Source organism: Crassostrea angulata, chromosome 6 (assembly GCF_025612915.1).
Source record: "Crassostrea angulata isolate pt1a10 chromosome 6, ASM2561291v2, whole genome shotgun sequence".
In the NCBI taxonomy this organism is placed as follows: Eukaryota; Metazoa; Mollusca; class Bivalvia; order Ostreida; family Ostreidae; genus Magallana; species Magallana angulata.
Window position 1 is genome coordinate 1,274,996 of NC_069116.1, and position 60,948 is coordinate 1,335,943.

At 35.5% G+C, this 60,948-nt stretch overlaps 6 protein-coding genes across 11 annotated transcripts; 3 read left to right on the top strand and 3 right to left on the bottom strand.

Annotated features, from left to right (window-relative positions):
- Positions 1 to 3,840: 3,840 nt before the first annotated feature.
- Positions 3,841 to 9,390, bottom strand: LOC128187285 (uncharacterized). Of its 4 annotated transcripts, XM_052857612.1 has the most exons (3): positions 9,335 to 9,381; positions 7,452 to 7,535; positions 3,841 to 6,015 (listed from the first exon to the last, which is right to left on the bottom strand). In XM_052857612.1, the coding sequence occupies exon 3, from the start codon at positions 5,979 to 5,981 to the stop codon at positions 4,317 to 4,319; it is 1,665 nt and encodes a 554-aa protein (XP_052713572.1). In that variant the 5' UTR covers positions 5,982 to 6,015; positions 7,452 to 7,535; positions 9,335 to 9,381; the 3' UTR covers positions 3,841 to 4,316. The 4 variants fall into 4 exon arrangements, with proteins under 4 accessions (XP_052713572.1, XP_052713570.1, XP_052713569.1 ...); XM_052857610.1 differs by lacking the exon at positions 7,452 to 7,535 and having other exon boundaries at positions 9,335 to 9,390; XM_052857609.1 differs by lacking the exon at positions 9,335 to 9,381 and having other exon boundaries at positions 7,442 to 8,027.
- Positions 9,391 to 9,479: 89 nt separating this feature from the next.
- On the top strand, positions 9,480 to 12,451 carry LOC128187288 (aspartate dehydrogenase domain-containing protein-like). Its single transcript, XM_052857614.1, has 8 exons — positions 9,480 to 9,621; positions 10,320 to 10,452; positions 10,607 to 10,691; positions 10,871 to 11,014; positions 11,466 to 11,571; positions 11,756 to 11,876; positions 12,019 to 12,158; positions 12,278 to 12,451. The coding sequence occupies exons 1-8, from the start codon at positions 9,585 to 9,587 to the stop codon at positions 12,313 to 12,315; spliced, it is 804 nt and encodes a 267-aa protein (XP_052713574.1). The 5' UTR covers positions 9,480 to 9,584; the 3' UTR covers positions 12,316 to 12,451.
- A 223-nt stretch (positions 12,452 to 12,674) lies between these two features.
- LOC128187287 (trichoplein keratin filament-binding protein-like) lies at positions 12,675 to 18,483 on the bottom strand. Its single transcript, XM_052857613.1, has 15 exons — positions 18,341 to 18,483; positions 17,676 to 17,898; positions 17,210 to 17,318; positions 17,021 to 17,122; positions 16,738 to 16,794; positions 16,545 to 16,613; positions 16,087 to 16,260; positions 15,519 to 15,631; positions 15,229 to 15,295; positions 14,903 to 15,013; positions 14,569 to 14,630; positions 14,381 to 14,462; positions 13,959 to 14,144; positions 13,427 to 13,570; positions 12,675 to 12,978 (listed from the first exon to the last, which is right to left on the bottom strand). Exons 2-15 carry the CDS (start codon positions 17,864 to 17,866, stop codon positions 12,949 to 12,951), a joined length of 1,497 nt encoding a protein of 498 aa, XP_052713573.1. The 5' UTR covers positions 17,867 to 17,898; positions 18,341 to 18,483; the 3' UTR covers positions 12,675 to 12,948.
- A 5,015-nt stretch (positions 18,484 to 23,498) lies between these two features.
- On the bottom strand, positions 23,499 to 39,808 carry LOC128187289 (trafficking protein particle complex subunit 11-like). Its single transcript, XM_052857616.1, has 29 exons — positions 39,720 to 39,808; positions 38,571 to 38,801; positions 38,232 to 38,401; positions 37,631 to 37,816; positions 36,265 to 36,438; positions 36,003 to 36,099; positions 35,470 to 35,603; positions 34,342 to 34,483; positions 33,990 to 34,080; positions 33,388 to 33,467; positions 33,219 to 33,297; positions 31,304 to 31,358; positions 30,949 to 31,094; positions 30,712 to 30,773; positions 30,464 to 30,590; positions 30,261 to 30,333; positions 29,667 to 29,883; positions 29,242 to 29,420; positions 28,841 to 28,966; positions 28,487 to 28,539; positions 27,032 to 27,123; positions 26,791 to 26,850; positions 26,367 to 26,492; positions 26,006 to 26,113; positions 25,559 to 25,610; positions 25,174 to 25,279; positions 24,777 to 24,999; positions 23,958 to 24,125; positions 23,499 to 23,808 (listed from the first exon to the last, which is right to left on the bottom strand). Exons 2-29 carry the CDS (start codon positions 38,772 to 38,774, stop codon positions 23,776 to 23,778), a joined length of 3,363 nt encoding a protein of 1,120 aa, XP_052713576.1. The 5' UTR covers positions 38,775 to 38,801; positions 39,720 to 39,808; the 3' UTR covers positions 23,499 to 23,775.
- Positions 39,809 to 39,913: 105 nt separating this feature from the next.
- LOC128187290 (RWD domain-containing protein 4-like) lies at positions 39,914 to 43,327 on the top strand. 3 transcript variants are annotated; one of them, XM_052857617.1, is made up of 7 exons: positions 39,914 to 40,057; positions 40,304 to 40,365; positions 41,188 to 41,268; positions 41,804 to 41,913; positions 42,322 to 42,367; positions 42,630 to 42,737; positions 42,944 to 43,327. In XM_052857617.1, exons 2-7 carry the CDS (start codon positions 40,342 to 40,344, stop codon positions 43,121 to 43,123), a joined length of 549 nt encoding a protein of 182 aa, XP_052713577.1. In that variant the 5' UTR covers positions 39,914 to 40,057; positions 40,304 to 40,341; the 3' UTR covers positions 43,124 to 43,327. The 3 variants fall into 3 exon arrangements, with proteins under 3 accessions (XP_052713577.1, XP_052713578.1, XP_052713579.1); XM_052857618.1 differs by having other exon boundaries at positions 40,008 to 40,099; XM_052857619.1 differs by having other exon boundaries at positions 40,020 to 40,043.
- Positions 43,328 to 51,059: 7,732 nt separating this feature from the next.
- On the top strand, positions 51,060 to 60,460 carry LOC128188645 (carbonic anhydrase 14-like). The gene is made up of 8 exons (XM_052859819.1): positions 51,060 to 51,200; positions 56,523 to 56,552; positions 56,938 to 57,108; positions 57,459 to 57,607; positions 58,540 to 58,632; positions 58,756 to 58,819; positions 59,059 to 59,216; positions 59,610 to 60,460. Exons 1-8 carry the CDS (start codon positions 51,134 to 51,136, stop codon positions 59,844 to 59,846), a joined length of 969 nt encoding a protein of 322 aa, XP_052715779.1. The 5' UTR covers positions 51,060 to 51,133; the 3' UTR covers positions 59,847 to 60,460.
- The last annotated feature ends 488 nt before the right edge of the window (positions 60,461 to 60,948 follow it).

Genomic DNA, 60,948 nt, shown 5'->3' on the forward strand with positions numbered 1-60,948 from the left:
ATGCTCAAATTGGCGTGGAAGCATCCTCAGATAGTGTAGATTCAAGTTTGTTACAATCATGGTCCCCGGTGGTATGGTGGGGCCACAATGGGGGGATGAAGTTTTACATAGTAATATATAGAGAAAATCTTTAAAAATCTTCTCAAAAAAACTATAAGGCCAGGAAAGCTCAAATTTGAGTGAAAGCATCCTCAGATAGTGTAGATTCAAGTTTGTTACAATCATGGTCCCCGGGGGTAGGGTGGGGCTACAATTGGGGGATAAATTTTTATACAGGAATATATAGAGAAATTCTTTAAAAAAGTTTTTTAAAAAATTTATTAGGCCAAGAAAGCTCAAATTGGCGTGTAACCATCCTTAGATAATGTAGATTCAAGTTTGTTACAATCATGGTCCCCGGGGGTAGGGTGGGGCCACAATTGGGGGATAAATTTTTATACAGGAATATATAGAGAAAATCTTTTAAAAAATTTCATTAAAAAACTATTAGGCCAAGAAAGCTCAAATTGGCGTGTAACCATCCTCAGATAATGTAGTTTCAAGTTTGTTACAATCATGGTGCCCGGGGGTAAGGCAGGGCCACAATGGGGGATAAATTTATATATAGAGAAAATCTTTAAAAATCTTGTTTTCAAAAATCATTAGGCCAGGAAAGCCCAAATTTGAGTGGAAGCATCCCCAGATCGTATGATTTAAGTTTGTTTAAATAATAGTCCAGGGGTAGGGTGAGGCCACAATGGGGGTGAATTTTTACAGAGAAATATATAAAGAAAATCTTTAAAAATCTTCTTTTTAAAGACTATTTGGCCAGAAAAGCTTAAACTTGTGTAGAGGCATCCGGCTCGGGTAGTGTAAATTCAAGTTTGCAAAATCACAGTCCCTGGCGGTAGGGCGGGGCCGCGATGGCAGTTTGAATTTTTACATAGGAATATAGAGAGAAAATCTTTAAAAATATTCTAGAAAAGTTTTCGGTCCAAAACTCAGTACTTAGTTTGAAAGCACTGGTTATGCAGATTTAAGTTTGATGAAACCATGATTCCCTAGAGAAAAGTGGGGCTACGAAATGAGTGGGGGGGGGGGGGTATATAGGAATAGAGAAAAATCTTCTTACAGGTACAACAACAAAAGGGGCTTGGTATTTACCCAAAAAAAAGATATGGATAAAAATTGGCAGATTTTGATTTTTTTTTAGCAAGATCTGCTGTACTTAGTTGTCAAGATATTTTGATACTGTACAACTAATTTGATCAGAGTTAAGGCAGAGTTAAGGCAATTGTTGCTCAGGTGAGCAATGTGGCCCCTGGGCCTCTTGTTTTATGTGTAAATTTAATAGAAAAATCTTTGCTGCGCCAAAGAATGTGTGTGTGGGCTGCCCATTAAATCATAAGAGGAGTTCTGGGATCTATGGGTGTTGTTTTAGTAATAAACGTCAATTTTCTGCTACTATTTGACTCCCTGGATAAAATTCTAATTTTTAAAACCTTATTGCACATCTATAGGACAACCCCAATTATATCCAAAGAGATGACGTAGCTACTCCAAAAGTTGTAAGGAGTTCTGGGAACCATACTTTTTTTGCAAAAAAAACGTCATTTTTTGTTGCCCACTGACCACCTTAATAAAAAAAAATGCTTCCTTTTGGTGATTCATGCGGGGTATGAAGGTAGCGACATTGCAGAAAAAATACATAACCTGCGTTAGCGGGTTATGTAAAGAAGGTGTTGCAAAACAGTGGGACTATTCCCTAACGTAGAAAGGACCTTTAAATATCCGTATCTAAATATAGACACATTACGTAGACGACTATATTTACATAGCGGGTACGGAGTCAAAATAAACAAACATTTTACGCGCATTTCTATCGAACACGGCAGCAACCAAATACAGTTAGAAAGATAACCATATATATGTTTTCTGTATTCGAGTGTTAACATATCTCAATTTGATATCTACTGTCCAGCGTGTTTAAAATATCATTCTTGAGATACATGAATAAATCTTATTCTGGCTCTTCAAACCCGTCAGAGTTGTAATTAGATCATCCTATGTTTCTATAGTATCTAAATAAACGCTAAGTCTAGTAAAAAGGTACAAATTTTTACGTACATATTTTCGGTAATCTACTGCTTTATCGCCGATTCAAACTTTCTAAAATGATTTTGTTTGCTTTTAACAACCAGTACATGTATCTTTGAAATCAGCATACCCGTTTATTTCATAAAAAGGGTGGAAAATCTACTTTCTACATTGATGCATACTAAGTACATTGTTTTAAAATCTCTTGTTCAGAAGAAAAAAATTTCAAGTTTATAACGGGGACTTCTCACAGTAATGTTGAAAAAATATAAGCAGGCATGCAAAATATTACATTAACAAGAGTTTAAATAACTTTATTCTGACATTCTTAAATTATCTCTATATATTTACTTTTTCCTATGTCTTTGCCTGCATGTGATGACACTACGTATCGATTTTGTACTGTATAACTCAATAAGCCAAATTGAGGCGCCAGTGGGTTTGCTTATTTATATTTAGATATTTAATCGTAAGATGGTTTAAAATTATATAAATATAAGTAATAAGGAATCATTCTTTGAATATTATGAGGTGATAATTTGGGTCAGGGCGTGATCAAATCTATCATAAAGCCCTTCTGGCTTTATTGGATTTGATCACGGCCCGACCGAAATTATCACCTCATGATACTTAAAGAATGATTCCTTATTCCTTATACATTACCTTTCCATGCGATTAAAAGAAATTAATTAATTATAAAAAAAAATCCAACTTTTTCGTGATTTGAACCCAGTCAATAATATAAGACACGATTGTAGTCTATTCTAACTGCGTTACCCCTCGACTTATCTAGACATAAAATAAGGAGGGAAAATTTTATACCTCGTTTTTAGACTTCAAAGGTATTAATGATTTTTTTCCAATAGTCCGATTTATCAAAAAAAAAATATGCCTCTTTGAAACAAAAATCGGAAATGGCAGTTTTCAAGAAATTGTCTTACTCTTAACCTTAAGATTAAACTAATTTTGTTTCAAGGAGGCATTTTGTCACAATGATGAGGATTCCCCTTTTATATACCGTGAATTCTGCCATATTTGTCTGTGTAACCATTTTCTTTATTTCATGGTCTTAAATAAGTTAGTACAAACTTTCAAAATAAAATTATACACTGCTTTATGTACAACGTTGCATGAAAAAAAGATTTACATCGAATTCTGTCACTTTGATTTTTCTATTTTATCTGCAACTCCTTTAGGGAAAATAAGCATATGAACTGCAACACCTTCTTTTTCCTGCAATGATCGCTTCCTTCATAATCCGCATGAATCATTAAAGAAAGCATTTTATCGCTTACATTATATTATCTTTCTTTAGGTTAATTAATAAAATTAATAGATTAAGAAAAGTAACTAAAAATGTAATGTAAAATGTAATACTGTTAATGTATATAAGTACGTTAACTAAAAGAAACAGCCAAATCGTCTTCTGCGAGACTTTGAGTCTGACATCATCGTGATAATTTCGTGCAGTCCGTTATTTTTCTTAGATCACTGAAGGTTTCGACCAATCGATTAACAGGGCGTGTCGATTTCAGTCCTGTCAGTTTCATCCGCTGTATATTTCGACCAATGATAGACGGGGCTTGAAGATTTCAGGCTGGCTGTTTCTATAGAGCTATGGATGAACTATAAGTTTCCGTAAGAAATAGAGGGAATCAGACTCGGTAGATGTAAATACACTTGGACACTTTGTCAAAAGTTTCAAGGATCAATGATTTCTTTCAATTCTTGACTCCTGATGTTGTCAACAAACCACTTCAAGCTTACAATATATATTTATTGAACACTCTGTCATTCAGATGAAATACACAATGTTTCATTAGGAAGATTCTTTATTAAATAAATGAATTTAAAATGTGACAAGAAAAGGTTAATTTATACAACTGAATCCAGTATATGTAAATAATTTACACATTTTGCAAATTAGATTCATGTAAAACCCTCCATTTGTGGATATTTGTCTGTGTATTATCTGTGAATACATGTGATATATATTCACAATTACTGTAACTGTTGTACTTTCATGTATTTACATACATTTACACAGTTGTTAATACAGTTTTTATACATGCATATTTAATTCAAACAAACTGTTCTATCAAAATATTTACAAACATGATGTGTTCAAAGATAATATAAAGACTGTTTAGACTTATTCATACAAGTATACAGTTTTCATATCAATAATATGAATTTTTACTTACACTCCACTGTATACACAGTTCACCTTCATATGTTGTTTACATACAATATTGGATTTTCTTCACTTTACCTGTGTTGTACTCGGTCACAAAGAGGTTGTCTCTGGTGTCCACACATAAACCCAATGGTTCCTGTAAATGACAGTTGTCAATGTAGTGGAGGAACTGTCCGTCCTGATCCAGGATGTGGATACGGTCGTTGTCACGGTCTGCTGTCAGGATCCGACCCTGGCTGTCTGTTGTGATGCCGTATGGACTAAATGATCCCTTGGAAGTAGAGGGAGGACCAGTGTAGGTAAACCGGAGTTTTCCAGCCTGATTGACTACCACTACTGAACAGGCTTCATTGTCTGACACGCAGATATCTTGGTTCCTGTTCTCACTGATGTATTTAAAGACACCAGATGAATAGAGAGGTTGTCCTTTGTCGCCGTACTGAATACTTTGTTTCTCTGTGGAGCCAGAGTAACACACAACTTTTGTTGGTTTATAATCATCACTCTCCATGACAACCAGCAGGTCACCAGAGGAGGTACTACAGACACCGAGAGGTCTCCACCCCTGTAGTCTGATCACTGTCTGTATCTGTGTATTCTTCACTATGTTCACAGTTCTATCAATAGAATCAGTATAAACTAGATCCCCACTCCTTGTCACTGCTATGCCCCATAGATTGTTGCCCGACTTGGTTTGGACAAAGTTCACTAGTTCTCCCTGCAGGTTGTAGAGATTCGTGATATTTTTAATACAACTATACGTCCAGATTTCTTCATCACTGTGACAAGTAACACTGTTTAAGTACGCATCCTGTGTTTGTATGGTGGAGATGATCTGTGGCTCATCAAGCAGTGATTTAAGAGATGATCCAGCTTCTGAGGTTTCCATGGTGTAGCCATGTTCCTCTGTTGTAATGGAGAATGCTGACAGGGAACCAAACTGTTGGTAAAGCTGTTCTGGGTTAATTTTCTGAGGGGTGAAGTTTGGTAAAGAAACTGTGAGTTTAGGAGTCAATCTTCTGAATTCAGCAATCCTGGATTTGTACTCAGAGACAAGGCTGACATCATTGGAGTCCAGTAACTTCTTCAGATGAGCAATGGTCTGTGTGATTTCAGATATGATGCGTGTGATTTCATCTTCCTGTTTGTTTAGGGCAGCCAGGTGTTTGGAGTCCATTTCCTCCACGTTAGATTTCAGGTTTGTGATAATAGTGTCTATTTCTCTGTGCCAGACTTCTCCTTGTTTGTCAATTGCTGATGTCAATTTCTTGGAGTTTTTACTCAGATCAGCTTTCTGAGCTGTGATGTTCTTTGCAATCTCTTGATATTTAGGAGAAAGGAATTTTTTCAGTTCATGCAAATCTTTTTGTAAATCTTCTCTTTTCTTTTGATAATTGGTATAAATGTCTACTAACTTATGATTTTTGTGACTTTCAGAAGAAACACAGTGGACACAAATAGGAATGTCACATTGTTCACAATGAAGCTCGCATTGCTTGGGGGAATGTTTTGGGCAAATGGGATAATTTGGAGTAGATCCTCGGTCTTGAAACGGTACCACCTGGTGTTTTTTGGATAAATCCAACATATGGTCCCCAACACAAGCTTTGCAGAGATTGGTCTGACAGAAGTCACAGTGTAGTGGGGGAACAGGAGTATCACACACATCACAACGCACCACATCCTGGGCAGTGCTTCGAGGGTCCATGGTCAAGTCCTCTACGAATGGTGCAGGGAAGATTCTGAAATACATGTATACATATCATTAATTTCAATCTTAATGGGACATGTTAAACAAGTTTTATCTATTTCTATTTTTAAAAACAAAAACCAATTCTTTTAATAAGTAAGGGTTGTCTTTCTTTCTTCAATCAAAAACAAAAATTAAGAAGTTGCCAATGAGATTTGACCCTAGCCTGAATACAATACAGCCCTATTCATGAACGATCAAGCCATCAGATATAGCCATCAAAATTACAATTCTTAGGTATTATCCTACACATTTTTTGTTTTTTTTTAGTTATGATGCATGGATAGAAATATATTTCATTGCATTGATGTTTTTGCATATGTTTGAGAAAACATGTACCAGTAATGTGGATCTCAAATTCTTTCCAGTGATTAATTAATTCATTGTTAAACTTTGTTAAATAATGTATTGATTATATTTTTGTTTCTGATGTATATGCTTCATACAGTCCTTAATTGGTGAATAAACACATACAGTAAGGATAGCTTATCTGAACAGTTAATTAGATATGTACTGTATATAATATGCATCATAAAGAGGGCTAGGGTGTTGCTGTAGGTTTATAACTCTAAGTCTGAAAAAATTTGGATGGACGATCAGGGAGCAAGAGTGCCTCCCATGGTAAAAAACTGCAATTTACAGGGCAGTAGTTTAGAACAGATTAATCTCTTTCGGAAAACATTCTGTTCAAATATTTGATTCCAAAACATTCCTCAGACATTTTACTACTGATATCGTCATTTCACTTGCCTCTGATATTTTTTTAAACACCATCATCAGCCCCATAAAGTGAAATTACTTACAGGTGATAATTGCGACTCTCCATCTTGACTCTATATATTCCTGTCGAGAGTTAGATTTACAAACCTCAATAATAGGCGGTTTCTGTCTGTATTATAGCGAAAAAGTATTTTGAGACTGTGCTTGGAAGTATTATGAAATCAAAACTCTCTCAAGAGGTACACCTATATAGTGTAAAATTCAACATCAGTGAGCAAAGATTGCTCTGAAACACAATTGACAAACATAATTACTCAGCTTGCTAGGACCTTGTCATTTGCCTCATTTTATAATTAGAAATATTTGTGATATAATGAGATAAAGAGCATTTTCTATATATATCTTAATAGTCAAAATAGTACATACTAATGTTGCACTGTGCATGTACTACGCCTATATAGTAGTCAGCGTTTGATACATAATGCATAAGCAAGAGGCGAGTGCACTATGTATCACCCCTGACACTACCTGCTACTATTTAGGCATGTACAACACTATTGTCATTATAATGCTGACTATTGTAATATGCTGACTGTTGTATACTGAAGCATGGGCGCTGAAAGTTATTGTAAGAAAGAAGGAAAGAGAGAGATGGATGGATGGATGGATAGATAATTTTGTGCATGAATAATTTATACCTGCACATACTTGTAATACTTTACAATAACATCCAGTACCCGTGTACTGATGTGCAACTCTAAGTCATTGTGGCATTTGACTGTTGTCTAGTCCCTAAAAAAAACTTCTGGCTATATTATATTAATATCATTTTATCTGCAACATGTTGCTCACTAATAAGTTTGCAATAAACAGAAATGCAAATTCTCCTCATCGATCATTGATTCTGAAGGAATAACGGGAACTGGAAGTTATAATGAATATATTGTTGTGCATGTATACATGCACATATTTATATATACAATAACTTCCAATGCCCATGGAAGGAATTAATAACAACATTTAACAAGTTGAGGCTATCCATCAAATTGGATGTATAATAACCTGTTTGGGATATAATGTCCTAAATGGGATATGAATTTGAAATGCAAATAATCTGATTGAAATCAGAACATCGATCCGCTACTTGTTTCTCTATTGTTGCTACATGACCTGGTGTAGTAATCAACAGAAAAATAAGTAGCAGATCAAGGATCTGATTTTTAATCAGATTGAAGTGCAAAAAAAATTGAATTTTAATTTGATTGGTATGGTGGCATATCTCTGCCCCTTGTGTGCAAGTTATTTTTCTATCAAATATGTCGACATGCAAGATAAATATGTTGACATGCAAGATTATAATGTTAACATGCAACATAATTATGTTGACATGCAAGAAAATTGGAATCAGATAAGAATTATACAAAATCTCAAAAAATCTCAAATATCGCCCACCTGTGACATCCAAGATACTAGATGGTATCTTTTTATGTCGACATGCAACTTATTAATGTTAACATGCAAGATAAATATACTGACATACAACTTATTTATGTCAACATGCAACTTATTTATGTCGACATGCAACTTATTTATGTCAACATGCAACTTTTTTATGTTGACATGCGAGATGAATATGTTGACATGCAACTTCGTTATGTTTACATGCGAGATGAATATGTTGAAATGCAACTTATAATTTTAGTTGTATGTCAACATAACTAAGTTGCATGTCGACATAAATATGTTGCATGTCAACATATTTATCTTGCATGTTAACATAACTAAAATGCATGTCGACATAAATAAGTTGCATGTAAACATAAAAAAGTTGCATGTTAACATAAATAAGTTGCATGTTGACATCAGTAGGTAGTGCATCTATAGTATCTTGGATGTCACATAACTCTTATTTGATTGTAGTTTTCTTGCATGTCAACATAGTTATGTTGCATGTTGACATAACTATCTTGCATATCAACATATTTATCTTGCATGTCGACATAATTAATTGAAAAATAATTTGCACACAAGGGGCAGAGATATGCCACCATAGATTGGGTTATTTTTTAAATAAAATTAATTTCCAAGAAGTTTTGGATATATACCACAGGCACCTGAATTTTTAACAATGCGTTGCTCAATAAGCCAAATATAAAAAAAAATTCTATCTCCTCTAATTATATAAATACACATGTATTAACATATAGAGGAGGTAGAATTTTTTTATATTTGGCTTATTGAGCGATTTTATTGATAAAAATTATGTGTGTTACATTTCATCTATTCTACAGTGGATAAAGCATAGTTTTAGCAAAATGAAAATTTTTAATTTTTGGCACTTCAAAGTTATATTCCATTTCGGATATTATATCCCAAACGAACTAGGCCTATAATATTTGGGCACATTATTCCCAACCTTTAACACTGTTTAACGTTAACACATGGTTAAACCTTCGCTGGTTTTCGGTTTACCATTTAAAGAATATAAACCTCCTTTTAAAAAAAAGTAATCATAAGATCGGTTATTTTGAAGGATCAACATTTTTTAAATCGTTCTGATCAGTCATATTCTATGTAACAAACGATCAAACCTCAAACGTCAACAGTTTCTCATGGTCAAGGCGTTCCTCAACAATCGGATTTCCTTGTACATCTTCCTTTGCATGCAAGATAAAAAAAACAGAAAAAGGCGAGGTGATCCGACTGCCTTTGCTCGTTCGAATTTTCTCTAAACAAAGCATTTGTGACCTAGTTTGTCGTGTGATTAACTATGCGGTTTTAAATAACTGAATTTTGCAAATCTTACTTATTTTACCCTGGACGTCCATCAGAACGCACATCATGAGACGCGTAGGCGTGGTGGGATATGGACATCTAGGTAAACGTGGTAAATTCAGGGACCCCCAGAATTGTATATATTTGTAGGTGGAATGTTTTATATGTTAATGTATAATATACACACAATTTTAATTGTACACATCCCATGTTAACTTCTACATAGTTGATTTATCATGCCACTCTTCGTGGTCTCATTACATTTAGATCTGCAGGCACTACCTGACTATACCTGGGAATATATGAAGCAATGTTTATTTTTTATAGTACTGCTTAGGAAAGGTGGAATGAGCATATAAAATAAATATAAACAAAATTTATTAGGTATATGATGATAGGCTGGACTAGGAATCGAACCGGGACCCCTGCAGCTCTAGTCAGATGCTCTACCACTGAGCTACCCAGGCCGATATCCACGGTCCATATAGCCCCAACTACTACATTCCTCCCTCCTTAAATAGTCTTTGACCCTGAAGACACAACATAAGTTCACCTTGTCAAGACTTATACATGTATTTATATTGCCTGAACAAGGAAGGCCACGGCACCCTGCAGTAGGAAAGGAGGAATGAGCATATAAATACAATGAAAATATATGGCTGGACCGGGAATCGAACCCGGGACCCCAGGGCCTGCAACTCTAGTCAGGTGCTGTAGCACTGAGCTACACAGGCCAATATCCACGGTCCATAGAGCCCCAACTACTACAATATGTTATTGATACTTGCCATTTCTGAACAGGAAAGTTCCTTGTTGAGAAGATCCAGGAACACCCAGAGTTGGAGCTAGCTTTTGTATGGAATAGGTCTCCAGCAGCCTTAGAAGGATTCCCAAAGGATCTGGTCCTACAGGATTTGAAGGATTTTAAAGAAAGGTAGGCATCTTTTTACAACTATTGAATAAATTTAAGTATTAGGCTAAAGAAAGTTCAAGGTGTCATATTTTTCTAAACTAACTTGAGCTATATATATATATACGGTACTTGATCAACCAATCAATTTACCAGATAGTTTGTGTTATTGACCTAGAAATGTGGATCTTATTGTTGAGGTGGCCCACCCTGACATTACTCGCCAGTGGGGACCCATATTCCTACAGGAGGCAGACTACATGGTGAAATCTCGGTTATCAAACAATTTTTTTTATTGTTTTACATGTATCAATGGCAACAGCTTGGATATTTCTTAATTTTAAAGTATAGCTGGAACATGCCTTTATTTGTATTCACTATCATGGCAAATTGAAATGATATGTCATTTTGGTATTTCATAAATTGTGCATGTGTTTCACAGATTGGCTCCCCAACAGCTCTAAGTTCACAAGAACTTGAGACAAGTCTAAGGACAGCTGCCACTAAGCATGGTCTGTATGTTCCCAGTGGGGCATTCTGGGGGGCTGAGGACATCAAGAAGATGGCTGACAGGGGAACTTTACAGGTAAGACATGTTGACCGGCCGGGTGTTTACAGGTAAAACTAAATTTATGGGTAAATCACAATTGCAAAGTCATCCCAAGCCAAGGGTTTTTAAGGAGAAGTGCAGATCAGAAAGTATTAATTGGGAAAATGTGTATTACTTGATTTTGTAATTGTATGTGTACATACAGGACAGAAGGCAGGGTCTTATTGATTTGTTAGACATGGAGGCAAGGCACAGGTAAAACACTGAGGCAAGGTCAAGATAAAAGTCCATAGTTAAACGACACTGTGCAGCGGCACCTGGTTCACAAGTAACTGGTAAATTTGAAGGGAAACCCTCTTAGTAGATTTTGATAAGACACTAGTACTGAGGTAAGGTGAAATATTCATGTACAATGTACACAAACATGGGTAAGAAAATGGAGACAGACCGCATGAACTACAATAAGAACAGATACTGTTTATTACAGAACCTAAAGGTCACAATGACCAAGCATCCAACAAGCTTCAAGCTGAATGGGGACCTGAAGACCAAAAACGACCAAGTCAAGGACACCAAACTCATTCTGTATGATGGTAAATAATTCAATAAAAATCATTCATAAGGAACAAAAACATCTTACAAAAAGATGACCACTCTAAATATAATTCATTTTGCATCTAACATTCATCTGTTTTAAGTTTTGGGTACATACATCAGTACAGAAAATCATAATCAACTAGAGCTTAATTTTATGAGAGATGTACTTTTTTGTTGAAGGACCTGTGCGAGAGTTGTGTCCCCTGGCTCCTAACAATGTGAACACGATGGCAGCAGCAGCTATTGCTGCACACAATCTGGGATTTGACAAAGTGTCTGGATCTATTGTATCAGACCCTCAGTAGGTTACACAACAGTTCTGTCAAATTTCCAGATTTTTATGGAACCACTAATTCAATTTAAGTCTAAAGGCTTGACTATGAAATTTGGGATGATGACTTTGATTGTTCATAAGCAAGTGCTTTTTCCTATGATTTCCACAGAATGACAGACTGGCACATTGTAGAAGTGGAAGTCTGGGGACCCAATGGTTTTAATGTAAAGACAACCAGGAGTAACCCTGCAGCGGTCGGGGCGGTCACCGGAACAGCCACATATGCTTCCTTCCTCAGCAGCATGCTGGGTAGGTCAAAGGACTTTCCATCCAACACTATTGCACAGGATTTATATCACTTTATTTGAATTACACACATATATGCTGTAAAGACCATATTTAAAAGCCTAATTTCTTTTAATTTCCAGGTGCAAAAAGTAAAGGTGCCGGTGTTCACCTCTGTTAATGAAGAAAGAAGTGATCAAACATTGAAAGACTTCTATCATTGCTGTTTCATATCAAAAGTCATGCATTCCAAAGAATGCTGCAATTTGTTTATTGGAATCTCTTATATTGAAATAAAATTTCAATGAAAAACCTCTGCTGATCTGTCATGTTTATTTCTTGATTCCAAAATTTCAGTCATTACAGATCACTGTAGTTTTTCAAACCATCAATATCTCGAACTAAAGCACACTTCTTAGTTTTACAGTACCTGCAGTTCATTTAATTTTCTCACAGAAAGATATCATTTAACATATTAATACTAAATATCATTTCATCAAAATGTGGTGATCACTTAATAGAGGAACAAAACTACCGGTACTTGTTTCCTGATAAAACATTTAATAATAAAAATCTATGATGTGTAAATAATATTGATATTTACATATATTCAGTTATGCACATTCTCAAATGAGAATAATTTAAAATGTCTGCTCTACAGTTGCACAAAATGAGATTTCTGGACAACAAAAGATCTACATGTTGTAAACGGAATATCACAATTGTCGGGGGGTTTTGCTGAGAGTGGGCCTCTGATTTATCTCTGTGCGAGTGTTGGGCAGTGAGCTGGGCCAGTCAGCAAGGGTCATGTGACCTACATCCAGGCCGTTCTCCTTCCGAAATTCTGTAACAAACAAAGACGAATTAGATTGTGTACCCAGATGTTTATTTTTATGACCAAGCTTTTACAGAAGTATGTGTACTAGCAAAGGGGAACTTGTACATCATCAAATAGGGACACTATACATGTAGTATGCACTGTGCAACACATGTTCCTTGACGTTACAGTACAGGTAAACTTCCTAATATATTTAAATACTAAACTAAACTAAAAGGTTTGACATTTAGTTTATACAGAACATCTTAAAAACCATATTATCATATTTAGTTGAATGGTGTCAAAAAGCAACCAAATCATTGTTTTAAGTCAAATTCATGCTTGATCAATTATTAATAAATTTACACTAAAACTCATATATTACTTCTGGTTAGGAACTTTCTATAGTACATCATCAAATGCCTGATGCTAATTGAAGATGACACATTATAACAAGAGTCATAAACAGTTATACCTTTGGGGCAAAGCCGCGCACCTTCATCCTCTCCGTCTCATGCTGGAGGAAGTCCTCGTACTCGCGCTCCTCCTGTTGCTCCCGATCCTCCTCCTCCTTCATCCTCTGTCGCGCCGTCATCTGCTGCTCCTGACGCGCCGTCATCTAAAGGGGGGATAACCAACGATTTATTACAGAATGATAATGAAGAGCCATGTTACAGCAGGAAAAAGAGAATCATCAGAACAAATGGCTGGGTCACTGTAATGTAGTGTACAGGAAAACAATCTACAGGGGGGATAACCAAGGATTGTATTACAAAACCAAACAAAAAATCATGTATGCAGAAATCAGTTTTGAAACAGAAAAATGATTTGAGAATATTTTATATTCTCTGGCCTTCCCAACAAAATTATTAAAAAAATTACATATCAAAGGAATATCATTAAGATTTTGGAGTACAGAGAATTAGTTGTAGAAGTATCAATAAGAAGCCCACAATGACAACTGATGTTAAACAACCAGAATCACTGACGGAGTAAACATGACTCACCTGTCCCTTCAGATCAAGCTTGAGAGCCTCTTTCTGTTCCTCGGCCCTCTCTAGGTCCCGCTGTGTCATCTGATTGGCTATCTCCATCTCCTCGATCAGCTGTTCTCGTTGCCGAAGCGACTCCTCTCGCTCTCTTTGCACTTCCTCTAGCTTCTCCTCAATCTGCTCTTGTCTGTCCTTGAATACCTGTGAATAGTATTGACCTTGTGAAGGGAGACTACAACATTTAATCCAATCGTCAAAAAAATTTGTTTAGATTTATTACACGTACTATTTTGCAGAAAACAACATAAAAATTATTCACAAGTGTCAAAAAAACTTTCTGAAATACAAAGTATCATATAAACAAGTTATCTTGACAAAAAATGTAATCAAATTATCAGATAAATTTAAATGCATCAGTCATACACAGACAAACAAACCTCTCTCATCAGTCTCTCGCGAGCTTTACTTTCCCGCGCCCACTCAGCATCTCTCTTCTCCCACATTCGAGCAGCCTCTTCCCTGTAAGAACATTCACATTAACTTACATCAATCTAACAGATTAATTTCACTATTGAACCGTTCAGATGAGACAGCCACTAGCCTGGCAGCGATAGGAGGGACTTACTGGTACAACATGTCTAGCTCAGCTTCTCTGGCCTTCTCCACTCGGAGCTGGTCTTCTATCACCTGTTAAGTAATTACATTGTTTGTTTATAGAGTCAGTCTGCTAGTATTAAAGTGGAATGAAAACAGATATGCAACTTAGTCGTCACAAGAAGTATGCTAAGTATGAATCTTGTACATGTACTAAAGAATACTTGTTACAAATAGTGAGACTTTTTTTAACACAAATGTATACAACACTGTACAATGTATTTAAAAATTAAATTATGGAATGACCAATTCAATTTATAGAGTAGCATTTCAATGATACAACAAATCACCATCTTGTCTCTCACCTGCTTCATCCATTCAGCGTCAGCTTGAGCTTTTTCTCGCCTCGTGGTCAGAATTTCCCTTTCCTCTTTCTCTCTCTCAATCAAAGCCTCCAACATTTTCTTGTCTTGTTCCTACATTGAAACACTCAATGCATCTTACATGGTTACAATTATACTTCTCTAGTTCATGGATTTCTCTAACTACATGATATGTGAATACATTTATAACAGGACCTCTATCCATGTATTAATCTCACTAAAAACATTCATGATGCCAGCAATAGCTTGTCCATGTATTTGAAACCAGCTTTAAGTGAGAATGTATTTTAATAAGACTTTAATATTACCAGTTCCTCTTGGATTTGTCGAGATCTTCTCATCATTTGAGCCTTGTGTTGTCTCAGAAGCATTCGTCTGGAGGAAAACAAATCATATGTACACTTGAAACATCAACTATATTGCCTTAATTAATTTCATGAAAGTTGTAATAGTGGTTGTGCATGTTCAATTCAAATTTTCGTTTGAACAATTACAGTGAATGAAGGGTTTCCTATAGGTATAAATGAAATAAGCATGTAAACTGTTGAATGTAACACTAAGACTAAGGAAAAATGTTATTCCAGACAACACTGCTTACCCCATTTCTCTCTGCCCACGAGCTGACTCCATCTTTTTACGCTCTTCTTCTAAATCTTCTAGTCTCCACTGCTCCTTTTGTAGGGCATCTTGTTCCTTCTTCAATCTCTCTGCCTGAAGTTCAACACTTTTATTACCCAATGTTTTATTAAGTTTCTTTGAAAGTTACTCGAAAAATAGATTGCATTTATAAAGAACATTTTTTCCTTGGGAACCACCATATCAATTACAAACATTCATAGGTAGGATCAACATTTCACTGCCGTGGATGAAAAAATAGTCTTTGTTAAAAGGAATCGTTTCACTTGTAATCAAAAGCCAAAATAAGATGAATGGAGAATATTGCTGATTACGCTCTTACTACAGATAAACAAAGAATGTTGTACAACTCTAACCTCTGCCTCCCAGTCTATAAAAGATATACACCGAGTGTTCTAAAGTTCTACATGTGTCTACATATCTATCTAACCTCTGCCTCCCTGTCTATAATAAGATATAAACCAAGTGTTTTTAAGTAATATGTACACTGGGTGTTCTACGTTCTACATGTATCTACATATCTATCTTACCTCTGCCTCCCGATCTCTGAGTTCCAGCATCTGTTCCTTCAAAGTGTCCTTCCACCTCTTCTCATCTTCTAACTTCTCTTCTTCCTTCCGTCGTTCCTCTTCTAGAGCTGCAATTCTCTCCTCCTCCATTTCTCTCTCGAATCTTTCTTTTTCTTGCCTTTCCTGTTCCTCTTTCTATAAAACATGAAACACCGATAAAAAAACTTTTTTGTATATTCTTACAAGGCATCACCATTTAATCAGTTTTCAAAAATAATTTTATCCTAAAATACTCTAGACTCCGAGCAATATAGGTTACAAGTATCAATCAGACTTCATACAAGTACACATAGATGATATCCATCCATTAATACTTTCTGCTGTATAATATATATATATCATCAATTCATCATGCCCAAACCCTACTCTCTCCTACAAACAAGAGTTATTCCCCCAGCCCTCCCAGACAGTCTTCTTACCTCGCGAACTTCCTCCACCTGTGAGCTCCATTTATCCACTACATGGTCTTTTAATTGTTCTGATTCAAGCTTTAAAAAAGATAAAAGTCTGTAGTTTAAATATGTGTAAAACTTTCTACAGTCAAAGGAGAATGCTGATTGAAATGTTCTCTGAAAAAATTTTATCTGGAGAACTAGTCTTAGGAATTAATACCTTTCTGATATCTGGATTGTTTTGTCTCCAATATTCATACAGCTTTTCTGATGCTAACTGAAACACATAAAACAATGATCTAATCATACATCCAAACATGTTTGATTTATAACTATAGGGTTACGACAAAACTTGAATAACAATTCTTTAAAATAATTTTTGATACTGTGAATGTACTTGTCCTTATGCAGGAAAGATTTTAGGTCAAAAATGCATAATAATGTATAATAAATATGTTGCCCTACATATTTTTAATATTATATTTTTATCAGGACTAACTTACATGTTTTCGTTTTTCTTCACGAGCACTCTTTAGGGAGTCCACTCTGTCTCTCATGTCCTCTAGGCGGTCATAATTATCCACTGAGTATCCCTTCAGTTCAGCCTATGTCAGAGAAATTAGCACAATGAATAGAGCTACATATCAACTAATGCACAGACTAAAATATATAATATCTGTTAGGGGACTCACCTCAAACCTGTACCTCTCCTGTCTCAACATGGCAGCAAGTCTCTCTCTGCGTAGAGCTAAATTTTTGGCCTTCTTCTCTGTGTCTTTGCCTTTTTCATAGGCATCCATACTATGAAATATAAGAATTTGCAACTGTTTAGTTTTGTTACAAAAAGAAGTATGGTACTTCAAACATGAGTAGTTCTCCAGTAAATAAACACAGAAGAAAGTCATGATTTTTCATATTTTAATTCTATAGCATTCATCTATTAATTTGTTGAGAATAACAACACAACAGCTTGCAACATATACAACTCAAAATCAATCTTATCATGTTAAGAAGATAGATCTTTGTATTATGCATAGCAGCTGGCATACATATGCCATAACGGTGCATGACAGTTCAATGATTACTTTAACATGTTATATGCCTAGGGGATATACTGTTATAAATCCTATTATATATATTATAATATAGAAGCAATACCTTGATCTAAGTGATCTCTCTGACTCCCATTCACTCTGTTTACAGGCCGCAATGTTGGATTTCTTAAAATAGTTGGCTGTGTTGCTCCACCTCTCTCGGAGATGGTCATCATGGTTTCTGGTTTTTACTATGGCCTGTTCATAGACATTCCTCCTAGTCGTCCAGTAATGTGGCATAGATGGCAAGGCCATTGTAAGTTTTGTCTTAATGCAACAATTAAAAACTGAAAGAAAAGAAAAGCTATTAAAATGCAGTCTGAATTTGATCTATGCAATTGCTAACAGTCTTTTACACACTGAAACACATCATCGTCTTAACTTTACTAAAAAGATGTCTACATATTAAGTTATTTACTAAAGCATTTACAAATTATGAGTTATTAATCAAGTGATTCAAATCATTGCATATCTTAATACAGAACATTACATAGATATTAAGGCCTATAATTTCAATATGAATATATTGGTTTTATTTGTATTTTTTTAAAGTATCTGTTCAAAGGACTGTTAAAAGTAACATTTATACATCGACCTTTAACATTGTCTAATTTATCAATTAAAACCTAAATTGTGACAAGTGGCAGATCGAAACAAGCACAGACCTGAACATTTTTAAATATTTTCTAAGATTTTAGGATCAGATCACGTATTTTATAAAATACTCACCATAAAAGCCTGTTTGATCACACTATATCGTTCACTGTCACTTAATATCACATGTTCTTTCTTGTTTTCAAATATTGTAGCGAATGTCAACAGGATGTTTGAGAACCGTGCGCATGCGCAAAGTGTGTATAAAAATAAAATTAGTAAGTAGTCTACTTATTTCCGAACCTTTTTACTGAAACTTTCTCGAACTTGAGACCAATTTCAATTCTAAATTTCATATATTATTTGTCCACACATTGATATTGATAAGTTTGATAACAGTTCAGTATTGTACGGAAGCGTATTAGGGCCGCAGCAATATTTTTTTTATTAATTTGTTATAACAGATTAGTAATTTGTTATAACAAATTATTAATTTGATATAACGAATTATTAATTTGTTATAAGAGATTAATAATTTGTTATAACAGATTAGTAATTTGTTATAACAGATTATCAATTTGTTATAACAAATTATCAATTTGTTATATAGAGAATAATACATGTACCCTTTTCCATATAACAGCTTGTATCAGCACGAGACTCCAATATCAGCCCAAGGGCCGAAGGCCCGAGGGTTGATATAGGTAGAGGTCTGATACAAGCTGTGATATGGAAAAGGGTATCTATTATTATATTTATTACATACTTAGTAATAAATTTAAAAAGAAAACCCATCAACTTGAACAAATTGATTACTCATATTATTTGAAAAAAAAGTCTGGACATGTACATGTATTATATAATATACAATTATTTAATGCTTTAGCAGTCAATAGACCAGAATATTTTCCCGAGGTGTAGGGAACAGCTCAGTATGATCTATTGCCCGAGGCCAACGGCCGAGGGCAATAGATCATACTGAGCTGTTCCTTGCACCAAGGGAAAAAATTCTGGTCTATTGACTGTTCAAGCGTTAAATAATTGTTTTATTACCTAATTCCTTTTTTAGTTTTCGGGGTTTACAATTTGCATATTGCAGATGATTTTCGAGCCATTATGCAATATACTAAGATTTTTTTTTTCATCTTTTACATGCACAAAACCTGTTGCATGCATTACAACATCTCAATTTAATAGTTTACACAAAGAAGGGGGAATCTTCAACCTATTAGATTTTAAATACATGTAGTCTTTTACCTTATATTAGGCTTTAAAACTATTGATTATTTGATACTCCATTTTGATAACATTGAATTTGGTTTCACCAAGTACTAAAAACAGCGTCTATGTAAAGGAATATACATTCCATGAGAACTATTGATTCAATTCAATTTATTCTCTCAAACCATTATCATACAATGGTACATGAGGTACAATAACATATTTACATTAAATTGTGATGTCAAGGGTCTAATAAATTATATATAAATTATAATACAAAATAGTATTACATGTGTTAGTAAGCATAAGTAAGTAAGAGAAGAAAAAATAGTAATAATACAAAAAGTGGTAGAAAAAAAAATAGATCATCATATAAAAATTTAATACAATGTTTCATTGGTGTTCAATACGCGGAGAGTAATAATAATAATAAATGCTAATATAGTTTAGGCTGGACAGCAGAATTGCTCTTGGATATTCAATATAAAAGAGCTTAATTTTTTCAATGTTTTGATGTTCGTTGTCATCAGCAGTTCCCTAAATTTTAATGTACTTGGTTTTTGAAAATACTTGGTACATAGAAATTGCTTACGTAAAGTTAAAAAAAATTTACATTCAAGAATAAAATGGTATTCGTCCGCTAATTTACCACTATTGAAAGGATGTAACATTAACATACCAGCGTTCTGAAATACGTTGCCGGTCCAATAGATCGCAGTCTATTGACCGGCGGTCCAATAGATCGAAGACTATTGACCGGCGGTCTAATAGATCGCAGTCTATTGACCGGCAGTTCAAAATAGACGCAAATATTTAATATGTAATAAAACAACAAAATCCCTTTGATTAGGTAATAAATAAAAATATGCGTTCTTCTTGTTTTAACAAACATGAAGCTACAGAACGGAATTTCATCAGGTTGTAAAAGTTGACTGCTTTCATAGGCGTCGGAAGCAAATTGAAAGTGGGGGGGCTAGACTAATCCTCAGAAATATTGAGAAAAAAGTAATTCCAAAAATCATGGAAATCCTAATCCGTGGGGGTGGGGGGGGGGGGGGGGGGAAGTATACCTATACTTCCCAAAAAAAAAATTACTTACCAAAATTTTTTTTCTAAAATCATGAAATTCCTAATCCGTGGGGGGGGGGGGGGGGGGGGGGGGGGGGGGGGGGGGGGGGGGGCTAGTATGCTTCTGAATCTAACTTCTCAATCTTTCAAGGTAAATTTAGGAACAATAATCTTTCCTACGACAAAAAGTGGGGGGGCTGAACCCTCTATTATGCTATGTTTGTAATGGTTAGGTATAACTTTGCAAAAAAAGTGGGGGGGCTAAGCCCCCCCTAGCCCCCCCGGTTCCGACGCCTATGGCTTTACATGTAAAACATTTGCTAGCATTTGAGGTTTTCAACTGCACTTAAAAATGTCGACTGTAATTGAAAATGTTTTATTTTTCGTCTGTAAAAATGCAAAAATGCGGAAGCGAAAAAAGGCAGAGGAGTTCCGCAAGGGGTGTGATACTGATCCGTATCAGCCCTGGAGGGCTGATAACCTGTATCAGTCCCGGAGGCCGATACGGATTGTGTGATGTCATCTGTATCACATGACTGTGCAAAAAACCTGTATTTACATGTATTACTAAGTATGTAATAAAACAAATTATCAAATTGTTATACCAAATTATCAATTTGTTATAACAGATTATCAATTATTATATTGAATATTATATTAGATATTAATCTGTTATAACAAATTACTAATCTGTTATAACAAATTAATAAAAAATACTGCTGCGACCCTAATACGCTTCCGTATTATTGAGATATTGTTAACAGATATCACTATTCTCTTTTGAGAAGTGGACAGGCATAGCTAGCCTACTTCTCAAAAGAGAATAAGATAGCACGTGCATTTTTTTTAGCTCACCTGAGCTGAAAGCTCAAGTGAGCTATTCTGAACATGCACATTTTGTCTGTCGTCCGTCCGTCCGTCTGTCTGTGAACTGTAAACCGTCTGTCTGTAAACTTTTCACATTCTCAACATCTTCTCACGAACCAATTTCAACCAAACTTGGCACAAAGCATCCTAAGCCTAAGGGGATTCAAAGTTGTGAAAATTAAGGACCACGCCGTTTTGCAAAGGGAGATAATTAGGAATTTATGAAAATTTTCGAGAATTTTTCAAAAATCTTCTTCTCATGAACCATAACCAGAAAAGCTGAAACTTGTGTGAAAGCTTCACCAGGTAGCGTCGATTTAAAGTTGTGAAAATCATGACCCCCCGGGGGTAGGATGGGGTCACAATGGGAGGTCAAAGTTTAACATATGAATATATAGAGTAAATCTTTAAAAATCTTCTTCTCAGAAACTAATCAGCCAGGAAAGCTGGCACTTGTGTGGAAGCATCCTCAGGTAGTGTAGATTCTAGGTTGTGAAAATCATGACCCCCGGGGGTAGGGTGGGGCCACAATGGGGGGGGGGGGGGATCGAAGTTTTACATAGGAATATATAGAGTAAATCTTTAAAAATCATCTTCTCAGAAACTAATCAGCCAGGAAAGCTGAAACTTGTGTGGAAGCATCCTCAGGTAGTGTAGATTCAAAGTTGTGAAAAACATGACTCCAGGGGGTAGGGTGGGGTCACAATGGGGGTCAAAGTTTAACAAAGGAATATATAGAGTAAATCTTTAAAAATCTTCTTCTCAGATACTATACAGCCAGGAAATTTGAAACTTGTGTGGAAGCATCCTCAGGTAGTGTAAATTAAAAGTTGTGAAAATCATAACCCCCGGCGGTAGGATGGGGCCACAATGGGGGGGGGGGTCGAAGTTTTACATAAGAATATATAGAGTAAATTTTTAAAAATCTTCTTCTCAGAAACTAATCAGCCAGGAAAGCTGAAACTTGTGTGGAAGCATCCTCAGGTAGTGTAGATACAAACTTGTGAAAATCATGACCTCCGGGGGTAGGTGGGGATCAAAGTTTAACATAGGAATATATAGAGTAAATCTTTAAAAATCTTCTTCTCAGAAACTAATCAGCCAGGAAAGCAGAAACTTGTGTGGAAGCATTCTCAGGTAGTGTAGATTCAAAGTTGTGAAAATCATGATCCCCAGGGGTAGGGTGGGGCCACAAAAAGGGGTTAAAATTTAACAAAGGAATATATAGAGTAAATCTTTAAAAATCCTCTTCTCAGAAACTAATCAGCCCAATGATTTTTTTTATAATTGTTAAGACTTTGGCCCCAGGACAATTCTTTGGCCTCACAAGAAGGTTCAGAGTTTGATGTAGGTTTATATCCCATATATAAACTATTGTTAAGGATCTGTTTGAGAACTGCAATTTTATTCCCAAGTGAAATCATTAATATCACATAAGGTACAATTTTTAAAGATTGTCTTGTTTTTTCTTAAGACATTAATTCAACTGGAATTGATCAGTAAAGCATTAGCACTATGGTATATGTACTATATCCTATCTCCATTAGGAATGGTACAATAATATAGAATACTTATAAATCAAATGTTTACTGCCAGCCACATTTTACTGGTCTCAAAGTCAACAACAGCAGATATAGAGCACATAGGTGTCGGAACCGGGGGGCTAGGGGGGGCTTAGCCCCCCCACTTTTTTTGCAAAGTTAGACCTAACCATTAGACACATAGCATGATAGAGGGTTCAGCCCCCCCCACTTTTTCTCTGAGGATTAGTCTAGCCCCCCCCCCCCCCCCACTTTCAATTTGCTTCCGACGCCAGTGGAGCATATACATGCACTGTATATAAATTATATAAATATATAAATTCACTGTAAATGAATTAAAATAACCAATTACGTTTGGAGGAAGCACCTGTGCAGATTATAAAATCTTCCTAAAAATTGTTACACTGACACTTGTGAACTCCGGAAATTTACAATCAAAGTTCTGCACTTGCAATTTTATACCTCTGCAATTTAATTGATACAATTTTTATAAAGTGACAGAATAATGGAATAAGTACCCGCTTAAAATAAGTAATTTAATCATGGGGCTGTCTTGTAAATTCAACCAAACCAATAAAAAAGAAGAAACTAGCTAATCTTATTGCACATTTTAATGCTATTTCATCACAGAACAAATGTAAATAAATTTGATGCTATTAAATAAAAAGAGTCAGCACTAAACACAAACATGTACCTCACAGATCAGTAATAACTTCACAAGGAGGACTGTCCTGTACATTAAGTACACGTAAGACAGACGACACTTCACACAACACAGTTTGTACACAATGATGTGGAATAACGATTACTGGATAAGATGTAAACATGTTCACATGATAAGCCTGATCACATCAGGTTCGGCTGTGTAGGTCTTCACGTTCCTTGGGATAGCACTTTGCCGCAGGGCTAGAAAATAAATCAATAAATTCATGAAACAAAATTTTTATATGCCTTTTTTAAAGTCTAAATCTATATTCTTGGACAATTGTTTGTAGGACTTTGGTGGTTTTACTTTGATAAAGATACAAGTGGGTAATAAGTAATGAAGATTTTACCTTGATGAAAATATGAGTGGGTAACATTTTCTGTAGAACTGGGTCGATGGGATCGGGGTAGCCAATCAGGGTAAAGTTGAGCTTTGGTAGGTTCACATGCCCCGCCACCAGAGGAAACAAGTTGTACTTCAGTTCATAGGGAACACCAGGCAAGACTCGGAAGTGGAACTGTAACCAAGACAACTGAAGACTGACAAAACTGTATGATTGAAACACATAACAAACAAAAGACTGACAACACTGTGTAATCGTAACACATTACTAACTGAAGACTGACAACACTGTGTGATTGTAACACATTACTGAGGACTGACAACACTGTGTGATTGTAACACATTACTAACGGAAGACTGACAACATTGTGTGATTGTAACACATTACTGAAGACTGACAACACTGTGTGATTGCAGCACATTACTAACTGAAGACTGACAATACTGTGTGATTGTAACACATTACTAACTGAAGACTGTGTGATTGTAACACATTACTAACTGAAGACTGACAACACTGTGTGATTGTAACACATTACTAACTGAAGACTGGCAACTCTGTGTGATTGTAACACATTAATAACTAAAGACTGAAAGGAGAAATTCACCTCTCATCCTTAAACATATTTTATCTCATGTTCGTAAAGAAGAAAAACTTAAACATAGAATATTCAATTTAAAACAGAAAAATACCTTCATATAAATCACAGAATGATATTATTAAAAGTTTTATAAATTGTGAGGTAATAGACAATTATGTCTTTAGTATGTACTTATTCCTTAGGAATCAGTAATCTTACGTTTCAAAAACCACAAAAGAACGTACTTGTTTATTCCCAGAGAACATGAAGCAATCATTGGTGTCCATAGCAACCTCCAGTTCCTGTGGGTAAGGGGTGCGGTTCTGGAAGATGTAGGAAAGGGGTAGTAGGGACTTGACCCCGCCAAAGGCCGGCAGGCGCAGATCTACTGACAAGGGAATGAACTCTGTATCCACGGAGGGCAGCGGGAATATGGTGTCTACATAGGGAATGTCCTCATCTGTTTTACTGGGAATACCAGGATAAAAAATTACTGCACATGTTAATCACATTATGACTCACATGTATCATGTATAGATAATTATTTAATGTTGAATTAAAAATGCGAAAAAGCACTATGATTCAAGATTACCAGATAGCCATATAAGATCATTGACTCCTATCTACCAAGAGGTCACTCACCGTCTCCATGACACAGCATATGTTCCCAAGGAAACAGCTGTAGGGGCGGGGTTAATGGTCCTCAGACAGAAGCACTCAGAGGCGCACTCCGACTTGTTCAATGACACTGAAACAAAACGCAAGCTATAACTACAAGCATGCTTTTAACAAAACACAGTAAGTAGAATAAATGAAGGGTAGATGCATTGAATAGACTGTCTTTATACACAGTGAATAACACTGTACAGCATTCTTTCAGTATGTGATATATTATAATCTAACTAAATGTAATGCAAGTTTCAATTCTATCAATAAGTAGTATAACAACATTGTAACATTATTTAGTTAGACGGTAATATTCAATTTTAAAAGAGAAGAATAATTCCTTGTTTGAGCACACAGTTACCTCCCTGTAGCTGTGATGTCACATCCTTGTCAACATGGCAGACATTCGTGGCCTGCAATATGAAAGTGACACTATCAAATACACAAATAAGTATCATCAAAAGAATTATCATGATCTCTTTGAAATATGGGTGACATTTCATCTGCACCCCCCGAGTTTACAGCATACAGGCAACATTCATAGTTTGGATAACAGTAAACAGATAGCATGTCTTGTTTACAGGAACAGCAGCCAGGTCACATGTAAATTGTTTGGATTACCGTAACTCACCAGGCTGAGATATTTGACTGACATCTGAGGCAAGTTCAACTAAACGAGCACTCATGAGCACTCGCCAATATTCCCTATATCTGCAACACAAATTTTGACAAGTGATTGCGAGCGCTGGCTATGTTGAACTTGCCTCTGGATGGTCACATGTACAGTATTTTGTATGGATTAACTCACCAGGCGGAGTCGACTGGCTGACATCTGGATGGTCCAGGGAGACGTACAGTTTAGTTCTGGACTCAACAAGAATGGCTCGTGAATCTGTACCATATCCAGGGCCTCAAACTGTCAAAATGAACAACATCCAAGAACATGTTTATAGAACCTGATATAACAGACACAGATGTAATTCCTGTACGAGTGAAGGTTCATTGTGTTGATTACATGTATTTCATTTTTGTTTACAAAATCTATATTACAAAATGTCAAAATCATTATGAACACAGTCAATTACAGAAAGTTGGCAGTTTCTGCTCAGATACATGGTAAATGGACTCTAAGGCTGACCTTCATACCAAGGACCTGAAAATTTCCTTACCTTCATGGACAGGAGTTTGACTGAGACCTCAAAGGGGTTCACCGTGTTGAGAGAGAGTTCCTCCTCCTTCTGACAGGAGCAGGTCATGGTGCCCTGTCTACTGGGGATGGACACCTCATACTCCACCTGTCATAACAAACAATATACCACCATAACAAGGAGGTCACACAGACAGACACATCTACAAAGTCAACAGGGAGCAGGTCATGGAGCCCTGTCTACTGGGGATGGATACCTCATACCCTTAATCTTCCTAGCACAGAATCACACACACAATAACATAAAAGATCAACACTAACATTCAAAATGGTTGCCATAGAAATCTTGTATAGAAACCTTGGCTGCATTTTACAAAAGAATTGACTTCTTCTGACCTTGTTTGATTGACTGCTATGTACTACCGGTACATATAAATAACATGTACCTTAAAAAAGACGATCCTTGTCCCTGTGTGTAGATTCTTAATGTACAATTTTTTGGTACACTGAAAAATTAATTATAGTAATACATTAGTCGAATACTAGTTGGGAAATAAGTAATACCTGTGCAAACAATATGGAGATTTTTAAACACTTTTGAAATATTTAGATTTTTAAAATAATGTCTTTGAAACATGAGTATGGCCTTTAGAAGTTAGTCCAGTGATGATTTCTTTAATCTCTGACCTGTCCCCCCTTAGGAATAGTGCCGACATCAATGTCACTGATTCTGTTGACGGTTTTATCACCGAGGTTTGGTGTATCCAGACAAACTTGAACTGTAAGAAGCACTGACATGTTATACAAGCTACTACAAAAGGAATATTACAGAGCTTTTTTTTTTAAGGTGGCTTATACACCACTTTTTGATGACACAGTACACAAAAAAGTAAATCTGGAAGCATGCAATTCCGGTACTGGCTGATTTAAACTGAGGCGAATTGTGTGGGGACCGCTCTTTTAAAAAATTTGTGAAATGAATAGTTTTAGATTTAATTTGTTGATTGGAAAAATCATTACTCACAAGTTATATGACACCTTCACGTTGTGTCTATCATTTATCGAAATAAAGAATAAAATGAAGTATAATTTTTTAGTTAGTTTCCAATTTTGAACATCTTACATCGTAGCGCAGTGGGTTAGTGGGGTTGCTAGAAACCTGAAGGTCATGAGTTCGATTCCCGTTGCGGACAATAAAATTTTTAACTTTCCATAATTTTCTAAAACGTATTTTTTGGTTGAATACTGTGAAAGAAAATTCTAAACCGGTGAAAGTATTTCAATTATAATATACTTTAATCCACATTAATATTGACAGATGTTCCTTACCACCATCAGGGGATGGGAGGGTGGCTTTGAATTTTTCTCAGGTTGGGAATATATCCTATTAGTTAATTTTCCCCTTTATTTATTTGACTTAGTTTTGCATAAAAGCGAATAAAATTCACTTATATAGGCCTATAATGAAATAATGTATGTATTTATCATTCCATCATGATATGTAGGAAATTTTCTTCAACTCAGAAATGAAAAGTCCCCAAGATGTTTGGGCCTTGGGACTTAGGAACGATAACTCTTACCTGAGGAACTTTCATACAAAATAATATTTAAAATATTTTTTGTGTTTATTTGCAATGATTTTCATTCAAATTTTTTATGTCACAGTTATCAAAATACATTTTCTTATAACATCAAGCAGCTTTTTCAGATGATTTGTCAACAGAGTAAGAAATTATGAAAAATTATGTTTTGGGGAAATACTAAAAAAATTGCAAAAATAATATTTTTGAATGTTAAGAAGTATTATATTTATTTTTATGTGTCCAAAGAAAATATCCATCATATTACAAAAACATTTCTCTCAATTTGTGAAAAGTTAACTTGTTAAAAATTACTTTACAAAAACACGAAAAAACATTTAAAAATTCTTTTAAAATACCTATAGTACCCCTATCATCATTTTAATATTTAATAAGTATATGTTTTGTGGTCTTCTATTGAAAATTGGAATAAACTGAAGGTGTATAGAGCCACCTTAAGCAGACTTTGCACGTACATGTTGTGTAAATTCTTGAAAATTTTTGTTATGAATTTGACGTTTTATATCTGCTTGTATGATATTGCAGAAATTTAATTACATACTTAATTGGTCTGCCATATTTGTAGATGAATCCTCCTTCACACCAAAAGACAACCTATCAATGGAAGAGCAGAGTACTGAATGAGCAGTTTTTCTATATAATTATCAAGTTAATAAATCAGACTGACATTTTTATGTAACCACCAGAAAAGATGTCTGTACTTAATCTAGTACAGTACATGGAATAAGTCATAACACCTTTTTGGACCTAACACCCTACATGTACATATTCTCTGTACTACATTAAAACACCTGTCACATACTAATTCTACCTTGTTTTATGACATACTACCTATACAGTACACCTGATATTCTAGATTAACACACCTGACTCTTTACCTACTCTCTGTAAATACCTGACATTGCTGATGTCTACGTCCTCTTTATTGTTTACAGTCAACGACAGGAAGTAGAACTCATTCAACAGACATGGCGGTTGATGACAAAGGTCAAGGTCAACCTTCGCTGTCCTTGGCAGGACCCTGCAATACACACAACATGTACAGGACACTACTATACAGAACATGGTCGTGTGCCTCAGCTTTCTCTGCTTTGAACTCAGCTTTCAACACAGGTACAGGTATGAATGATCAGCAAATTAATTAATAATAAAAGACACAAGGGTACTCTTTGCTGAAGTTTAGTTAGAAATTCTTATAAAAGAAACCAAAAATTGACGATCATTTAAACAACAAAAATCTACAAACAAGGCAAAATCAAATCTATATACAAGATTCTCTGATTTGTCAGAACTTACTTGGTTTTGGGTCGGACGCCAACACTGTTCCATTGTATCTCGCCATGCTTTATCTGGGGTTTGCTAATCACCTGTGGAGAGATAAAGGGGGTGAGTAGGGCATCCCCACCCCCTCCCATCCACCTCAGCAGGGCACAACGGCCCGTCTCTGACCCCAGCTCCAACACCATAGAGGTTACCTACAAATATCACATCCATTGTCAGAGTGGTATAAAAGTAAACAGCATTCTTTCTTATTAAATTTAATCTTTACTTTAAAAATTGAGCAACTGAATAAGTCTGTTGCAGTAGACAAGTATATCATGAATGCAAATTATACTACAGTCTAACTACATATCTGCCCTGTAAGAGTAGCATACAAAATGCTTGATAGTATATGCTAGTCTTAAGAAAATCATGATATCCTGTGTTAAGTGCGTCATCACCTCAATTTGAGAATTGATGTCGTCCTTGACAGGTAGAAACGTGAATGTGTAGAGCTTGGTTTTCCCGGGGACAAGGTACAAGTCTTTGTCGGTGAAGTCACCGTCGGAGGCCGCCAAGATTCCGTGTCCGTCCGTCACCCGGCAGTAGTCGTTGTAGATCGCGTTGTTTAACTGCACAGAGAGCTTAGAGAACCTGATGGGAAACTGGCAGTTCACCCTGGAATTGAAGAATGAGAATATCAATATTTTGGAAAAGATTTTATATTGTATACTTTTATTCCTGATAGCTATTTGGAAAAATTATCTGATGATGACTCATCATAAATGCTGTGTATAGACTGAAGCTGTGAAATAATTTCAATTCAAGGGTCTAAATTTTGGGATTGTTAATTTTTTTCTTGATATACATGTTGTAAAGATTATGAAATAAAGAATAATGACAGTGTTCCACAACTTGCTGTGGATTTTAATTTTTTGGTGAGCAGTACCAACAAAGCCCACAAAAATTGAATCATTATAAATCTAATGTTTCCATAAAGTTGCATTTAATTAAGTACCTAATAAAGATTAAAAATGAGATATAAGTAAATGTACCTGATGTAGACTTGAAGCTCCACTTCCTGGTCAGCACCACATGTCTCTGATGAAAACATGGCTTTGTACTCCACTAAAAAAAAATTGCCAACTTTAACAGTTAAAAAAATACATCCCCAGTTATAACACACCATATCCCCGACAGACATGTTTTCATTTAATTAATGGATTATTATGTTTGGAGAAATATTTAGAAATCCTACCGAAGGGAACAAAGTTTTGTACGTCCATGGTGAACACACAGGGAGACTCGAGGGATGTCTGCCACAGAAGTCGGGCGTTCTCTACACAGCTCGGCTCCAGTCCAGGCTCGGGCTCAGGCTGGTCGTTCTATTGGGACAGAGGAAATTCTGATTAAACATATGTCATATAAATAATTTGAAGCAATCAAAAGCGAATGATGATGTGTTCACTAAATTCTAATTAATTGACCCCAGGCTGCTGATCTTACACTCATTATCCTGGTCAGGTTCATCTGGATTCTTGTTTTCTCTTCATTGTTCAGTTTGACATCTGGTCAGAGGTCAAGGACATTCAATCCAAATAAATAATCCAATCAGTAATATACATGTATGTAATATTATCAAACCTTGTACAATCCCAAGCGGTCTCTTCATGCATTGCAATATATGAGGATGTTTTACTTTTATTTACTGCTACATGTGTTTGCTGACTGACAGAAGGATACAGGGACCGGCCAGCTCTAGGCAGGCAGACACGTATTCCTGGACCTTGGCCGTCAGATAGGCACACTTCAGGGAGATGTCTAGAATCGAGGTCAACAGTGGCCACCATCGCTCACCGCGGTAGTCCCAGGTCACTTTGTTTAACAACCTATAACAAAGACAAAGTGTGTCAGATAGAGTATATCACAGATGTATGGATTCTTGTGTTTAGACTGACTCTGATACAAAAGCTTGTTTTGCATGAAGTATCTCAGTCTGTTGAACTGTCACTGGTTGTACAAGAATGCAATGGAGGGGGGGGGTCTTTCCTGTAAAATTAATGCAATTCATTTGTAAGGGTTGTTTGTCCTGACTTACATGAGCGCCTTGTTGTAGTCTTTGGCATGGTAGTACTCCTCTCCCATCTGAACCACTAAAACAAGAAAACAAAGTGTAAGAACTAACCACTGAAACCAGAAAACATAGTGTAAGAACTAACCACTGACACCAGAAAACATAGTGTAAGAACTAACCACTGAAACCACAAAACATAGTGTAAGAACTGAACACTGAAACCAGAAAACATAGTGTAAGAACTAACCATGAAACCAGAAAACATAGTGTAAGAACTAACCACTGAAACCAGAAAACATAGTGTAAGAACTGAACACTGAAACCAGAAAACATAAAGTAAGAACTAACCACTGAAACCAGAAAACATAGTGTAAGAACTAACCACTGAAACCAGAAAACATAGTGTAAGAACTGACCACTGAAACCAGAAAAAATAATGTAAGTACTAACCACTGAAACCAGAAAACATAGTGTAAGTACTAACAACTGAAACCAGAAAACATAGGTTAAGAACTAACCGCTGAAACCAGAAAACATTGTGTAAGTACTGATCACTGAAACCAGAAAACATAGTGAAAGAACTAACCACTGAAACCAGAAAACACAGTGTAAGAACTAACAACTGAAACAAGAAAACATAAGTTAAGAACTAACCGCTGAAACCAGAAAACATTGTGTAAGTACTGATCACTGAAACCAGAAAACATAGTGAAAGAACTAACCACTGAAACCAAAAAACATATAGTGTAAGTACTAACCACTGAAACCAGAAAACATAGTGTAAGTCCTAACCACTGAAACCAGAAATCATAGTGTAAGAACTGATCACTGAAACACGAAAACATAGTGAAAGAACTAACCACTGAAACCAGAAAACATAGTGTAAGTACTAACCACTGAAACCAAAAAACATAGTGTTAGAACTGACCACTGAAACCAGAAAACATAGTGTAAGTACTAACCACTGAAACCAGAAAACATAATTTAAGTACTAACCACTGAAACCAGAAAACATAGTGAAAGAACTTACCACTGAAACCAGAAAACATAGCGAAAGAACTGACCACTGAAACCAGAAAACATAGTGTAAGTACTAACCACTGAAACCAGAAAACATAGTGAAAGAACTGACCACTGAAACCAGAAAACATAGTGAAAGAACTGACCACTGAAACCAGAAAACATAGTGTTAGAACTGACCACTGAAACCAGAAAAAATAGTGAAAGAACTGACCACTGAAACCAGAAAACATAGTGTAAGTACTAACCACTGAAACCAGAAATCATAGTGTAAGAACTGACCTCTGAAAGCAGAAAACATAGTGTAAGTACTAACCACTGAAACCAGAAATCATAGTGTAAAAACTGACCTCTGAAACCAGAAAACATAGTGTAAGTACTAACCACTGAAACCAGAAAACATAGTGTAAGTACTAACCACTGAAACCAGAAAACATAGTGTAAGTACTAACCACTGAAACCAGAAATCATAGTGTAAGAACTAATCACTGAAACCAGAAATCATAGTGTAAGAACTGATCACTGAAACACGAAAACATAGTGTAAGTACTAACCACTGAAACCAGAAAACATAGTGAAAGAACTGACCACTGAAACCAGAAAACATAGTGAAAGAACTGACCACTGAAACCAGAAAACATAGTGTAAGAACTGACCACTGAAACCAGAAAACATAGTGTAAGAACTGACTTCTGAAACCTGAGCATATACAAGTAAAGTAAGAATTAACAAATGAAACTAGAAAACATAGTGTATGAAATATCTATTGAAACCAGAAAAAAATCAATTATACATGAACAAAGAAATTCAATTCATTCTAAAGACTGTGATGTGTACATGTACATCTTAAAATCAAAAAGTTGCATGTTATATCATAGAGAATTAATCTTAAATGGCCTGTAATACATGTACTACTCACTTAGGAACCGCTTCATGCGAGGGGATTTGTATTTCTTGAACTGAGCGACTGCACTGCTGAGTAAGGGAATGATCAGCCACTGAAATCAGACAGATATACATGAATGTACAGCCTTGTACTAGAGACGAAATATGTACAGGAAACTGGTCACGCCTTACTGCACACTTACTGAGTGGTCGACGGTCACCTCCAGACTCTGTAGTGCCATGATGCCTTCCTTCTCCCGCTGCACATCTGGAGGTTCAATGCCTACAGAGGACAATGGGAAAACACCCTGAATAAGTTGTTTACAGTCATTCAAGTGGAATCATTTTACCGTTTTTTTGTGAGGGCTAATATAATATTGTGGTCTGGTAAGAAATAGATTCTTCACAAACAAATGTCAATACCAAGTTAATGATGATGTAAGATTGTGCATAAGTGGTTTCTACAAAATCCACAAACAATGAGCCACCATGGTCAACAATAATATCACAGCAATACCCATTTATGAAAAAGATTAAAAAAAACTTTGGTTGATGAATTCTCCCTGAAATTGGTGACCTTGACTCGCTCCTCTTATTGATACATGTATCAGACAAAACTACATAAAGTCACAAGCCATTGCATTTGTACCAAGTTTATAATCTTTTAGAAAATGTCATATTAAATTAAACTATTGAGAACAACAATGCAATAATTCAATCAACTGGAACAGATGTAGCAGATGTTGAAATGTTAAGTCTCCATAATCAAAAGCAGAGGAGCCAATAATATTGTTGAGTTTCTTACTCTGGTGTCCCTGCCTCCACGGTCTCTGGCCGTAGAAGTCCAGGTGATTGAGGCTTTCCAAAGGATCAGGCTGAAACACCTGTGTCAGAGGCTGAAATATAGATCACCAACTTAATAAGTAATCCGCAAAAAGAAACTTGTCATCAAGATGTTTTCCTTGCAAAATTCATGACACATTACCAGTAATAATATACTTTCATAAAATTTTGCCTTCTGAATATAAAGTCTTCAGAATTTAAGATGTATTTAAAGGTACCAACATAATAAGTACATATGTATCTCAAATTATTATGTAATACCTGCATCTGAGTGAGGATTCCTTGTCAGAGTAAGTCTGATGCTGTAAACATACCTTACAGAGGCCGCGACAGAGCTGTTTCCGGCTGATGGAGTGGTTAGCGGCCTGCTGGTAATAGAACCCTGGGTGCTGGGTCTGAATGGCAGTCAATCCTAGCTTAATGGCCTCATCAAAAAGATCCCCAAACACCTGGAACCTGTCGCAAGCAAGGCTCATGTGTCAGAGCAATGTACTTCTAACAGATTGAGAAATGTAGAGATAGGGACAAGACAAACAAGCATCAAAATATTAACAGATAGTGATTTCTGAATCAAATCTTAATTGGATACTATAGACGTACTTTTGTCCGCGTGGTATTAATTTACGCTATGTACGCGGGCACAAATTTTCCGCGGAATTTTTTCCCAGTGTACTTAAAGTGCATTTTTGAATGAAATTTTGAAATTGCATTACATGAATAAGGATAATCGGAAGTTACTACATTATATAACACTTGCATATACGTGTACCCAATGTTTATCATTTTTATCTATGCAAACTGTCAAACAAATTTGTATTGAGAATTCACATAATAAATAATTTAATCTCCTAAGGATTTGAATTTTCTGTAAATTTACTTGCATGAAATTTAAACTTCTTCCAGCTTGAGACAACGGCACGTGTCAGACGACAAATAGCCCCAAGCGGGTCTGTCATTCAATGACCCAATTAACTACACGCTAAGACCCATGTTTTTACTGCAATTTTTCGATCCCTTTGTGCTCTGACTTTTAATTGATAAAACTGATCAACTCATAATCTAAACGATGTGGTGTTTCACAAGACGATTTTAGCCAGCGTCGTAACATCTTGACGGCTAACTAATGACTACCGACCCGTGCACAACCGATAATTACTGTTCACTGTGAACAGTTTTTACAATTCAAGTCCAAAGTTGGACAAATTCTAGGTAATGAAAATCGCTCAGAACTAAATTTAATAATAATTATTCAAATGATTTTTTTTCATTCAAAGAATCCGCGTAAATTTTTACCCGCGGATTAAATTGATATTGTGATTCCGCGGAATTATGACCCCGTGGAAAAAAATACGTCTACAGTATCTTAACACTGGACAAGTCTTTAACTTCTTATAATAACAACCAAAGGACAAACTATATGTAGTGCAGGTGCATGAACTTACTGTTTAGACATCCATGCACTGTGTTCAAAAGCTAGCTCTGGACATCCGACTCGTGACTTGAAGAAATCAATGTGCTTCCTGAACTGGGCTATAGCGTCCAATGGAGCGGTGTGTTGGAAAGACAGTCGGCAGATCTGTGGAGTCCAAAACAACAAACAAAAGTTAGCATCCCAGGGGTAAGCAATCCTCAAAGTAACAAGAAAAATCATATAAAGGGCAAATTATTCCAATATTTAGTTTAGTTATGACATAATTTTAATGAGTTATGATTGCTTTAAAGTTTAGATTTTCCTTAAGAGAAGAGAGAGAAAATCATAGAAAAAAAATGGAGAAAAATGGAAATATCTCTTTGCTCTACAGTCTCCCTGGAGTTACTTGACATCTTGATACCTTGTAACTGATGAGAGAGAGAGAGAGAGAGAGAGAGAGAGAGAGAGAGAGAGAGAGAGAGAGAGAGAGATCATGTAATGTGTTGTCTGATTATGTACTTGCTCCAGAGAGAACCCCTGGGTTGTTGCTGTTGCTACATGTACCTTGTAACTGATGAAGCCCGCGATGGTCTTTATCTCCAGGAGGTTTGTGTCATGCATCCTCAGGTCCAGAAGATGTCCGTATGCCTGTTTGTAGTGTCTGAAAACAAGAAAAATTGGTATCTGCATCTGCTTAAAAACAGATGAACTTCAAAATCTACTGCAACTTCAACAGTGCAACTAACTGTTCCTTCCCAATGAACCTGAAGTTGGTTACAGAAGATAATAAACTATAATTTGTCATAAATAAGTCACTCAGACTTACTTCAAGGCTGTGTGGCTGTCCTGTTTTAACTCATTGAAGAACGCGATTTTGAACTGATGTCTGACAAACAGGAGCTGGTGCGTAGTCTTATTCAGGAAGTCTCGGTGAGATTTCACTTTCCGAGCTTCTGCGTGGTAATAACTCTGGGCGAGCTCATAAAATGCATTCTCTAGCCTTTAACAAAAAATATACATAAAATTGGTTCATATAATCACAAGCATTGAAATAAACAGTTCATGTAACAATTCATTTTAGTGTGGACATAAAAAAATCATTTTATTTTCTTTTAACAATCATTGGAAAAACAATTGAATGATATAAATTAATTTTGAAGAGGTTATTTTAGCATTTTTTTTTACTGAGCTACAGAAATTAAGTATACAGTATTAAACCATTTAGAAAGCAGGGATGGGGTAATTGAAAAAAGTATTTGTAATTGAGTGTAAATAATCACATTTTTCAAAGTAATTGAAAGTAATTTGTAATTGAGTCTGTCTTTAATTACAAGTAATTGAATGTATTTAAATACATTCCAAAAATATTGTGTATTTTCAATTACTTTTCAATTACATCTCAATTACTTTTTTTCCAAGTTTGAAATATAAAATAGGTGTCTTATAATGATAAAAAGATTTTATACATGATTGGCATGGACTTTTGTTTATACAATAATTAAATGACCCATAATTTTTCATATGTTTATACAGCATAACACACTGCCCAGGGCAATAGGTAAAGATCTAATTTTGTGGAGGTGTGAACTCCTCTAATACCCAAGAACCCCTATTGATTTTAGACTTAAGGGAGTCAAAATATCTCTTTCTTGTGAATTATAGCAATTATTATTTGTATACTGATATGCTGTACTGCCGGAAGTTGTACTTTCTGAATAAACATAGTTTTAATATGTGAATAAAAATCAATTCACTATAGAGAAAATATTATTCAGAACCAAAAATGAACTTAATGGTACTGAATGAATTTAATGTTAAAGAAAATTTTTCTAGAAATTTTCAAGAAATCTGATCTGAACTGAACTGTACAACCTTTAAAAACATAACCGTACATAAAGCTCTGTATATCTTAATTAATGCTGTTAATATATGTATATGTTCTCAAGATTTGAAAAAATAAAACTAAAGTATTTGAAATGTAATTAATTACATTTATCAAAGTAATTGAGAGTAATTAATTACATTTTAAAAAATCAATGTAATTGTAATTGCAAGTAATTGATAAAATTGTCAATGTATTTGAAAGTAATTAATTACTTTTCAAAGTAATTGACCCCAACTCTGTTAGAAAGCACTGCATGGATACTTTTTGTTCTATGCAGGATATAGTTGCTGATCTAATGGCCCATTACCTGATGGTGTAGCCTATCAGGTGGTCGGTGTGGGGTAACACATACAGCTGCTTGGCCGACAAATCACAGGCACTACACAGAGAAGCCGCTCGCTCCGCCGCCACCATATCCTCCCCAGGGGGCAGGGGAGCGTTCTTCTGAATCAGGACTACTGCTACCTTTGTTCCTCGTCCCTGTAAACTGTTCCTGTTGCAAACAACATTCTTTTGTTAAGTTTAAAAGATTATCTGATCAGTAAAGCTAAATTTTAAAAAGTGATTGAGCAAAAGAAAAAAAAATTTCAAGAATCATGAACGTAGAAGTATGTCATCCATATGATATAATATTTCCTGAATATTATGGAGAGAACTTGTATAGGCAGTGCTTGCTGTTCAAGTTTCTTTCATAATAAATAACAGGTAAATAAAATAATACCATGTACAGTAAAACTCGTTTAGTACGAACATGGATATTGCGAATTCACGGATATAGCGAAGTCATCTTGGATCCCAAGCTATATAAATTTAATGAATTTCCTAGTATACGGTTATAACGAATTACAAATATAACGAAGTAATTTCTTAGGTCCCAGTGACTTCGTTATAACCGAGTTTTGCTGTACCTGACTATTTCAACTCTTGTGGCACATTCCATCTGTTTTTCTTTCCACAGCGGTTCATCCCAGTCAAGGTCAAAGAAGACAACAACCACAGCCGGAACCATGGTCAGGTGCTTGTTCATCCAACCAGACTTCAGGATCCCCTTAGGAATGTACCACTCATAGGACTGTCTCTGAAACCACAAGCAAGTTCATTCTCTCGCCTTTGTACATGAAGCAAGTCATAAATTTAAATACTAGTACTCGAATGTACACTCTGGAAGTACTGAACTGACATCAGCTAGGTCACAAAACCATAATAACTCATAGACAACTAAAAAACAGCTTGGTCAGATATCAAACCTTGTTTGTTCTACATTTGGGATACTCGTGATCCCCAGCAAAGACCTTGAACTGCAGCGGAACTCTGTCAGATCTCCGGTTGTTATAGAAGGAGTCCCAGATGAGTTTGTGAATGGCATTGTATGTGACGTCCAGTCCAGTCAAACCCACCAGACCAGTGGGGCGCCGCTGTAGTTCCACGGGAAGCTCACTCGCCCAAGACATGATGAGTTGGTCTTTGAATCACAATACCTTGAAAGATGCTGAGGCGTTGAAGTTCAACTGTTATAGTACATATCACTCAAAAAGAATCAATTAAAGCTGCTTGGTCCGATTTTATATCAAATTTTATGCACGCTTTTAAACGATGGCTATGCTAAGTTTATGAATAATAGACATTGCAGTAGTTTTACCCGTCAATTATGCCAAATTTCAATGAAGAAAAATACGTACAAAATTTGCTAACAAAACAAACGACATTAAAAGGTACCGCGTTATTTCGCCTCATGTTAAATTTCACCCCTGACGACGAGACGGGTATGGTTGTATGACGAATTTGACATCGCTTTAAATAAAGGTCAAAATGATCAGACAAATTACAAATAAACATGTGTACGTTTTGTTCGCTAATATTTCCAAAGTCTGTTTTCTTTACAATTGATGCATAGCATGCGGGTTGAATAACCCAAATCATTCGGGGGACGAAACCAAGCGGTCTCCTTTTCTAAACATTCCCGTGATGCATTTTGGTTTGTTTTTTTGTTTGCCCAAAGAGAAATTATTTTTATTTACTTTGAATATTTCTAACTTTGAAAGGAGACTGATTCTGCTGGTGTAAATAGGAGAAAGTCCATAACTTTCTAAGATAAATGATTTGTATGAAAAAAAATTTGATACTGTAATTGCAAAAAAATCGGACCAAGCAGCTTTAAGTGATTGACAGAGAGCAGTATGCATGAAATCTAGAAAAAAAGTATTTAATTTTTGAGATCGAAAACGTGAAATATATCATGAATGCACTCTGTAGTGATATTTTTTAATCTTCATAATATCATTCAAACGTAAACGCCCCCATCTTTGTTTCCATGTTAATAAATTCAATAATTCGAAAATTCCATTAGCCTTGAAATATTTGCATTACCATAAAGTTAAATTTTACAGAAAATATACCTTTTAATGCACAAAATTCAAGTATTTAAATCTTTAATTTAATGCCATCGTCTTGTCATTTGTACCGGAAGTAAATTGGTTTAGAAAAATGTTATATCGGTCAGGAAAAGTTCGGGAAAAGCGAGATAGGAACTGAATATCAGTTGCTGTGACATTTTCGCAAGAAAAACAGTTTTTATATCAAGAATGTTTAATGTTTTCTTAAAATGATTGAGTGGTAAATATAAACGAATCTAAACATTAATTTGAAATGAGTTATATTCAGTACGGGTTAATTTACTCAGCATCCAATATGTCTGCGCCCATGTCAGCATGAAAATCGTCGTAGGCCTATTTTGGTGATTTTGTGTTGTCAACTCTTCTATGTTTGTTTAATCAGCATATGTTTCTTTCACTGTTGATAAAATTTTATCGTAAAATGAAACGTTAGATTTGAAAATAAAATGTTTAATGATTTCCATAACCAAATTTCCAAGTTTACATAAAGCATTGTGTTGTTGAATGTTCTGTCACAAGTCTTTGAAACAATGGGTTGTCTCCCACCTTTTTAAATTACAATAGTAGATACTTTTCCTTGTTGATAGATCAAAATGGTACACAGAGAAACATAGATGGTCAGAATATGAGTTGTAAAGAACAGCAAGAGGTAAGCTCTTGATTTGTGATATCAAGATAAAAAAGATGGCTATCGGGTTGTAACAGAATATCTAGCCTGTTCTTTGTTCAATTTCCCCCCAGTTATTCCAGTTATTCCGTCTATTTTGTTAAAACATGGAATATTAAGATATCAGATATATATAAATACGATATTTTTCTAGATCATCGAAAAAAACTCTGTTGAGAGCATTATAACACCCCGTGTATATAGACATGTATACACAAGCGAGTGTGTTTCCCTCGGGGCTTCACACCTCTTTCAATAGAGGCTCCACCCCCACCTGAACTTACCTGTGGTAAACCACCCGATTGAAAACATCGGCCTTTAATGTCTCATTTTCAGTCTACGTCATGGCTTCTTAGAACTTATTTGATAAATACACCAAGTTTTGTATTTAGAAAATCTGAGCCAAAAACTGTAAATACATGATTTTTTTTCTCTTTTTCCAAAACTCCCAAAATATATATATTTATGGTTAAAACTCTGTTACTTCTTTCTAATATGCTAAAGGTCAGGTTGTTTGATGCTTTTGTTTATTTTTAAAAATTAAATGAGTTAGGTAAGATATACATTAACATGTCATATATACTGATTGAAATGATGTTGCTACATATCTGGTTTACAAAGTCAATTGTTTTCTCTAAAATTACTTTGGATAGAAATCTTGGGAAAGATTTTTATCGAGTTCTGAGTTCTGAGAAAATATACATCAACAACCACAGATCATTTGATGATCGCGTTAACTTTGTTGAACAAAGATAGCTTGGTACACATAGTATGAGCTCTAAGGTTGTCCCATTCTATCTCTAGGAGGAGCTGGAGGTCCTCCATTCTATCTATGAGGGAGATGACAACTTTAAAGAAGTCAGTCTGACCACTTTTCAGTATAAGGTAACATAAATGTACACACATCAATATTACATTTCTCTGATTTATATGGGCAGACCAATTCTATGGAGGCTCTATACTCTTAAAAACTTTGAAAATGTTTTAATGTGGAAAGCAGAAGAGGCTGCAATATTGAAGTGTCAGGAAGATGGCCTTTCGTATTTAGTATTCTAAACAATGCTAAATGCAGGAAGATGGCCTTTCGTATTTAGTATTCTAAACAATGCTAAATGCTGAAATATATGTTCATTTCTGTATTTGACATTTTTGGGTATATGTATATTATAATCAAGGAATAATTACGGGTAAATTAATTCAGGCAAATAAAAAAGAACTTTCAATAAAATGCACAGTGCAAGACTAAAATCATGCATTGCATTTGGAAATTAATGATTAGAACATCCTTTAAGGTTACTAGTGCTAGTTTACTTTTGTTAGTAGATTTATCTGAAAACAGTAGACAAACCTCCTTGCTCCCAGCAATCATTGTCCATTATCCACTGTCTGAGGTAAACCAATTGAATGTTTCTTTTTGTAGTACGGAGCGGAAGGATCATTCCAGTCTTTTAACGTGGAGGTTGTGTGGGGTGAGGACTACCCCGAGATCCCACCCCAGGTCAATCTGGACACATTCTACAACAAGCACATGTACGTCACACTCTCACTATATTACACTTGTACATCAGAGTCTCAACATATCACAAGAAGACCTGTTTCTTACTTTCTTTTAAGCAATAAATGTATGTACATTGTTCTCAGTCTCCTGTAAATTATTTCATTTACTCCGTAAATTGCATACTCACATATGGGATTTGATAGTGAATATTTTGATACTGTTATATCCTTGGAATTATCACCACAGCATATGCACTTATTATTTATTAATAACTTTAAGTTTACTTTCTGTGAAAAAGTACCGTAATATTTGTTTAAAGAAAAAAAAAGTGATTTTCATGGTTTGCTCTTTCCATTAGAAATTCATGTGGAAATCATGTGATGTGAGGTCTAGTCACTCGTATAGCTGATGACTTGATGTGTACATGCTTTGTGTTACAGATACAATAATGTGAAGAGTAAGATTAATGAAGGACTCCAAGAACAGGTAATTTCTCTGTTTGTACGAACGGCCGCCCACCATCATCTGTCTGTCTATCTGTCTGTTTTTTGGTATGTCCTCCTGCTGTCTGTCTGTGCGACTGCCCTCTGTATGTCTGTTTGATCCTTACCAAAGATGTGTGTAAATGATTGTTTATCTGATGCAAAGGACTTTCAGAGAATTTAAAGTACTTTGTAATAACCATTAGATGGTAATTTTTATAACAGTGCTGTTGCACAAATTAAGCATAGTGTTACAACTGTTACAGATCCCTGACCTGTTGGGCTGTGCTATGACCTACACACTGTTTGAGTGGGTCAAGGAGAATTATGATGACCTTGTTGCCGAGCAACCAGAATCCCAGCCAGTCACACAGGTGTGCATTGTACACAGAGGAAAAATGTTTAGAAAATTTTCATTTAGTGAAATGCAATCTTGTTTGAAACTACCTTCTTATATAATATAAGAATTAAAAAAAAAAAAGCAATTCCTAAGAAGCAATCATTGAAAATAACACAAGTCTAGATTTTGCGTAAAAGGAACTATACTATTAAATTTTGAATTCTTTCTGTTTGTTTCAAGGTTACTGAAGAGAAAACTGTTGTGGTAGAAGTGGCAAAGAAAAAGGAGAAAAAGGAACAGTTAACTAAGAACCAAAAACGCAAAATCTTTGATCGACTGGACGCCTCGGGGGAGAGGCCTCGGGGATGGGACTGGGTCGACGTTATACGGCACCTCTCACAAACTGGGTCACAAAACTAGACAACTATATAAACTAGAAAGTCCACTGGACATTTTGGTGCTTGGGGAATTGTTGATAGGTTTGGGATGGGGGAAATGAAACAGTTGATATATCTATATTGAAAGGAGTGTACGGTCTTTGTGTCATTATGATGTTTTGTTTATTTTTTGTCCTGTAAACACTCTGGTGTATGTACGAAATACAATAAAATCAACTAAAAACTCTTCTAGATGTCTTCACTCTGTGTTGTTGTATAGATCATATTCAAATTATTTTATGGAAATTTTCTAAGTGTGACACAACAGTTATAAAATTTTGTTCTGATATCTTAATTTTAATTGGGAGGGCAACAGTTGAAATTGAACCATGAGGTCTGTAAGTGAATTGCGATGACACCATCAGCTGACAAGTTTATTCCTTAGATGGCTGAGTCAATAAGATGTTTCATAATCCCAAAGTCTGATGCCAAACAATACATGTAAGCACTATCCCAAAGCCTGTTCTTTTCTGTTGAAGATTGATATGGAGGCGTTTATACAGTAAATAAACAGTAGATAAATGTCCTTTTACTAAAAGCTAGATAAACAGGTGTTACATGAGGGTGGGTAGGGGGTCATTTTAAAGTAAATTGCAGTTCAGTGTAGGTCACTCACTATAACTAATAGTAATTTCTAATTGTAAGGTCCTTGACAATCTATCTCAAATGAAATTAGTAACAACACAGTAAGAAGACTTTCATCACGCCTCATTGCATTGTGCTTTATTCAGGTCACCGCCCATCACAGGCGATCAGACGACCCTACCTCTGGGGGCAGTGGACAGTCACGTAGACGAGAGCTGACTAGGTCAGCAGGGCAGTAATGTGTCCCAGATTAAAACTTGTTCCAAATCGAGGTTAAATGCTACACTTCAGGGACTATGTCCAAGAAATGGGAACAAGGTTACAAGTTCCGCTCCAATAACCGACACCCGTCCAAAAATCGAAACAAGATCAATATCGTAACCCACATCGAAAGAGTGTTAACAATCTCACAACAAGATTTCCTTTTAAAGAAGATGGGGGAATAAGATTAGTCGTAAAATACAATTTCAAATTTAACATTTTTTCAATCAAATATATTTGATATGTTACATGTATTATACGTTTAAAAAAAGGGTAATTTCTAACTATAATAGTCATATTGAAATATTTAAAAAAAAATGATAAGAAAAAAAAATCCGTTAGAATTGATGGTATCGAACCCACAGCCTAAACACCCAAGTTCTATAAATTAAGTTTCCTAATGCCTGGTGCTCTAACCACTGAGCCATTTCATTCACAACAAAGTGCGTTGTTTAAGTGCTCTATGAGACGATGGCCACGAATTTACGGACTTGTATTTTTTCAATCTAATTAAAATTAGAACTTCCATCCGCTTCCCGGTTTTCGATATGTCGCGTGACATATCGAAAACCGGGGAGCGGATGGAAGTTCTAATTAGAACTTCCATCCGCTTCCCGGTTTTCGATATGTCGCGTGACATATCGAAAACCGGGGAGCGGATGGAAGTTCTAATTTTAATTAGATTGACATATCGAAAACCGGGGAGCGGATGGAAGTTCTAATTTTAATTAGATTGGTATTTTTTCTAAAACGTTCAATTTTTGGGCTAAAAAATGACATTTTTAAAGTATAGTGGGTCATATCTCCACTTTTTTGTTGATTAAATTCAACATTAATTCCATTTAACTGCATTTATAGACTATGACAAAAATATGGATCTCAGAGCCACTCTATAAAAGAAAAGGCATTGAAGTTTTAAACATGACACTATTTGGAGGTTTTGACACGCATACGCCAGTTCAAATCAACCTATTGCAAGTATTTAAATATTTAAGGGTAACAAACCGATGTTACGTTAAATTATTGTTTTTGATTTTTTTTTTAAGTTTCAGATTTAATAATATTTTAATGTTGTAGTTTCTAATCTTTCCTCCTATGGGCTTTTACACGCCTTATTCATCCATCTTCTTTCGAATTGATAAGATTAAATTAAAGCAGACGTTTTCTTTATTTCGTTCTTTGTTTAATACGCACATCTCTAATGGAATTTGAAAACTACTTATGGTTGCCTGCATTACACGATTTCTGCTAGGCTCACATTTATCAGTGTCCGCGATTCCAAAATATAACGCAATTTCGACCGCTTCTATAACATTTGGAATTTTCAAGGATTTACTTTTCTGCTCCGTTAACTTGAAAATTATTAAAACATAGCTTGTATGTATTAAGATTAAGCGATTTAATATTTACCACGAAATTTCACTTGCAAAATTTCTCATAAATCACTTAAAGACTTCTCTTAGGCAATTGTATGCACGAGAACTTCTTTTAATCAAAGTACTGAAGTACTGACGGGAGTTGATTTTATCGATTGTTATTTATTTTAAAATCAACGATATGTTAATTTGCGTGGCAAGTAAATTCCTATAAGTATTTGAATTAAGCACATTTTTATAATCTGAATCCTACAGGAATTTCGTGAGAACCCGATATCAATTATGATGTGTAATATTCAAATAATTATTCTATAATTACTACGAATTAGTAATCGAAAAAGTTATGAGAAATTGTATGGATCCAAGAAAAATTGAACTCTACTCTCGTTCAACCAGACTCTCATCTGTATCCGTTAATCTCCGACAAGCAAGAGAGAATCTCTGCTTGTCGGAGATTTACTGAGACAGCCGAGCGTCTGGTTGAACGAGACTATATTGAATTCTGGCGTAGGAATACATAAAATGTACGACTTCAAAAAATATTCGAATTCTTCGTACCATTTAAAATCTGACTTTTTACAAGGTAACTATAAATGAGTTTTCTTTAAGGACGATGCTTAAGAACTCATTACATCGAATTTATTGATTAGAACTTAATGTTGTCAGCGGTGTTGATTTGTGCATAGGTCCAAACACTGTTTCACTTTCGGTTTGCCTGAGTAACTGCATAGGAGAGTTGATTAAAATCAACTCCCAAAAATCACAAAATTCAATCCAAAAAATGAAACCAGGAACGTATAGAAACACGGAGAAAATGAACGTGTTATATAATCGTGTATACGAGATGTACGCCACTGCATGAGAGAACGCTGTATTTGAATCACGTATTGAATGAACTTATAAAGGTGTTTAGTGTACGAAATATTATTTATTTCATATATAGATGTTTTTTGTCATCCTTCAATTGAAGTTTTTAAACCATCTCATAAAAGAGACTCCGGAACTCAGTGTAGCACATGGTATCCAACGTGACGACAGCGGCTAATTTGCATATTCAGATGAGCCTACCCCGTTTTCACGTGTCGTCGGCGTGGTTCGGTATACCCCGAGGGTCGAGATAGTCACTGGTCAGTAAGCAGACATTGACTTACCAAAAGACCACATCAATACCCTGTCATCTCTAATGCAGATTTTTGTATTACTAGTATAACCTTACGCTTATCAACATTCCATTTAAAGCGCCGCGAATGGTACCGCACTGAATGAATGGCCCGAAGTACCATTAGAGACAGACACTGGGTAAAACATAAAGTAACATATCTCTAACCATTTTTAGAAATTCATCCGATTAAAAATATTTTTAAAACTTGTTTAAATTTTTATCTGCTGAAAAGGTAGCAGTCATGGTTTAGATATATAAAAAAAAGTTGCGAGCCCATTTATTGTTTAACCTTTTTTACGGGAAACTTTGACAAGTTTGACAGTATAGTAAAGCCAATTTTGCGCCTGGACATCATGGGTCTTTTTAGTTATTTAAGATACTTAAGTAACCCTAGTATAACCAAATTCGCAGTTACATTGTTACAAAGTCTTTCCTCTTCATCCACCATATTTGGAAATGAATGTGGAATGCATTGATGACGTCATTTCCAACAAACTTGCCATTGTATCAGATATCTGTGTATGGTATATATCATATTGTTATAGATCTCTCATTTCAATTTTCAAAAGGAATTAAGTTATTTCATGAAAAACAATGGCTGGTCTAGCCATTTCTGTATAAATAGTCCGGGTACCTTATCCACCAATGACGAACTAGTGCTAGAGTAATTTCCTTCAAATTTCTGTCACGAATCTTTCATTGATCTTACAAGAACTTCACAGCAGATCATTTTAAAAGAAGAAAAAAAAACGTCACTTAAATACCGTCTACTGTATAATTGAATTTTTACCATGTTAATGTTCATGTATTAATATATTATATTCACAATGTCTTAGAAATTAATTAAATTAAAGAAAACTATGCATTTATCATTACGATTTATGCCTTATGGAATTCTATTTTATCTTGAAAACACTCTACAACTTGTAAAAATTATGCGTACATTCCACAAATTATGTAATGACGATGAATTAATAAAACTTGTATGTGTATATTCAGGATTTAGAAGTCGTCCTAAATCAATGGACAACATTTAGCTGATGACAGACCTAAATAGAGACTGACACTTACTGTGATACTGCCCCCAGAGAAAAAACCCGACCCTGAACTGACTAAAATCGACTTAATATAAAGCACTAGACTTTGACCCGTGCGTGCACGGGTTGACATTGGATATTATGTCGGGCATTTTTAGAATAGATGCATCAAATTTGCACACCATGTTGACATTCAGACCTCTCGGAATTGTTCATATAAAACGCACTTAGAGTTATATCCCGTATGTTCTTACATGAACAGAATCAATCTCTCACCAGAGGGCGTATTACGCTGTGCTTCAAGGTATCACACCGGTAATTGTTTTCACTATATAACACTATAGAGGGGAAAAAATTCTTAAAAATCAGTTTGTATTTTTCATGACAAAATATTCGGAGGAAATGTTATTTGTTACCTATCTCATCAGCTAACACCATAAAAAGGGCAAGCGATACTGCATTTTCTCAAAATATCTAGCTCCAAACAGGTCTACCCTCAAAACCACGTGTTTTCCATTTGTATGTAAACAGACTGCACACTCCACAGGAAGCTGCTGCATGAGCCCTGAAAGAAGTAGTCCCTGTGAAAAAAAATCATCACCTAACAAAATACATGAAATATCCTACTCAGTGGTACAAAAAATTTTAAAACTGAGTAAAGGAAAATGTAAAAATGCAGTCAAGGAAAAAATAATTCTGAAGTATATATGGAACTACAATTGACTAAGTTCATTTTGATTGGCCGATTACCGGTGTGATACCTTCAACACAGTTAGTGAAGCTTGCGGAACGCGCCCTCTGGTGAGAGATTGAGTTTATCCATGCACATGTGATATTGTGGAAACATAAACTAAAGAGCATCCCGTGATTTAGCGTGAATCTAATGCGCATGCGCAAGATTGTAAAATCCGAAAAATTCAGACGATTTCCGGATTTTTTAAAGGAATTTTTGTTGATTATTAATTAGCGAAGCCTGATTGAGAAAAAATAAAAACAAATTGGTAATCTCCAAGTACCAATGATGTTAAAAATATATAAAACAAAAGACAGTACTCTTCCGATTTCTCGGTATTAAAGCCCAAAAAATCGAGTCTATTATTTTAATATAGTAGTATAGATTGACCGTTCAATATCACCTTTAAAAAATGGAGTTTTATGGATTAAATTTCACAGCTCTGATCACAGGTTGATCAATATCAATTTTTGAGTCATGATATTTTTACATACGAGGAGAGAGGACCCCAATCGTTGTGAGGAGAGAGGACTCCAATCGTTGTGAGGAGAGGGGACCCCATGCAATCGTTGTGAGGAGAGAGGGCCCCATGCAATCGTTGTGAGGAGAGAGGACCCCAATCGTTGTGACTGCAGGTCTCCCTTAATGTATTTTCTAATACATGTATATGTAAATAGTTGATTCTTCCTACTAACACATTAAAATGAAATATATTTCAAAAGGAGAACTATCTACGTACATAAAAAAGAACAATTGATAGTAACGTAAAGTGTCTTTCACCGTTAATATGTCAGTCGTGATGCGAGAACTGTACATGTTCGAAGACAATTAACAGCCAGATACAGATAATGGTGATATGTCTCGGGAGAAAAAATTACACATTGGAAAATAACATTTAGACTTCTGATTTTTGTTTATATCATGACGATTAATTCTTCGACATCACATGAGAACCGCAGACTGTGTAGATCTGCCCCTTGAGCACTATTGTGCACTTTTGAGCACTGTGCATTGTTAAGCGTCTTATTTAAGAGTGCACACCACGTGATGCTCTTTGACCCCGCCCATCACTCTGTGGTTTGAGGGGTGCGACTGATGTCTTTTGATGCTTGGTCTGGACTGTGAAGTGTTCGTCAATTGATGCAAGGGCTTGTGTGTTTTTATCTTTATCTATATTACACAGCATTTTATGAACTTATAAAACTATAACTATATAATTCTGCTCCAAATCACTATGTCGGCAGCAATACATTTAATGTAAACTATTTTTTTCTGTGATTTTTAACAATCTTATATTTGCTTAGGGTTTTTTTTTGTCTCTTCAGAATTAAGTAAATTTTTTTTTCTGATTAACCGTTGTCCGTCTGTCAACTTTAAACGTTCTCTATAGATCGTGAGTCAACCAAACTTGGCACTTAATATTCTTAGGTGACGGGGAATCAACATCTTGAAAAAGGGTCACCAATTCACAAGAGAGCCTTTATGTAGACTAGATTCTAAATCGTTCAAACAGTGAACCCTCTTTCATTAACCAAAATACTAGGGCACAGAAGGGTGCAAAGTTCAACCTACGAATAAATACCGGTAGGAGGGAAACTTTATCCGTTCTACTTAGAACTTAATTTAGAAAATTACAATGACACAACCCTGATAAGGAGTAAAAAGGTTCTCTCTGTGAACCCTTGATTATGAAGGAGCCTCATTCACACATGGAGATGCTTTCTTTTACGTAAAACAATAGATTTATATGGAGTTTTAAAGCCTGGGCTGAAATAAAAGGTCAAATTCTAATAAAAGAAAAAATAGAAACATACAATTTTTGATGAAAACGTTTTATCAGGTGAGACACGTGGCCCATAGACCTCTTGTTCTAAAACAAACTGAATTGTACAGATATATGAATTCATTATACATGTATCTCTTTATCAGTATAGCACCCTAGGGTACTACCGACCGATGGTGCCAGCATTCTATGTTAATGCACTATAATAATACTTGTGTTTTATTTTATACTCTTGCTTTCTTGTTGCTTTCCTGCCATAATTCACTCTGGAGTGTTTTACTTACCAAACTTTATATTTTATATAGACATCCACTGAATTCAATAAATGAGCAAGTTGACACGCGTAGTTACCGGGAAACGGTCGTCAAACAGAGTCAATTGCTTCAAAAACAATATTTTACTGTTTTAAAAAAGTCAAACGATTATATATTACTGATAATGTTTCTATTTTCCCGGTTGACGTTTGCTATAAGCCGGAAATTTACAAAGGATGATAAATTTTAGTTGGAGGGTGTCCCTTTGAACCCCCGAACTATGAGAAAAGTAAAAATGACACAATATGTCCAAAGAAAAGTACTTAGTAAACAACATGTCGAGTTCTGGTTGTTTGCAGGGAAGGAAAAACGACAGCAAGGAAGTTATACAATCTACAGACAATTCAGGGTCGCTTTGATGTTTTATTGCCAGGCAGCTATCTTGTTCCAAGGCAAATACACAGATGGAAGAATATGTTTGTCTTTACTTATAGCGATTTACTTTCAAAATTTGATATAATTTTATAAACATTTCCCCAAACTTTTGCCTTTTATTCCTCCACTAACCTAGCTGTTAGGAGGTTGATCTTGATTGAACTCGAGGTCGCTGGATTTTCAGGTCAAAAGACACGCCTCCAGAACTATATCTAATTGATATTTTCGCCAATAGCCAAAAATTTTTAAGTGATAATAAATTCTAAATTTAGTTCAGCGTTCCTGCATATATAAGTACGGGGTGGCTCTTACTTTCCACATTCAGCCAGAACCTCCGTGGAACCACCGCCAGTAAGGGTCAGGAAAAATGACCACCGCCGGATACTTTGTCGCTGTGTCCCTTCTGTGTCTCGCCTCCCCCGTCTCAGCTGCAGGTTTGAACTTTTATTTATAAAACAAAAATGATTTTTTTAGTTATTTTTTTATTAATGCTAATAAAAATGGTATAAATAATTTTTTTTTTTCATTCTTGACTGTTTGTAACGACACACACACTTGTGTATGCCATTTTCTTTTCTTTGGTTTGTGCTTTTTGTTACGTAGAAAAAAAACAATATTAAGCAATTTTACCTATCCTTGAATTGAAAATTTATTATTAATGAAATTGTTCCTTTACAATAAAACGACAAAAATAAACACTCAAGTCAATGGTCCTGGTTTAAATGATTTAAAATTTGAATATATTTTCATTTGGTAACATTCAAATTATGTGAACACTATTTTTTGACAAGATCAAGCTATGGTATTTTCAAAGTTGATATTGCAATTTAAATATAGAATAATAAAGTTCTTGTTGGTAAGAACAAGGAATTCAAACAATGAGTAAATTCGTTTGGTTAGTCGTAAAAATACAAATTCAAATTTATTTATTTCCGATTCAATTTATTGATAATATTCCAAAACAAGTTTGCAAAAGGACAGTCTTTAATTATATTCAGCATTGAATATTTTAACAAATGATTAGACAAAAATTTGCCTTAAATTTAGGGTATCGGACCCACAACCTAAAACGCCTAGTTCTGTAAGGTTTCCTAATGTCTGGTGCTCATTTTAATCACAAAAGTGAATAGTTTAAATTCCATCGGCGACTTTAGCCACGAATTGACGTTCTTGTATTTAGTTTTTTAAAATGTTCAATTGTTGGAATACAAAATGATATTTTTAATATAAAGTGGGTCATCTCTCTACATTTTTGTTGATTGAAATCGGTTTGTTTTCCATTAGGCCTCATATAGACTATTACAAAAATGTGGAGCACAGTCCCACTCTGTAAAAGAAAAGACATTGAAGTTCGAAAAAATTGGCACTATTTGGATGTTTTGATACGCATACGCCAGTTTGAGTCAACATATTCAATTATTGAACAGATTTAAGGATATGTTAGATATACATTGTTTTGAATTATCCATGAATAACAGATTTTTTTGAGATTTTAATTTTACACTATCTCATCATTCCTTTTATAGGTATTTTTGACTCCTTATCTACCCATCTTCTTTCTTATGTATGAAGCAAGAATACATAATACCTATTTTTGACTGACTGTGTAAAACAGTTTGTATATTGATATCTGTTTTGCTGTCGAATTCTAGTCCTTTCCCTCTGACGTGAATAATTATAACCAAACTTAACCATATCTCATAATCCTATTGAAGATCGATCTGTACTCGTCGCAATCTTATTGTCTTAAAAAAAATAAATAAATATAAAAAAAAAGGATTCGTAAGAACTACACATTGGAAATTTAAACTTGTATTTCCCCCCTTTTTTGGCCAAACGTGAGATCTGGTGTCTAGAAACGAGTACAGCGATACCCGAATGGACACGCTTCATTGATCTTTCCCCTGAAGGGCGTGAAATCTACATCTATCAAGATAGTCACAAATTGTGATAAAACTATAAGAAAAAAGTGCTCATACTTGCGATAAAATGATAAAAAATTCTTATTAAACTTAAAACGGTTGTCAGTTACTTTATCAGCGTTATCAATTTTGTGACAGTGTAAAACATCTATAAATACACTGCGCCCAACAGACATAGCCGCTGACCAGGTCTTGTGTTTATGGCCCATCTACGGTTGATTAGGTATAACTATTTGGTATACTACTACACTCCTCAACACCTTTATTTTATACCTGTGTACTTTTGTACTTTTAACAGATTGTCTTAGTTTTTTGTTATTTCACAACGCTCTGACCACAATGAACAATTTCGTTTTTCTTTTGAAATTCTTTTGGTGTCGCCCTCTGTTTCCGCGCGTTTTTGCAGACACGTGCCGTTTGGCTGGGAATGTGACGTCACGGTTCTGGTGTCTGAGTTCTTTTATCCGAGAATCTTTGACTTTTCTAGGTATATAAAGGGGGGCGATCTGGTTTTTCAATTTAAGTGCTTCTGCCACTATGAACCACCAAGTATACAGCCTGGCTCTCGCCTCTCTGTTCGTGTTAATCTTGGGAGTCAAGTTAACCAATGCAGGAGCAGGTAAGGTTTGAATTAGTTTACTGAAGTCATTCCAGATGTTGAACAGAAAAATATCAAAGCTTTTATAGTTTACTTTTATATTTGAAATATATGCACGTTTTAATTGCGGTGTTTTGGTCTTTTGAGACAAGCAATTTATTTGTATTAATTTGTTCATAAATCGCGAAGAATTAAAACCATTCCTTAGGAATTTCCTATATAAAACAGAAAATGTTAATGTCCAAACGCTAAATTACAGGAAGTGAGACAACTAAGATCAATATTTTTTAAAATTTTTAAAATGCTTTTGAAACAAAACAAAACATAAATTTAGGTTTTTTAATTCATGTGAATAACGTACGTTGCCCCGTGTTTTTGAGTCGGCGATTTAACTATAGTCCTGTTCTTTGATACTATTACAGCTATTTATCCATCATGACATTTGAGGAAGGCATTAAAATTCATAAGGTTTTTGGTGGTCGAGGGTTGTTACGTTAATAATGGAATCCATCAATTCAGCAGAAACCGTACGGCAATCTGATTTACTGTGGTGACCCTGGTAATAAACTGAGAGCAAGGTCGCCACAGGGATTAAAAAAAGCAAACCGCTTAATTGTAGAAATCATTTTTTTAAAGGTTTAATAAAGTATACAAGACACGTCGTTTAATCAATCTATACAGGGGCTTATGTTTCAATCCATAATTAGAACAGCAAAGAATGCAGCAAACATGGAAGAGATTTATTTACAACTATCCTTTAGGACAGCGATGCTTGCTACCGTTGAAACTTTACAGCACTTGTGCAACAGAGAAAAAAGACTGCTATTTTACAAAAGTTACTTTCATATCAATTAAGTTTTTTTTATCGTTGAACCTCACGTGTAAATTAAAAATTCATCAACTATCAAATAAAGAATCTCATGATCATGTAAAATACCTGAAAACCACAATTGTACCAATGAAGATAAACAATAAACGACTAACTCCAGTCTCTTCTTTGTGACGGACATAACAATTGTAAATCTAGTTCTATCAAACTGCGTCGTACACAAATAATTGTCTTATGATATTCATCTTCTTTTAAAAACAAATTACGTGTAGATCCGTGGTTTACTGAGAAACAGAAAATTTCAACGTTCAGCGCTTTGGAATCGGGCTGTTGACTTTGGTGGTTATAATCAATCGTTATTACGTCATTTACTGTCGCAGATGCTATCACATATGTTTACATATGTTTTAATTTGAACAACCTATCTACATGCACTTTTGTCGCCCCTGGTCAAAAGTTTAACAGTAATTCATATATCAAGTATAACAATTATTCTAATATTTTTGTTGTAATTTTAAAGCAATATAAGATGTTGTTGCATTTGAGTAGCAATAAGCGTGAAACTCAAAGTACATGAACGATTTAAAAGTTCTTCCTTGAATTCTAAAAATAAATGCCAGTGAAATAAGTGACTTTTTCTGAACCATATACATAAAAATACAAATCTAGCGATGAAATTGAATTCAATATAATTTGCCAATTTAATTACCATCCTTTGGTTAAAATAGAAAACTAGAGTACGGTGGTTCATTGTAAGCTCCTCTGGATCAGTAAAGCGCTGCATCACCTGTTATCCAGTCATTCATTCATTCATTCATCCATTCTAGGGGACCTGTCATTATTTTTGTCTAAAAGTCATCGAGTTCTCTCATTGGTATTCCTAGAGAGATTCTCGGTCGGTATGATTTCTGTGACGTCGCAATCTCTTTTAATATTGATATGAACCCACGAGTCGCGTGATTTCTTGTCTTGCACAGCAAGCAGATCAAGAATAAGGTGCTATCAGGAATATTTGCAATACCATCATGCAATTATCCGGATATTCCCGATGTTGTTTAAAATTTGTTATTATTATGACGTCATTTGTTTTGGCCAGGACTAAATCTGTAATTGAATTCCATCATCATGGTAAGAGATCCCAATAAAAGTTATTTTGCGATGTTTCGTTTTCACAATTTCATAATTTAATTCTGAATATATTGCTACTGAAATATATATTCTGAGACTGACTGAGAATGGGTTTCAACTGAAATCGATGGCCATTTTTTTTTCTAATTTTTTTTTTTTTTACCATAGCAATTATGTTTAAGTTGAATTCAAATCGAAATTAATGACACCTTTTTTCTATTTTTTTTCTTCAAATATTTACATTTGCAAATATGTTTTCTTATGTGAACCTTTAGAATAGCAAAAACGTTCAATTCTGTGTGAACTTTTTCATGAGGTCACAATGAACATATCGCGCTTATCGCTTGTCGGTTGGATTATCGTAAACATAAAAAATCGTTAATTTTAAAAATTCTAAACGGTTTGCTTTTTTTTTTTTTTTTTTTTTTTTATAAAAGTAATAAACAGCAATGTTAAAAGGTTCACCGGTTTATGAATTTGGTTGGTACGTGATCAAATCTTCTGAGAAGCCCGCTGGGCTTCCATGGGATTTGATCACGTGACCAACCAAGTTCATATCCCAGTGAACTTTCTACCTTGCTCTTTATTTCTAAAATGATTGTTACAATAACTCTGATACGCTTACTAAGGAAATCTAACAAGCATGAGTTGACCAGGGATCAAGCTCGTGGTGAAGTTGCTATATTATTTGATAGAAACCTTAAAGAGATAGTTACTCTAAAAACATAATAAATCGTCTTAAAAGATGTTGATTTTGACTTATATTGGAAATACTAGTAAATTTCTTCAGAACAAAAACAGCATACTGTTAAAGATGGGCTTACTCAGAACCGCTGACGAGAAGGTTTGTCTGACTTTGCAACAATTTATACAATCAGAAATACTTTCTTAAGGTAGATGTTCTGTTGATCGCAAAGGTACACAGTCCTTGTTTAAAAAAAACCCAACTACTTGTAAAAATATTCAGAAAGTAATATCCACCTATGAACCCTGAATATATCTAAATGAGAGACGATCAAGCAAACTTTGTATGAAGCGGCCATTGAGGGATTCAATATTGAAAAATCTAGTATGTCGGTCATATCGACACCCAAATCAGTCAGTGGTTAATGTGGTTAAAATAAAATCAAGATTCCTGTGAGATCATGTCATAAAAAACCACATGTTGCTCTGTACATTGATTTATTGAATTGAAATTAAAGTTATCGCTGCCAGACATTTTAAAAGCATGTTGAATTAAAAATTTGAGAACTCATCATTGTATTTCCTTATATTACAGGGAACGAGTGGAGCTATGAAGGGGAGCACGGTGAGAGAGAGAGAGAGAGAGAGAGAGAGAGAGAGAGAGAGAGAGAGAGAGAGAGAGAGAGAGAGAGAGAGAGATGAATCAATTTATGTTGTTGTGGAAACCTGTTTATGAAGAAGATTACTGAACTTTTGGAAAAAAATACATTAAAAAAGATAATTATAATTAGTTCTGTCGAGAGACCGTAATGAGATTTTGTGTAATGTAGCTGGCATATTCTTAATTATTCCATAAATCAGTACGTATTTAAATCTCATTTGACAATATGTTTTGCTGACAAACAGAATGTTGAAGAAGACAATACCTCTGTCAAATACTAACAGAATAAATTTATAAAGTTTCATTGTATAAAAAATAAAAATGATGACAATGATTTGTTTGTTGTCAGGACCGACTCACTGGCACGCGGTGTACCCGACCTGTGGGGGTGAGAAGCAGTCCCCCGTCCACATCGAGACCCACAAGGTGTTCGTGGACCACAAACTGACAGAGTTTGAGATGGACGGCTACGACCAGATCAAAAATCTCAACATGAGCCTGACAAACAACGGACATACGGGTAACTATACCACAGCCTCGCTGTGGGATCAATTTGAATTCAAAACTAAGTATGCCACATTTAATGAAAAGTCTTATTTCGTTTATACGTTTTGTTTTAAATTTAACGCGCATTTTTAATTGGAGAAACCTAACTTGTTACATATTTCAATTGAATTTTAATTATCTAAATTCTGTTTAAGTGAGTTTATAAAATGGAGAAAAGACATATCAAATGAATATAAGTATGTAGATAGTAGTACACAGATTGTTGCTGAATGAATGGCATTTGTTATTTGGATATATACTGTACACAAATTGATACTAGATTTTAACATGACATGTACACAAAGTAACTCTTTCTCCCAACAGTACAAGTGGACCTGGTCGGACTCCAGCCGCGCCTGAGGGGTGGGGGTCTGTCACATGACTACCAGGCTGCCCAGTTCCACTTCCACTGGGGGGCCACGGACGACAGAGGGTCAGAGCACGCGCTCAACAACAAGCGCTACCCCATGGAGGTAAGAATCACAGCACAAACCCGGGGATCAGCGGTATCATATAGTTGTACTGTTAACCCATGGATGTTAAGCTCGCAACACAATGGGTCATTGCCGTAATGTAATTCATAGGTAAACCGAGAGAAAGGTAAAAAAGTTAAACCGAAAATAAAAACAGTTTTCAAAATTCCAGAAAACAGAAAAAAGGGGGGGGGGAGGATCATATCATATCATATGAACTGGAAGCAGTTTTTGAGTTGTTTTGAACAAATTGAGATCATGTCGATCTGCGCCGATCCAGAATAATTTTCAGGGGGGGGGGGGGGGGGGGGGGTATGAGGCATTAATGATGTAAATATAACGATGTTGAATTTTGCAGGGGTTGGATCTGGATCCTCCTGACACCTTCCCCCCTTCCTCTAGATCTATGCTTGTATTATTAAGAAGAAAACTTGATCAGTAGTTCAGTTGTACAATTCATACTGCATACTTTTGGAAAAGATGTTAACCTTAGAATAGTTATAACCTTTTCAGAAGAAACACCTAACTAGTAGTTCAGATTGAGGGAAGGGATGTAAATTGTTGGGCCATGTGCAATAACTAAAGAGAAAACAAATTCCCAGTAACTGTGAAATAACTGAGAAGTACCTGACATTAATCGCTTTAATTTATACATTACTAGTTTATACAGACAGACCACGGCAATGCTGGAGACAGTGGCATCAAAAGTTCTATGGTCACGTAGTTGTCTCGCTTTAGCTAAGCCATGCACAAAGCACCTTTCGATTTTGTTAAACGCCGTCCATATCAACTACTCAAGATGGACAACTCCAATATCCGCAATGTACAATGTAGATCTGACTATATTTATATATATTTATATATGCATACATAATTGTCTTCGTTAAGTTTCCTAGTCGGCGTTTATCGATAAGTTCTTATCCTTTCTTTAGATGCATATCGTGCACCACTCCACCCGCTACACGGGGGTCAAGGACGCCATGGATAAGTCGGAGGGCCTCAAAGTCCTGGGGTTCTTCTTTGAGGTGAGTCGGCTGGTCTTTTAATATCAATTTTTGGTAAACAAGGCTGTCTCTTATTTTCATATAGAATTCGCTAGGATCTCTTATTGAAGGTCCATATAATACCGAGTTGGTCATTTGTTTTAGATTGGCGAAGAAAATGTAGAGTTTGAGAAAATTATTTCCCACTTCAAAGAAATAGCCCACAAAGGTAACTTAATATATATCGATACTGATAAATTCATAAATCATTGGTATATAATATATTATCGCTTCTTATAATAAGCCAAAGGGAAACATCAAAGAACAGTAGTAACTCAAGGAAATAAAAAAATGTGGCATGTTATATATTAATTTGCCCTTTTGCGTTTGATGACATTTGTTTCCGTTATGGAAGAAATCACTCTGTGGTGATCGTTCTAAGAAATGACCTCTTTTTATGGTTTTTAGACGACCACGTCGAGATCGAGGCAACCCCGCTCCGCTCCCTCCTGCCCGCCGACCTGAGCACGTACTACCGGTACCTGGGCAGTCTGACCACGCCCCCTTGCTACGAGACGGTCATCTGGACAGTGTTCAAGGAGACCATCAAGGTGTCCAAGCGGCAGGTGGGTCAGAGAGAGAGAGAGAGAGAGAGAGAGAGAGAGAGAGAGAGAGAGAGAGAGAGAGAGAGAGACGTGGTCACGCTTCCTCCTGATAATCATACGTCCCCGTTTGCCTTTTTTTTATCCACTATCTTTGAGGTTATATTTTGTGTTGCGACAATCTCAACATACACATAACAACATATCCAAATACACCGGCTGGCGGTGGTTAGTCTGCAAAAACATTACCAATCATTTTTAAAAGATTAAGTACCTGACTGAAATAAACCCCTGATGATACAGCAATTAATTAAAGGGGAAAACACACCGGGTATATAGCAACCATTTCGAAAACAAGGTTGATTTTTTTCAAAAGGTATAGAATATCAATTACACGGTCACATTTTTGTGTTATAGCTTGAGATCTTCCGACACGAAGTGAAGCAGAATCTCCCAACCGAACCGGATATTGAGTTAACCGACGACTTCCGGCCTATTCAGCCTCTCAACCACAGAAACATTTACACCAGTAACATTAACGGAAGAACCCAACAACTTCCGCCGGTGTCCAATCCTCTCAACTCGGGAGCGGTGCTTAACGTCTCAATATTATACGTACTCGTATTATTCTTATTTGTTCAATTTCTCTCATGAAATCCTGATACACTGGTCCAGATGTGAAAACGATGTATTTGTATTTGAAGTATACAGTCCATACATACTCTAAGATAACTCTACGATACATTTTGTAACTCTTATTGACCATCTCTTATTTGAATCAACGATATGACGCATAAGAAAGTGAAAACGATAAAGAAACTGATGTAGGTGAATGTACACTTGTTTAGTTTGCCACCATAAGTAATACTTGTATGCTTTGTTTATCTGTTTAGATATCAGTATATACCACATTGTAACATTCAATTTGTTGCACTGTACTGTTTTAAAAGCCGCTGTACGCGTTGCTACTGCATGTACAGTTGTTGTTTGTACGCCGGACTCTCTAGTGTTGCTTGTCATTGCTGGACCCACACACCGGGCGCTTCCACGTGATCGACTTACCTGAACTAACTGTGATATCCCTTTGTGTATGTTTGTATCCCTGGATACTCATTATTTTGTTTCTGTAATATCTTACTTCCCTTCTGTGACTCGATACCAATGCAAGAATAAAGAGAAAATGATTAAAATTAAAAATAACCTTTTTAAAAGTTATTAAACAATTGATGTGACAAAATATGAAACCAAATAAATAATTGTAAACTCTGTACAGGTTGTTTCTCTTCCATTTTGTGTAAGGTGCAGGAAATAGAGGAAGCCTTTGAGTAGAGAACGCACGGCGGTACACAGCCTTACCTGTCCACCTGTTTACCTGTGATATAAGTGTCAATTACCTGATCAATCTTACAGAAATAGACAATTCATTTGTATGCTGTATGCACAGCGCCTTCATGCATTCTCTGACAAGTTGTAGTTCCGTGTAGAAGTTTGACGGTGAAAGGTTTTATTGCATAATGCATTTGTTTGTTACCAAACAAAAACAACAAAATTGGAAAGAAAACTGTTTGAATTTTTCAATTTACTTTAGAGGCTTGGAAACAAAACTCCCCTATTTTATGAGATTCTTGGGAAAATCAAATAACCCTCGATGTTTCGTTAATAAAATGCGAGGTTTCTTCAAAAGGAACAATGTCTACAAATATCCACCCATGTTGTTTGATCTTACAAGTATTGTTCCTCCCGTTCATCTTTGATA

Excerpts from the sequence above, each read along its gene's own strand:
- LOC128187288 (XM_052857614.1), top strand. The coding sequence starts at position 9,585 with ATGAGACGCGTAGGCGTGGTGGGATATGGACATCTAG. Across the intron at positions 10,692-10,870 it reads TACAGGAGGCAGACTACATG|ATTGGCTCCCCAACAGCTCT; the intron begins GTGAAATCTCGG and ends TGTGTTTCACAG. Across the intron at positions 11,877-12,018 it reads TCTATTGTATCAGACCCTCA|AATGACAGACTGGCACATTG; the intron begins GTAGGTTACACA and ends TGATTTCCACAG.
- LOC128187287 (XM_052857613.1), bottom strand. The coding sequence starts at position 17,866 with ATGGCCTTGCCATCTATGCCACATTACTGGACGACTAGGAGGAATGTC. Across the intron at positions 15,014-15,228 it reads GACAAATCCAAGAGGAACTG|GAACAAGACAAGAAAATGTT; the intron begins GTAATATTAAAG and ends GTTTCAATGTAG. Across the intron at positions 13,571-13,958 it reads AGCTTGATCTGAAGGGACAG|ATGACGGCGCGTCAGGAGCA; the intron begins GTGAGTCATGTT and ends TCCCCCCTTTAG.
- LOC128187289 (XM_052857616.1), bottom strand. The coding sequence starts at position 38,774 with ATGTCTTGGGCGAGTGAGCTTCCCGTGGAACTACAGCGGCGCCCCACT. Across the intron at positions 33,298-33,387 it reads AGGTGACCGTCGACCACTCA|TGGCTGATCATTCCCTTACT; the intron begins GTAAGTGTGCAG and ends GTCTGATTTCAG. Across the intron at positions 31,359-33,218 it reads TCGCATGAAGCGGTTCCTAA|TGGTTCAGATGGGAGAGGAG; the intron begins GTGAGTAGTACA and ends TTCTTGTTTTAG.
- LOC128187290 (XM_052857617.1), top strand. The coding sequence starts at position 40,342 with ATGAGTTGTAAAGAACAGCAAGAG. Across the intron at positions 42,368-42,629 it reads ATGAAGGACTCCAAGAACAG|ATCCCTGACCTGTTGGGCTG; the intron begins GTAATTTCTCTG and ends CAACTGTTACAG. Across the intron at positions 42,738-42,943 it reads AATCCCAGCCAGTCACACAG|GTTACTGAAGAGAAAACTGT; the intron begins GTGTGCATTGTA and ends GTTTGTTTCAAG.
- LOC128188645 (XM_052859819.1), top strand. The coding sequence starts at position 51,134 with ATGACCACCGCCGGATACTTTGTCGCTGTGTCCCTTCTGTGTCTCGCC. Across the intron at positions 57,109-57,458 it reads GACAAACAACGGACATACGG|TACAAGTGGACCTGGTCGGA; the intron begins GTAACTATACCA and ends TTCTCCCAACAG. Across the intron at positions 57,608-58,539 it reads ACAAGCGCTACCCCATGGAG|ATGCATATCGTGCACCACTC; the intron begins GTAAGAATCACA and ends TCCTTTCTTTAG.